Below are 72,089 nucleotides of genomic sequence, written 5' to 3' on the forward strand. Positions count from 1 at the left end.
TAATCAAAGCAAGGTATAGACAAATCTAGAGGCCAAATTAGTCTACATCTGCTAAGGTCAGAACCTAAGTACATGGGATTTTCCCAGCAGAGTCATCACGTAATTGCATCCTATTTTGCACTAGTCAAGATAAGACTCAACTTGTGGTTTCTCCGTTGTTGATGAAAGAGAGTCGCCGCCTAATATTTAAAGGTATACTAGGGTATCTATTTTGTTACTAAGTCATATTCCTTATAGGTCAACAAACCGGTGAGATTATGGGTAAGGGTTATTCTTCTTCTAAGGGGAAGCCGTTAGACATCCCTTAAAATCTACCTGAGGTAGCTCCAAAGGACATAGACTAATTTTTAGGAACTAGTTATTTATACTATGGTTAATTACTAGTAAGGCATGGCTTAATATATATTAAAGGGAGTGTATATGTAAGACTTAAGAGGGATGCGAGTTTATAGAAGAGTTATAGGAGGTTAAAGGATTCTGAAAGTAGTCCATATTTTAAGGCTTGCAATTATTAAGTTATGAAAGTAATTAATTTAAAAAATAAATGTTTGTATAATTCTAAAAGATGTTTGTAAGAAAGTGATTCTAAATGTACCTTGGTTTAAAAATTCTGAAGAAGAGCAATCTTCGAAAACTCATTTAGGTGGCAGTACCTTATTGTTTCACTTACAAAACCCGATTTCATTCCATGTTAGCAAAGACCAGCGATTCTTTTTCTGATTTCCTTTGAAAATGGCTGCTATTTTTTATTAGATTCTGGGCTTCAAAATTTTTTAAGAGAGGTGAGTGTACAAGACGAATAAGTTATGATTAGTGGAGCAAAGATTAACTACTAATTAAATCTCTTTAAGTCCTACATTAGTTAAGGTTTGCCTATGTTTCAGTTGATATTAAACTATGGAGGTAAAACACATAATCTAATATATGAGTGTTAAATACATGACAATGAAATATGATAAAACGACAAAAGCAATAAGCGAAAGTAATGAAGCAGTAAACTAGGCTATGAAAATAATGAATAGTAACGAAAGAAATAAGGGAGAGAAGACTGGCCTCTGATGGTTGGGCCTCAATAAGGTAGGCCCAGCAATTTAAGGGCGCGCCTATAGCTGACTGGATTCTTCAGAAAATGCAACAAAGCTGGTTTGGGCCTGAATTCCTTAGGAACTCAGCAGGCCTAAATGCATACAGGCCCAAAAAAAAGAAGGTTATTAGAAGTATATCCCATGAAATGTGTATATACAAACAATTGGAACAAGAAAATAATTAATAATTTGAATACTGTGGAAAATTATATTAATGTGGTAGTTCTACTCGGCAAATAATTCACATTAAAAACTTTCGTTGTCATTAAACATTAAACCCCCAAAGAACTAAATGTGTCAATGAATTAACGGCTAAGAAGGAAGTTCTACTCAAGGTCGATGCTCCCTTTGAGTCCCCCGACACTTTAAAGTTCCCAAGGGACTCAAGGCTCAGGGCAATGCTGTGCCGGGGAAGGCAACCCAACCTAGAGTTAAGCTCCAATCCAAATACCCTTAAACACTAACAACATATTTTCGCTATGACTTTAAATGCCAGTGAGGCCCTTTCAATATAAACTAAATGCTATAACATTACTTACCATAAAAATATACTTTCCCTCATAACATAAGAACATATCGTCTACATTGGATACCAAAAAAACATATATCGAGTGAATCTAAAGGTCTGACTTAAAAGACACATAGGTGAGGAGCATAAACATCACAAGCATGCTGTAAAGGTCTGAACATTAGAGACGAACACATTCTAAGAGAAGGAAAGCTATACAGCAACAACTCAACTGATAAAGATATTCTTGTTCCTGGCAAACCAAATGTGAACTGGTTGATTTGCTTCTAGCACATGCATAGATTGATAATACTATTTTTTAACACTGTAAAGGTCATCAATGAAGATTTAGACGACACAGTCATGACTAATCATTTACAGAGGTTATCAAAGATATCTAGGACATGATCAAATTATTCAATTGGTCTGCAAGTTTACAGGTTAAATATGGAATCCCTAAAGACTTCAACAGAGTCATATCCTAATAATGTTAGCTTCAAAAAAATTCAGACAGTATCAACAAGGGATATCATAAGGTTCAAGGATCAGATTTGACTTCTAAATTAGGAATCAAACAGGAACATGCAATACCTAGTTAGTTACATGAACACTTCAAGTGGAGTAATGACTTCACGTAGACAGGGAAGCTTTATAGATTTATGGCATCATATTACATATGACATGAGGAGAAAGGTCATAGATAAGGCAGAGCATTGTATCAAAGCATATCTAACCCAGACAGAAGTCTAATTTAACATCTAAGTGGTCATGCTTCTATCTTTTTACAAAATTATCACTTAGTTGTAGCAGAGTAACTAGGTCCTGTTTTTAGGGAAGAAAATCTTGCCACTTAGTTTTAGCAAAATTATCCATGCATGCTCCGATTTGACATAACACAAAGGAAATTCGAAGATTTGATATTGCATCTTTGAGTCTAAGGTTTTAGGATTTATGTGTTTGAATTTTATGATTGAAAAAGGGAATTTGCAGCAAGGTTCACGGATTTCAGAATGCAAAAGGTAATTTCAGGCTCCAATTTAGGCTTATGAGAGCAAATCAGAAGATATCTCCTTTGAGCTCAAGGTTTCAGATTTGGGGGTCTTGGATTTGTGATTGAAAGAGGAAATATTAATCAAGAATCGTGGTGTAGCAAGGACAAGGGAGATGATTTACAGGGAATTTGAGTGACCTTGCACAAATTTGTGCAAGGTCTTTGGAGATTGATGGCTGATGGAGACGAGAGAAAAGAGAAAGGAAAGGGAAAGAGGTTGTCTGGGAGAAATGATTAGGGTTTCTCAGTAGGTTAGGGTTGTCTCGATGTTTAAGTTGGGAGATCGAATGGGAGTCGTTGGATCTGTTGATCAACGACTCCGCTTGTTTTGATATTTTTAGGATTTTAGAAATGTCTTAATAGGAAAAATTAACGGCCATTGGATTACTTTGATCGGATGGTTGCAATTAAATCTCTAGGCACTTAAAATTTAAAGAGGAAATAGGCTTAAAACGTGGGTCGTTGATTTAGGAAATGAATGGACCAGATGATTTTTGTTTGTTTTGTGTGTGGTGGAGACAGGTGACTTGGCACATTATGATTGGTGCAAATGGGATCACCTAGATTGCCTACATGGAAATATATGGGTGCTTGGGTTGGATAATTTTCGGATTGGGCTCGAGTAATTTGGCTAAAGTAATTTAGAAAATGGCCATTTTACATTTGATTCAAGAATTGCAATTGTGGCCTTTTGGTTTTTTAACCCCATTAGAATTTAATTTAAATGAACTTAATAATTTTCAATAAATGTGGTAAAAGTTACAATCACTATATAGTAATAATTATTTTAAATTAATTATTTATAAAAATACTTTATTTTCTACATTGGAACACTAATTTTGAATTTTCACATAATAATCTAATTAACAAGAAATTAAAGAGTAAATTATTAAATTAATTGTAGGATCTATGTAATGTATATATAAGAATTATTTTAATAATATTAAAAATAGTGAATATGCTTGTAATTCTTAATGTTTATACTGTATGATTAATTTTAAAACTAATGCTTGGTTAATTTGTGAAAAATAGATATTCATTACTGGAAAATACTTTAAAAATAATTATTGTAAATTATTAAGTATAAATAAATTAATTTAAAAGGGGAGGGTCAAAATTGGCCGTCAACCCATCGTAGCAGCGTTACACTAGGATATGATCCTTTGTGCTTATTTCTTGTGTTATGTTTCCACTTTTGTGGTGGATTGATAGCATTGCGCTTATGGTGGTATCTATTGAGCCGGCGAGACAATTCCTTCATTTCCATTCTCTTTAGATCATTGGATATATCTGAGGTATCATTCGTTGGTGCACGAATTGCATGGTTTGTGTGAAAGGTCAATCGAGTGGCTTGTACTGGATGAGGTGAGGTTATTGGTCCTGAAACGAGTGCCATCGATTTTTATTGTAACGACCCGACCAGTCGTTTTGAGCTCTAGCGCATCGTTTAGTCTGAGGCCATGAGCAGCTTCATTTCAGGTATTATGACTTGTGCACATCATTGGAATTGAACTTCGGGAGGTTCAGAGTTGATTTGGAAAGAGAATTCTCATTTCGGAAGCTTAAAGTTGAAAGAATTAACTGAGATTGGATTTCAGAGCAAACGACCTCGGAATCAGGATCTGAAGGTTCCAGCAGGTTCGTATGATGATTTCGGACTTGGGAGTATGCCCGGATCGGGTTTTGGATGACCCGGGAGCGTTTTGGCGCCTATTGTGGAAGTTAGCATTTTGGAAGAAATTTCATAAGTTTGGCTTGAAGTGCATTTCAGTGTTATCGATGTTCGTTTGGGATTCCGAGTCTGGGAATAGCTCCGTATGGTGATTCTGGAGTTGGAAGCGCAATCGGAAGTAAATTCGGAGGTCCATGGGTCATTTTGGAATCATTACGCTAAAGATAAAAATTTGAAGGTTTTCAAGGAGTTTGACCGGAAGTGGACTTTTTGATATCGGGGTCCGAATCCAATTCCGAAAGTTGGAGTAGGTCCGTAATGTCGAATGTGACTTGTGTGCAAAATTTGAGATCAATCGGACGTGGTTTGATAGGTTTCAACATCCAATGTAGAAATTTGAAGTTCTAAAGTTCAATAAGCTTGAATTGGGGTGCAATTCATGATTTCGATGTTGTTTGATGTGATTTGAGGCCTCAAGCAGGTCCGTGTTATGTTATGGGACTGGTTTGTGTGATTGGACGGGGCCCCGGGGGCCTCGGGTGTGTTTCGGGGTAGTTTCGGATCATTTCGGGCTGTTTTGAAATAGCTGATGCTGGTATCTGGTATTGTTCTTCGCGTTCGCGAGGATCCCCTCGCGTTCGCGGAGAAGGATTTGGCCTCAGGGACTCTGTTCTTCGCGTTCGCGAAGAGGTTCTCGCGTTCGCGTAGAAGGAAATCTCTGCTACACAGGTCTGACTTCGGAGGCTCATATCTCACAATATATAAGCAATTTCGAGATGATCAAAAAATGAAAGTTGTAGCTCTTTGTGTCTAGTTTTCAAAAATGTAAACCATTTGGAATTTGGATTTGTGTACCAAAGTTATGGCTTGTACATTATAGGCTGTCCGGAAAGATAATGAAGAAATTTGTATTGCACAGGGCTGACTTTGGCAGCTTATATCTCAAAATCTTTAAGGAATTGGGAGATGACCAAAACATGAAAGTTGTAGATCTTGGTTTCTAGTATACAAAACATTAAACCATTTGTAATTTGGAGTTATGTACAAAAAGTTATGGCCATTATACTAGAGGCTGTCTGAGAAGAGTATGAAAAACGATTTTTGGGAATTTTCTTCTTCGCGAACACGATGGGGGTCTCGCAAACGCGAAGAAGACTCGTCTGGGCAGTGTATAAGTGTAAAGAAATGGGTTTGGCTCATTTCATCTCATTTTCTCCATTGGAGCCGACCTAGGAGCGATTTTGGAGCTCCATTTTCATCATCCATGTCAAGGTAAGTGATTCCCACCTATTGCAAGTTAATTACTTGGATTATATCTAGATTTTAATATGGAAAATCATGTAAATTAGTAGAAATTTTGGAATTTTGAAGAAAACCTAGAAAATTAGTATTCTTGGATTTTGACCACGATTTTGGGTATGGAATTAGGAGAAAAACGTATATTTGAGTTCGTGAGTTCATGGGTAAACCTTATCTTCGAGAAATTTCGGAATCCGGACACGTGGGCCCGAGGGCGTTTTTGTCAAATTTTCGATCTGGGTTAGGAATTGCTATAAATTGGATTGTAGTGAGTAATTGAGCATATATTAATGGATTTGTATAATCCTTGGCTAGTTTTGGAGCATTGTGCGTCGATTTAAGTCTTTGGAGGAGCGTGGAATGCCGGTTATGGATCTTAGGAGCGAGGTGAGTCTCCTTTCTAACCTTGTAAGAGGGAATTGTCCCCATAGGTGAGTTAGTTGGTTATGTGCTCCTATTTGTGGGGGCTACGTACGCACGAGGTGATGAGAGTCCGTGAGTAGCTACTATTATGCTATTGTTCGGGTAGTCTAGGACCCAAAAGCATGCTATACTTGGATTAATTGTGAAATTGTTGACAGTTTGAATTGCTTAAGTTACAATGAATTAGTAAATGAATTGCTAAAAGGATTAAACTTCGTTTTCTTAAATTGTTAAAAGAGGATTTGCTTTTATTTGGATAAATGTTCCCCGATAAATTCTTAATTTGCTATTTGAGCATGTATCCCTATGTGTACCTGCGTCGCATGTATGATTCGCGAGCAGGGTATTTGTTTACTTTATGTTGATCGCGTCGCAGGATAGTTCGCGAGCGGGGTAATAGATGCATCTATGGTTCGCGCCGTTCGACCCTCGGCAGTGCACAGTTTATTTTGAGATTACTGTCATTCTTAATAAATCCTTGATTATTCGCCTTAATAATATATCATTATTGGACCACTAGTAAGTGTCGAAGTCGACCATCTCGTCTCTACTTCTTCGAGATTAGACGGGATACTCATTGGGTACACGTTGTTTTCGTACTCATACTACACTTCTGTGCATTTTTTTGTACAAGTTCATATGTGGCTACGGCTTAGTGGCATAGCGACATGGTTAATACGGAGACTTAGGTGAGTTGCATTTATCGAGACGATAGCAGTCAGCAGAGTCTCATTCAGAGTATTGTATGGTATTTCCATTTCTGTCCACTTGTACTCCGGCGCTACCACGACCCTTAGTGGATTTGGGTCGTGACAAAAATGACCGATCGGGTTGTTACAGAGACACTTGTCATTCATTAAGTATCAACGCTTTGGAAGTTCTAGTATTATCCAGTTATTGGATTAGATCGGCAAATGGGTTCTCATCTGAATTAAACGCCCCACACAAGCAGGCCGAGAAGTTCATATTTACATGAGAAAACTATAAAAGGTGACGCAAAGAACCTTTGAAATTTAAAATTTGAATGTATTCCTTTTACTTTAATTTAATTGTTATAACCTTTAAATTTACAAGTTTAAAAATAAAAAAGAACTTGCAAATTATAAGCTAGAATATCTTCATGTTTAAGATATCATTTTAAATGAAATATAAGGCTCTTAAGTCTTTGAAGTTTTTCTCCAAATATTGTTCTTGGTATTAACATTTTACTTTCACTTGATATAAATTAAAAATTTATTTAAGTTCTTAATACATTACTCGTTAAAGTTTGATGTTTAATTTATTTATTTATAATTTAAATTTTTTATAGCATTCAAGTAAAAATTATATTGTATCATTTTTGTTAAATTTAAAAATAGAATATTTGCAGGTAATTTTAAGCCCGCCCCACTCCACATCAGATTTAGGCCCCCAAACCTCAACCCCCTTTAGCTGGAAAAAATCAGCCCGGCATTGGAGCGATACGAAGCCTGATTGGGCTATTTTTCACTGGACCAACCGGGCCCCTTGCCACCTTTGATTAAAAAAATTATCAAAATGATATTGTATAGCTCCATCAAAATAATTGCCTAAAATGTATATACATATATTTTTGTATGTTATATACAAAAAATATATAAAACTTATATACTTTTGCGGCGGCCGAGTATAAATAGCTTATGCCGCGGGCTAAAAGTAATATTTGCCCTTAAAATTCTCCCTTAATCTCATGCTAAAACTACTAATAATGCAATATCTAGTTACGTGTTAATCCTCATAACCCTAAGTTCTCAGCGTTAAAGTTTTCCATTAATCAGTTATGTTTTAGGTACCATAATCCCCACAACCGCTGCACATGATCAAAGAATTTGAGCTAATACATTTTTCCACCCTAAGAATTTGAATTTCAAGAAGGTGGACAGAGGAAAATGTTGAGAAGGTGAGGTATTAGAGGGAGAAAAAGAAAATATTTTGATCCAGTTGAGTTCTGTTAAGAACAAGCTCTAGGTCAGCCATTAATGGAGTAGCGAAATTGAAGAAGAAGAGAGAACAAAGAAGAGAAGAGAGGAAAGTTTTGGAGAGAGAAAGTGGAGCTGAATTTTCTATCTCATTAATCGGAAGTACACTGTACACTATTATATATCTATTACAAGATAATATTTTCACTAACTAATCTTATGACAGCTAAGCAACTATCCTCTAACTATATCCTTCTAGAAGAGTACAATATAAAGAGCTAACTATACAACTATTTATTTCTACACTCCCCTTCCAGTTGAGAATGGAAAATATTTTTCATTCCCAACTTGGAAAGTAATGCTGAATGTTGTTGATGGCCTTAAGCCTTTGTCAAGATGTCTGCAGGCTGCTCTTGACTCGATAAATATGTAGTTCTTATCAAACCTTCTTGTATTTGCTCCCTTATAAAGTGGAAGTCATTCTCTATATATTCTGTTCTCTCATGGTACATATGATTAGTTGCTATTTGTAAGGCTGCCTTATTATCACAATACAACTCCATAGGCATTTTCACATTCACCTGCAACCCCATCAGTAGTCCTTTCAAACATATCAATTCTGCTACTGTACGTGCCATGCTTCTATATTCAGCTTCCGCTGAACTCCTAGATATAGTTCTCTGCTTTGCTTTCCAGGAGATAAGTGATGCTCCTAGCTTGATACAGAAACCAGTAACTGATTTTCTAGACATGGGGCATGAAGCCCAGTCTGAATCACAGTAAGCCACAATTTCTTTTGCACTAGTGCTTGACATTAAGAGTCCAAGTCCAGGTTGATTCTTGACATACTTCACTACATGTAGAGTTGCTTCATAATGTGACCTTTTTGGTGCTTGCAAAAACTGACTCAAACACTGTACTGCATATGCAATTTCCGGTCTGGTTATCGTTAAGTACAACAACTTTCCAACTAGCCTCTAAAAAATGTTCTTATCTACCAAAAGCTCATCAGAACTTTTTGTCTTTATTAGCTCATCAAATTCTGCACTAGTTAGCTTTAGATGTTGTTCCATTGGAGTTTCTTTAGGCTTTGAACCTGGGAGGCTTGCTTCAGAGATCATCTCTAAAGTGTACTTTCTTTGTGACATTATGATGCCCTCACTTGATCTAGCAAACTCAACACCCAGAAAGTATCTTAGTTCTCCAAGATCTTTCAGTTTAAAGTTTTTGTGCAGAGCATCTTTGGCTAATTGTATCTCTGCCAAATCATTACTTGTAACAAGCAAATCATCTACATATACAAGTATGAGCACAAAAGCACCATTAGTAGTTTTAGTGAATAATGAGTAGTCATGTCTGCTCTGTTTGAAGCCAGATGTTAGTAGGGCTTGTGTTAGTTTTAAGATCCATTGCCTAGAGGCCTATTTCAGCCCATATAGGGATTTGAGGAGTCTACAAACTTTGTTCTCCCCCTGGCTACCAAATCCCTAGGGCGGTGTCATATAGACCTCCTCAAAGAGATCACCATTCAGGAAGGCATTGTGTACATCCATCTGGAAAAGAGGCCAATGCTTAAGAGCCGCAATAGCTATGACAGTCCTCACAGTAGTCATCTTAGCTACTGGGGAAAAAGTGCCATGAAAACCAATTCCCTCTTGCTGGGTATATCCTTTTGCTACTAACCTTGCTTTAAACCTCTCAACAGATCCATCAGCATTATATTTGATTTTGTATACCCACCTACATCCAATGGGCACTTTCTCTAGTGACAGGGTAACTACTTCCCAAGTGTTGTTATGTTCTAGTGCTTCTATTTCAAGCTTCATTGATTGAACCCACCTGTCATCTTTGATGGGTTGAGAGTAAGAAGAAGGTTCAGTGTTTGAGGGAAAAAAAAGCAAGGAAGGACTGAAAGTGGGAAGGAAGATGAGAACAAGACACAAATTGTTGAATGGGATAAGGGGAAGAAAAAGTGGAAGGCAAAGGAGGGTGAACATACTCAGTTAGCCAAACGGGAGGCCTAGATGTTCTGGTGGATTTCCTGGGCTGTAAAGATTGTGAGGATGGTTGGTGTGACAAAGAAGGTGAATCAGTAAGGGAGGATGGTGATGTAGGGGCAGCAGGATCAGTTAAAGATGGAGGATGTCAGGAGGCAGGTGTAGCAGGGCTGGAAGAGGAAAAATGAGATGGTGAATCTGGAGGGAAGGAAGAATCAGCTGGTAAACTAGAATGATCAACGCTAGAAGATGGTGGAACAAGTGGTTGCACATCAGAGATAGGAAAAAAATTAGAAGTAGGACATTTAAGAGCAGAATCAGGACAGGCAAGAAACTTGTTTCTGGAATATTTAAAAGGGAAAATTTCTTCTTTGAAGACAATATCCATACTGACTAAAAATGTATTGGCTTTATTGTCATAGAGTTTGTAGCCCTTCTGTGTTGGTGCATATCCCATAAACACAGCAGGAATGGATTTAGAAGTAAACTTGTCATGAAAGTCTGGTTTTGTGGCATAGCAAAGACATCCCAAGTTTTGATATGATCAAAGGTTGGTGGATTTTCATGAAACATCTCATAAGGAGATCTTACATTTAAGATGGGACTAGGTAGTCTGTTGATAATGTATGTTGCTGTAAGAATACAGTCCCCCCAGAATCTCAAGGGAATGTTTGCTTGAAACCTTAAAGCTCTAGATCCATCTAAAAGGTGTCTATGTTTTCTTTCCACAACTCCGTTCTATTGTGGAGTGTGTACATAATTGCTTTGATGAATAATTCCCTTGGTTTTGAAGAGATTAGAACATAAGGTGTTAAAGAATTCAAAACCATTATTTGATCTGAAGGTTTTAATAGTAGTGGAAAATTGATTTTCTACTAGGTGAAGAAAATCAGTCAATACAACATATACATCACTTTTTAATCTCAAAAGAAATGTCCAAGTCATTCTGGTACAATCATCAACCAGAGTTAGAAAGTACCTATATCCATTATGAGTATTTACTCTATATGGACCCCAGACATCCATATGAACAAGCTGAAATGAACTAGCAGATTTTGAATTACTAATAGGAAAAGGCAATCTTGTTTGTTTAGCTAATTGACAAATAGGACAATTACAAGCAGAAGTTGGAATACTAAACAAGTGCTTACTTATTGCAGGATTTTTTTGTAAAATTGGAAAAGGAGCGTGACCCAGTCTTTGGTGCCATAGATCATTTGTGTTTTGCTGAACTGAAGTGGTCGTGCACTTAGAAGAAGAAACAACAACATGTGTTGAAGGACTGAGGATGTAGAGGCCACCCTCAGGCCTACCAATCCCCTTTACCATGCCACTGAAGAGGTCCTGAAAGACATATAAATCAGGATAAAAATGAACTGAACTATTCAGTTCTTTAGTATATCTAGAAATTGACAGAATGTTATATTTGAATTGGGGGAACATAGAGTACATCATGTAGTACATCAGAATTAGGTAAAGTACGAGTTCCTATTTGAGTAATTTTGGTATTGTTCCCATTAGGCAAGTGCACAGATGCAGATTTAAGGTCAGAAATTGGATTAAAAGATGACAGTAGATTCAGGGATGAAACCATATGGTTAGAAGCACCAGAGTCAATAATCCAACTACATTGGTTATCAAGTGAGTTACCTGCCATATTTGCTGCATCTGTTGGCTGAGTCTCCTTGCTTAACATCCTGAGAATTTGTCGGTACTGCTCAGTAGTAAATGGCTGGACAGTTGGTACTACAGCTGGTGTGTTGTTTCCATGTGCAACATTTTGAAGAACCTCTGAAGTATGTGCATTATGTGCCATATTTCCAGGATGCTCATGTGTTCCTCTTCTCCTATTGTTGTTGAACTTGAAACCTGGAGGATATCCCACTAGTTTGTAACATGATTCTCTTGAGTGTCCCTTCATGTGACAATAATCACACACAGTTCAATTGTTTTTCTTGGGTCTCACATTCGAAGCATTTGCAGTAACTAATGCACTATTTTCTACATTCAGAGGCGTACTCCCTAAAATTCCAGCATGTGATGTGCCAACATTCACCCTTTGGCTTTTCTCTTGCACAATCATCGAGTAGGCCTGATCAAGAGTAGCTGTTGGGTGCATCATCAGAATTTGACTGCTTTGTGGTGCATAGGTATCATTTATCCCCATTAGAAACTTCATGAGTTTTTGTTGGTGAAGAAATATCACAAAAAGTCTTGATCTTTCACAGTCACAACTAGGAGATGGAATTATTGACTCAAATTCATCCCATAAGTCACTGAGTCTGGAAAAATACACAGAAACACTCGAAATGCCTTGTGTCAAACAACTAATCTCCCTATTCATATGATAAATTTTGGTGGCATTTACTTTATCAAATCTCTCTTTCATAGCTTTTTATACCTTCTCTGCATTGGTTGAGTATACAATTCCTCTTTTGAGTTCTAGTGCAACTGAACTCATAATCCATGACTGCACAATCGCATTACATCTATTCCACTGCGTAACTTATAGACATCCTTTTCAAAATGATCTCTGGTACATGAACCATCAACAAAACCTAATTTGTTCTTTACAAGCAATGACATTACCATAGATCTACTCCACTCTAAGTAATTTTCACTCCTTATCAACAGTTGAGGGACGAGTGAAATACCCGGTGTATCTATGGCTGTCCAACGGGACGGGACGGGACGGGACGGGACGAAATTAACGGGACGGGACGGGACGGGACGACATTTAAGCGGGACGGTGGCGGGACGGGACGAAACGGGACGGGACAAACGGGACGAAACGGTCGTCCCATCCCGTCCTGCTAACAAACGGGATGGGACGGGATGAGACGGGACGGAATGGGACGGGACGGGACGGGTTCGTGGGCCTTAAGTGTATTTTTTTTTAATAAAAAAACGTCTATTTTTTTGAAAATTACTATGTTTTTAAAGTTTGCAACGGCTAGATTTTTGACTTATTTAATAAACTTAAATGTTACTATGTTAGTATGTTAAAACGAAAATTAGAAAACTAAGTAAAGAATTATAAAATATTAAAACAAAAGACTTGTAATGAAATATTCTAGTAAATATAAATTTATAATAGAGTTATAATTTATTTAATATAATTTTAAAGTATTAGCTATTAAGTAACTAAGACAATTCATAAAAATAATTCATCGCTTAGAGCCTTTTATTTTATTAATAGAACTTTCAAATCTCAAATACAAATATAATTCTTTAATGGCTGGTGCATAAGTTGGATTATTTTTATACTTACCAAATACAACAGAAATTTCACAAATATACCATAATATTTGTGTAATAGTAGGATAATATATACCAGAAAATTATTTTGTAGCATAATAAAATTTTTCTAAAAATTTAGTAAGCTCTCTGATCTCATCCCAATCAGAATCAACAATTTGATCAACAGGGTAAGCATTATGCATATTAAATACCTTTTGGATGGGCACCCGATAGTCATAAGCAACTGTAAGCATTTCATAAGTAGAATTCCACCTAGTACAAACATCTTTTGGAACTTTTCTAAATGGAAGGCCAGCACTAGCACATTGTTGAGCAAATTCACGAATTCTACTTTGTTTATGAGCACGAAAAATATAGCCACAAGCATGTTGTATTCTACAAGCATCAGAAAATAAATTAAGACCATCTTTTACAACCAAGTTAAAAATATGGCATGCACATCTAACATAAAAATTATTGGATTAATTGGACAAAGTCTAGATTTTAAGCTATTTGCCGCGGTTGTGTTAGCAGACGCATTATCTAAGGTGATAGAACTTTATTAACAAGTCCATAAAAATCAAGTATTTGTAGAACAGTAGTTGCAATATATGCTCCAGTGTGTTTTGAATCAACAAATTTATAACCAATAATACGTTTTTGCAAGTTCCAGTGATGATCAACCCAATGACATGTAACAGTTAAATAATCACAACCATTAGGACTACGACCTATATCAGATGTGATAGACACTTTACAATCTAAGTGAAAAAATACACAACGAATATACTGAAGATATTCAGTTTGAAATTTAAAAACATCATTTCTAACCGTGGTCTTAGGAAAACTTTGAAAAGCAGGGTTATAAGTTTCTTGTATATAATGCACAAAAGCAGGGTGAGAAGGAAAAGTAAAAGGTAAGCCACAGACAGCCACCATTTTTGCTAAGTTCTCACGATCTCTATCTTTGTTATATTTGCGTAAAACATGACCAGAAGCAGGGTCAAGTTGTTGTTGAATTTGACTAGAACCAGATCCACTAGGAGTTCCAGAACTGATGGTAGGATCTATAATTTTTCCGGCTTCTATGTTAGCTTGTATCCATAAATCTTTGTGAGCACTTCTTAAGTGTCTAGTTAAACCCCCCGTCCCACCACTTACTGAGTGTGCAAATTGTTGCTTACATTTTTCACAGATAGCACGATGATTGCTTTATCATGTTTAAAAAATTTCCATACAAGTGATGTTTTGGGACGTTCAACCTTAGGCTTACCCCTTACAGGGGTACAGGGGGTAGGGGCTGTTTGGACCGTTGGCAACGGCTATTTTTGCCATTTAAGTCGTTGCCCAACAGCTAGTTTTTTTAAAAAAAAAAAACTGGCGGGACGCGGGACGGGACGAAACGGGACGGGACAAACGGGACGAAATGGCCGTCCCGTCCCATCCCGTGTCCCGTTTAACATTGGCCCATCCCATTTAACTTGAAGCGGGACGGGACGGGACGGGACGGGACGCGGGACGGGACGGGCCGGCCCGTCCCGTTGGACAGCCATAGGTGTATCCGATGGATGAACATATAGTGGATCGTTGCAATCTACTTGCTAAACAGTTGCATGTGAAGATCCAGCTACATTTTCCGGCGTATCGATCGCCATTACGAGAAAAAAATCAGAAATCAAAAGTAGAAAAAAAAAGAATTTAGGTTTTTTTTGATAGAAATAGGAGAAGCTGAAATGAGAAATGGATTCACAGATTCCTAGATCTCTGAATCGTAGTTAACCGTAGCTTTGATACCATATTAAGAACAAGCTCTAGGTCAGCCATTAATGGAGTCACGCAATTGAAGAAGAAGAGAGAACAGAGAAGAGAAGAGAGGAAGGTTCTGGAGAGAAAGTGGAGTTGAATTTTCTATCTCATTAACCGGAAGTACACTGTACACTATTATATATCTATTACAAGATAATATCTCTACTAACTAATCTTATGACAGTTAAGCAACTATCCTCTAACTAATTATCCTTGTAGAAGAGTACAATATAAATAGCTAACTATACAATTATTTATTTCTACAAGTTCTACTTTTAGGATTTTGGTTGATTTTATGTAAATTGTATACATCATTTAGTTGTTAGAAAAAATTTATCTCCTATCACCCAAGACTGTATAGAGATGGATGAAATCCCTCGACCTTTGGTTAGGAGTCTTAGATTTGAACCTTGTGAATGGAGAGAATTCTGGTAAGAAGTGTTTTCGCCTTCAATGGGCTTTACTTACGCTACATAAGTCTAAATTAGACGAGTCAGTAAGTTCTTGACACCAGATGATTATAAATAAAAAAAATCGAACTTGTAAACTTGAGCTTTCAAATGGAATTAATTAAGATGTATAATCTTCATTCTGAAACCTTTAGTAAGCGCACAACCTATTGAATGCGATATCAAATTCAAAAGTTTTGGTGGAAGCAGTTTGCCAAATGCACATTGCTGCTTTAAAATGCAAAAAGTTAGGTCTGCTAATGAAGTCTATATGTCTTTTAAATACTGTTGTTCCTGTTTATCATCCAAGAGTGTGGTGATCCAGTCGAAATTTCTCTGAGAAGTCTCATTTCGAACTATGAAATAAAAAATCTCTTGATAAGTAGCGCTTTGTCCTTTACTGAAGCTTTATCCGAGACAAATTTAAATTAATCGGATCAGTATTCCAGATACCGAAAGTATAAAGGTCAAAAAAAAAAAGAAGAAGAAAAACGAACATATATCACCACGAGCTTAGAGAGGGAGCACAACTTGTTGAAGCATTGAAGGACAACTTTAAAATGTGATAAAGCCGTGGAGTACGTATTTGCTTATTGATTATAGAGTAGTTTTGTATGGTGTATGTATTTAATGCTGCAACTAAAAGTTTAGGCTGAGTACATGCTGCCACTAAATTGGCCAGGTTTCGTAATATGAGATATATAGTTTGTAAAGATAATGTCAGATTCTATTTTCATATAGGTAGCATGTATTAATATCCTGGATAAGGAAAAGGAATCTGTCCATTTAAATGCAGTATCAAGCTAATGAAAGCATTATGTCACTTTTCCTAATTACTATATAGTAAGTACTTATTTGATGACTTACCTCGTGATTTAACCTTTTCATTTATAAAGCCACTGACTTGAGATGTCTTCTGGCTTCTTGAACTATTGCTAATGTTAGTGAAACAATAAGCAATTTGAAGTCCAATGTCATAAATTCGATAGAAAAGTCTATAGGGGTATTATCACTTTTAGTCCGCGCCAGAAATTATTTACATTCGATAATCGAAAAAGCATATAAATTTTTTATATTTTTTGTATATAACACAAAGAATGTATATGTATACAAAAAATATACACTTTTTCCGCTATTATTTTGAGAGCGAATATACAATGTTATTTTCCGGAAGTCGTCGGTCTTACGTATTTGGGAGGTAAGGTTAGATCTATGGAAGAAGATTGCAAACCTCCGTTTCATGAAGTGCCATGGAATCATGCAGTCTTTTCGAATTACGCTATCACATGTCTGAGATTTAATTAGATCTACAAGTGAAAGCGTAGTTCGAAAAGACTTGAATAATTACGTCCTCTGAATAATGCCGAGATAACACAATTTAACAATGAATAATTACATCCTTTGAACTATATATGACATTAGATCTTTGACTAAGAATACAACCATAATTAAAGACTTGAAGGAGTTAGCTAGCTTAGTTTGACATTTGGAAATGTTATTCGAATACAATCATGATTAGAGGACCTAGCTTAGTAGAAATGATGACATGGCAACTATATATAAAAAAAAATGGGGACAAGCAATTTGAGACAATGCCAGCTGCACTTTGTAGCACTAATGGAGAAGACAATGAATTATAACCAGCTGAGCTTTGTTTGCTTACATAATTGGTCAATTACTTGTATAATTTAGTGACCCTAGTCTCTCTTTATTTGTTCTGGATATTACCAAACTTTACCTAATCATAGTACATTACACTAAAATAGGAGCTGTGGCAGATTAAAGAAAACATTTAAAGATCTAGTATTGGTTTTTAATTCCTGTCCATAAAGATGAACGAGTTTGAAGTAAAATTTATTCGCGTTCACTATCAATCAATGACTACAAAATAAATAATAATTACTTTAGTCATAAGTAAGATATATAGAGATAAAATTTTATTTTGAACAACTGACATTAGATTATTTAGTTAGATATATCATATATGGAGCACATGTAAATATACCGGAAGACATTGCCTTCTTGTGTCATGAGTCAACTTCGACTAACACCTTAAAAAAACAAAAATTTAAGTAACTGGATAATAAAATGAAAAAGAGAAACAGTGGAAAATGGGGTCCAATCATCATGATTATTATCCCCTGTTATTTGTTAAACCTAAATTTAAGTAAATGCCATAGATTTCCATAAACTAAACTCTTCTCTCTCTCTCTCTCACACACACACACTAAAAGACAAGTCATCATACACATTCTCTCTATCATCATCACTCTTGTCTCTTTCTCTCTCTCACACACACATACTCTCTCTCTCTCTCTCTGCTTCTTTTCCTTTTGAAACTTTTTAACCTTATGTTTAGCACCTTTTTCACAAGGATTCCCTGAAAAAGCCTAGGGTTTCTTCACCCAAAATAAGAAAATCACACTCAAAGAGAAAAGGTGAAGAAGAATCAAGATTCGTTTTTTGACAATACATTCAACACACACTCACTTGTAACCAAGTTAAAGATGGAAACTTTGTGATTGTTCAAGTCAAAAAAGTACCAAGTCTTGTGCTTATATTTATTGGGGGTTGCTTTTTTGGAAACGTACATGTGAAGCAAATTACTGTTTTTTTTTGTCTTTTTGGTTCTTATCTCATGTATCAACTGCCACTCTCCATCTAATACTACTTTTTGCTGCGTGAAGATGGAATCTTGTGGATCTTGTCTTTACTTGTTTCTGCTACTTGGGTGCTTATGATCTGGGTTTTGTTCTATATGCCTCAATTAGAGAGCTGATCTTTTGTTTAGCAGATATGTCTGTTATTAATGCTATGATTTCACAGGTTTGGTCATATGAGTTGTTCTCATATCAAAATGATGGTTACCAATAGCTGGTGTTTGGAACATTTTAGAAATTTGGGGGTTTTGGGCATTGTAGTTTTTCAGTTAGCTGTGTGTATATTAGTTTAGTAATGGAGGACATTGGGTTATTTAAACAAGCTTGGATGTGGTTGCAATCAAAAAAGGATTGTTACTCTGTTGTGAGGACAGCTGCTGGCTGTTTTAGGGATAAAATTGCAATTTTTATTGAGCGGCATTGGCCAATTGTTTGTTGTGGATGTGCAAAACTAGGAAAAGGGCTCTTTATCTTGTTCAGATACTGGAAAGATTGTTTAGTACGGGGATGTCGATCGTTTGTTGGGCTTGGATCCGCCGCATTGCTGGTTATTATGTGGAGCTGTTTTCTAAGTTTAACATCGATGTCATGTCTGGTCTACGTGCTCCTTAGTATGGTATGCTTCTACTCCATTTCTGTTTGTGATTTTGCTAGATGCTTTCTTTATCTGTAGCTTTCTACTTTTTTTGTCTGATTTGTGAGAATTGGTAGGATCTGCTTCCTCTTCATTAATTGGTCGATCAATCAGTTTGATTCTGGTTTTATTGCATATGCATTGTACTTGTTAAGGCATTTAATGACATACTACATAAGATTTGAACATATCGACTGGTTGTTGTTTAAATTAATGCTGCAGTAGTGTCCAAAAGTGCTTGTGTAGGGACTTTGCTCACAAGTATCTTTCGCAGGGGATTCTATGAGCAAGTACTACAGTTTTTGGTTCTTGTGATGATTTTTTCATAGATGTCATGCTTATTAAGTTCACTTTTTCTTATTCACATGAGAAATTATATATTTCTTGGCGATGTTCAAGATTATTATATTGTAGTATTACTTAAAAATCCAATTCCTTGAAGGTTGTATTAGACATAAAGCAAGTACCACTCTTTTCCCTGTGTTTAGGGCCATACAGATGTCCATGCTAATTGAATGGAGTATATTTTAAAATTCAAAATTTTCCGTATTTATAATTTATAGTTCAATTAGAGTGCTTGAACTTCAATTTCATCTCTAATTCTTCAATGAGAAAGGAAAGATATAGATGGTTACTGAAAAAAGTCTCTTCTAGCTTCTTTTTTAGTCTTGTGCCACTACTACTCATTGGCCTTTCCTTTTAGCGAAAAAATACAGTATGCTATTCCACTTGTTTCCTTTTCCTTTTCAATAATGAGGTGCTGATGATATCTTATACTGATTTGCTTTTCAGGGTGCTGCAGGTGCTGCTGTTCAGTATTTGGGTTGCACTCCTGGGCTTTTCATTGTGGGGCTCTTTGCTATTCTAGTTTTGTGGATGTATGCCAACTTTTGGATTACTGGTGTATTGTTCATAGTTGGAGGTTAGTTTGTTCCATCTAATGCAACTAGTTTGACCAAATTGCTCAACTTCATGTGCATGTATTCTTTTCATTCATGGGTGAAACCATTCTTATTCAGTAAAAAGTGAGACCTAATAAATGGACATGTGACTAGATAGTGTGATATCACTTGAAGGGTGACATTATTGCTTGCTTGAATCTCTTCATTACTTGAGATTTTATTAAATCTTATATGCAACCCAAAGTAAATATAGCTTTATTTTATTTGCTCTACAACATTCCCCATGAAGACGAAAACTTGGCAAGACATTTGTCTATTATTATCATTGGGGTTAGGCGAGCAATAAAATTTAGATGGATTACATTGCATGAAAACTAGCGCTTAATTCAATTGTATATCCCTGCTCAGCCAGCTGGATTCGGCTGCAGATATAGGATCTGGACTATTCGATGTGTGGACTGGATGGATGTTGTTTGTTTGGACTTCAGAATTTTCCTGTCCTGGGAGCACATGTAACTTAAAAAATTTAAATTAAGACAGAAAAGAGATACTATGGAGTAATCCTACTCTTTGAACTTCTTTTCATGTTCCTTATGGTATTGCTTCGATATGCTAAATTTCGAAAGTTAATTTACTTTTCCATGGGAAAATTTATATGTATGATATACCATATTTTCAGATGTTGTGCAACCTTTGATCCTTATTTTTGTGGCTTTGTAGGTTATCTATTTTCATTAAACCATGCAAGACTTGTGGTACTTATGGCTACCATATATGCTATGTATTGTGTAAAAGTTCGAGTTGGATATCTTGGAGTTGGTCTCTCAATAAACCTTGCGTTCCTCTCCAATGACTTAATGAACTACTTACTCCAGTGGTGTGACAATTTGAGTGAACGCACACACGTTGAAGATTATAAAGAGTCTGAATCGTTTACTGAGGATGACTTCTCCACAGATTATGAATCATCTGTTCCTGTGGATGAACCTGAAAAGGTTCACGCTTGCAAAAGCAAAACATTCAGCGATGCTGCTTCTACTTCATCAGTTGTTACCAAACAGAAAGAACCCCCTGTTAAGCAAGTAATTAGAGAAGATGGAAATTCGCTTATTGAGATGAAGCGGATATTAGATAGTGCAGATCATTATGAAGCACTAGGGGTTTCTCGGCAAAAGAAAATTGATGCTGTGCTGTTGAAAAAAGAATATCGGAAAAAGGTGTGTTATTTTTTTCACACACTATGTATTATCTTTCTGTTCATTCCTTCACTTAGAAATCTTAGTTGCCTCTCCATTAGAGTGACTGGTACTTGGTTGCTAAATGTAGTTGATTCGGCCTTGATGCCTACAGAAGAGGTCAATGCTGTTCAATGACAGCTATTATTAATTGGGAAAACTTCCAGTGGGATCTAAAACTGCTAGAGCAGACTCCTCTTCTTTCCTTTAGTGTTATTCCCTCGAATTTAAGAACTATAACACTTTTTTAGCAAAATCTTCAACTATTATCTCTTTAAATTACTGATAATAATAAAATTGCCATCTGCCTTGTATTGTTGCGAGCTGTTTTATGCAAATAGACATGAGCAACTGAAATCAGGCAAATAAGGACCTGGTCATGACTTTTTTTTTTGTGGACAATAAATTAGTTTTGGTTTAATATACATTTATGACTAGTAACTTAGTGGAGGAAGGCAAATGAGGATGCATGTGTGCAAATGTATTCTCTCACATATATACTGGCGTAACTAATCTATACATTATTAACTTATTGTCCGCGGGAAGTCACGTCTAATCATAATTTTTTTGTCCTTGTTTCCTTCAGTTTGTCTTGCAAAGGTACAATTTCTCGGTTAGAAAGTTATCAAGATTAATCTACCTTCTAACAAGTCAAATGTTGCCAGATAGACTTGAGCTTTGCCAGACATCCAGGCAAAAGTTTAATATTATCTTCTTTGAGTGAGAGGTATTTAAAGCCAAGTGATGAGTGCGAATTACCTCCCCTGTGGGATTTTACTGGGTTGTTGTTGTTGTTGATGAGTGTGAGAGACATCTACAGGAGTTCCTTATCCAAATGACCTTATAACGAATTACAATGTATCATATTGATGTTGGTTGCTCATCCGTCTTTTCTGATCTCGTTACATGTCAGATTGATACTAACTTGGGGTTCTGGAAACAGTGTATACAATGATATGAACAGAGAGATTTTAAACCCTCTAATTAGTTTGATGGATTTGAATTAGGCATCTAAATGTCTATGACATTCTTTGACGCAAAATATTAAAATCTTATGTTTGATCCGATGATGTCATTTACCTTCAGTTTGATGTTATTTTTATATACATGTAATGCTTCAGGCAATGCTTGTGCACCCGGACAAAAACATGGGAAGTTCACTTGCCAGTGAATCATTTAAGAAACTTCAATGTGCATATGAGGTGATTACTATCTTAAAATTTGATTTATCTGGTAATTGTTATTATCAAAGTATTATTGCTTCGTATTTGTTTGAGATGCAAACTGACCATTATGGTTTTCTGATACTTCCATTTGTTTTCAGGTTCTTTCTGATGCTGTCAAGAAGCGAGACTATGATGAGCAACTCAGAAAGGAAGAGTCTAAGAGTGTAATGCAAAGATCAGCTAGCACTTCTAACCAGGTACAACTATCTGACTGAACTAGTAGTTGTACCTGGTGACTCAGACACTAGCAGGCCGCTTAACAATTTTACTAATGCTTGAACATAATTCAACATCTTATCCTGCAAATAAAATTATTAACGCGGGAAAGGTTTCAATGAACTAGTGTTATCAGTTTAACTGGTAAAGAGTAGATTCAATGTCTGCACCGTCCTTCGTTGAACCATCGTATTCTTGCTATGATGACACCAAATTATATCATGCGATACTTGTTGCCCAACCAAAAAGATCCACGTTAAAGCTTTTAAGATGAAATGACAATTTCTGGGAGTATGCAGAAATTGTAAGATACCCTGGAATTATCGGAAGAAAGAATTTTACTGGAATAAGAAATTTTATGGTACGAGTAAGGCTGTATGTGGTCCCGGGCCCGGGCCTAAATGGGCTAAACGGGCCGGGCTAAACGGGCCTGGGCTTAGCGGTCCCGGGCTTCGTGGGCTCAACGGGTAGGACCAGCCCGTGACGGGCCTAAGCCCATATGGTCCTGGGCTAAATGGGCCGGGCTCGTGGGCTTAGCGGGCCTAACGGGCTTTTTTTATTTCTGGGCTTTTTTTTTTTTTAATTTTTTTTATTTAGGGCAATTTCTTGTAAACCATATGTGTATGTATATATATAAATTGCTCTTATGCATGGCTATATAAATATATGTGGTATATATAATATAGAAATCTAATTATTAAAGTGTTTGACGAAAATGTAAAATAACAAATCAATAGTAAAACTAAATTGGCATGCATAATAAATTAATAACAAAGTACAACATGAAGCATAAATACGTCTAATAATTTTAAAATAACACAAATTGTTGAAAAATCTTAAAGACGAATTTGCGGATAAATACCCTCAACACAGTACTTTATATGCCTCCTTAAAATGCCTGTGGTACACCCTGAACGAAAATTTAAGACTCTTCCACAGTTCTTGCACTTTAATATTTGGCCTTCTTCATTTTCTTCAAGCACTTCATAGTATTGCGACACAAATAAGCGCACTCTTTCCGAACGAGGCATGATTTAACTTGAAAATTGAGATTGAGACTTGAAGTCTTGAAAATTGGAGATTGAGAGATTGAGAGAAATTTAGATTGAGAAATGAGTATTGAGTATTGAAATGAAGAAGAGGGAGGGGGGTACTTATAGTGTTAGAGAAAGGTTAGTTTTGTAAATTTAAAAAAAAAACGGCTATTTGTGCAATTAATATGACCGTTGGTGGTCATTGGGGGTGGGGCCCTCATTTTGAAAAATCTTGTTTTGTAGTATATATAGTACTACTTCTTCATGTAAATATAATATATATAGTATACTAGTATAGTATACTAGTATAGTGTACTATATATTGTATGTTATGTATATATATTCCCTTATGTATTTTCTTGTAGTATATATTGTATGTTATGTATATATATTCCATTATATAATTTGGTGTAGTATATATTGTATGTTATGTATATATATTCCCTTATATATTTTCTTGTAGTATATATTGTATGTTATGTATATATATTCCCTTATAGGAGCAGCAGGACGGGTAATAGGTCTGGGTCGGGGAGCCGGGGGAAGGGTAGTAGGTTGGAGACTACTTTCACCAATTTTAGCTTTTCCCTTACCACCAAATATTTTTTTCAAAGAAAATGCCATATTAATTACAATTATGCAAACTAAACACACAAAAATATATTCTTAAAAGTTAAGAGTTGGAACGAGTTTACCGAATTGCCGAACAACTTCTTGAAAATTGAAAATCGTTGAAGACTTGAAGACTTGAATACTTCAATTCACCAACTTCACAATTTTTCACGAAATTGCAATAATAAAATAAGCAATTATAGAAGAGAAATTAGATATAGATTGAGAGAGATTGAGATAGATTGATGAATTGGTGAGTAAAAATGAAAGAATGAGGGGTATTTATAGTTGAGAATTGGGGAAAAGTGTAATTATATAAAGTTTGGGGGCCAAATGGCTATTTTTTAAAGTTCCAAACGGTTGAAAATTAAAGGCCAACGGCTAGATTTTAAAATCTGACCGTTGGCTATTTTTTTAAAAAAAAAAATTTTTTTTTTTAAAAAATAGCCGTTGGAGCCCGTTAGGACCGCTAGGCCCGGTTGAACCGGCCCAGGACCGCCTGCCGGTCCCGGGCTTAGCGGTCCCGGTCTCGTGGGCCTCGTGTACAAGACCGGCCCATCACGGGCTTCCTACCCATTAAGGGACCGGCCCACCAGGACCGGCCCGCCGTGACCGTTTAGCCCGTTAGGACCGCGGGCCCGGTCCGGTCCCGGTCCCAGACCGGCCCACATACAGCCTTAGGTACGAGTCTAAGACTGATATATGAAACTTGGATTTTAATTAAGAGCCTGTTCAGCTTTGTAATGTTTACCAAGGGAACTTGATGCAATTAGTTACGGATCGATCTTTAAAAAACAAAGAATGTCTTTCATGCAAGCCACCAGTTCTATGTCGATTTCTTTCATGTCATAAATAAGCTGCCAAAGTTTATCTTCAGATCCTTTAACAGGGAGAATATATTTCAAAATGACTTATTTGGTATGGTGCAGGAGTCCTCTAACTACTGCGCCGAAGAGTCGAGGCGTATCCATTGCACAAAATGTGGCAACTCGCACATTTGGATCTGCACCAATAGGACAAAGGCCAAGGCAAGATGGTGCCAGGTTGGTCATCCTCGGAATTGTCTGTTATGATTGCTGTTGCTCTCTTTCACTTGTTCAAATATTAAAGAAAGCTATTGGTGTTCAGGATTGTTGTCAATATCATCAAGCCAAAGATGGAGATGGATGGGTAGAATACAAAGGATCGTTGGTTTTTAATCGACCACAAAAGGTATTAATTTTCAGAGTAATTTCTTTGTGCTGAAGGATTGATGCAAATTAGTGTTCCATTTAGTTCTTTTACTAGTTCAGTTGATACTATCATTTCCTGAATATCTTGGAAGTATATTTTTAATTATGGGTTCTCAAAGCAAGGTGAAAATCTTTATGGCATCTTATACTTGATCATTATATGTCTAGTTAGATTTTCAATAGATAATATAGGAATCAAATTATCAATAAAATACTTAAACCATTCAAATTCCTTGGGTACTCATGTACTTAATTTTCACCTCACATTTATTACAAAGCTGTGAATTCTTAATGTTGCAAATAAGTAAATCCATCATCTCTGTCTGAAATTTTCTTCTGGTTTGGTCATTCTTAATCTTTGTCTGCAACATTCCTCTGGTTTGTTCTTATCTTAACATGTTTTTTGTGATCAAGCTATGATATACAGGGGTGTTTGGTGTTTTTAACTGTTTATGAGTTGTGTTTTCATATGCCTAGAGGATTTCAATCAAACTGTTAAAACTCTGGCCAATTAGTATGCCAGAACTAGACAAAGGTCAAATCCAAAGATTTGAAGTCAGCATTTAGCGGCACGTTTATAGTGGTTTCTCTTCCTTTAGTATGTAATTTTTCTTATGATAACCACATTTTCAGCTCATGCTTTTTATATCTTTTCACATTTTTCTGTTCTCTGTGTACCAATAAAATGTTCATTCTTCATATGTTCCGTATTTACTTGTCATTCAGGCGGAGATACCTCGTGCATTCGTCTGTGCCGAGGGCAAGATATTCGATGTGTCAGAATGGGCCATATGTCAGGTCAGTGTTCTCTGTTATTACTCGTTACAAAGTCAGATATAGGTTTAAACTTATCTGGAGGATGCTTCAGTTGGCTCTTTTTGTCTGTTTTGCATCATTGCTTTCATGACACATTCATTGAGTAAATTCCTTGGATGGTCACCCAACTTATGGAGATATCTCAGCATAGTCATTTTTGTTCCTCTCAGGACAACAAAGTTCCCAACTATTGCCAATTGACTCAAAAAATAAATACCACAAATTTACACACTATGTTATATTAAAACTTAATTTTTTAATAATAAAACTCATTTAATTCATGATCTTTAAATCCATGGTTCACTAAATTGGTAACTGAGAGTACTTTTATGAAGTAAACTATTCCTACTTTATTCATTTAGACCACTAAATTATAAGAAAAATGATTTAGGATTCTAGAATTTGCACAACTGATAAGTTAGCTCGGATCATTATGCTTTAGCTCGGATCATTATGCCTTAAAATGTTGCATATAAACTGTCAATCAAGTATTGTTGCTGTTATATGCCAAAAGTTGATCCAATGAATTGAACCTCCAGTATTTTTGAAACTCTCACGATATATGCTAATTTAAATAAAACGTGTCACAAATGCAAACGTAAGATGGAGATGTTTAATACCAACTCTGGTAACAACCTTTTTATTGCTTACGAAGGTCAACCACTCCTTCCACGTCAAAAGACACATTCACAAAACCATGGCTTTCCACTATGCAGCTCATGTTTGTTTCTCATTGTGGAATTTGTAATACTTGTGAAAAGAAAGTATGAGGCAGGACCAATATTTGCTAATTTAAACTCTCATATATATAAGGATCATGGATTAAGTGAGTTTTATTATTAAAAAATAGAATTTTAATATGATATGGCATGTCAAACGTGTGATTTATTTTCTAAGTCAAATAGCAATAGATGGGTGACTTTTGTTGTCTTAAAAGAAACAAAAGTGACTGGTGGGATATCTCCATAAGTTGGGTGACCATCCAGGGAATTTACTCCATCTTCTAAACATCATTGTCATCGTTTTCTATGTATGTTGATAATTTTTTTTTTTGGAGGGGGGGGGGGGGGGGGGATAAATCAACCTATTGTGTACATGTGATGACCGAGTGACATGAAGCTGGTGGATAAGAAATTGATTTCAACCTGTTGGAAAAAATAAAATATCAAATATGTTTGGCTTCCGTGTTGTCGTCTCTGTGCAACTTATTTTGCCAGAACTGGTAGTCATTGCTCCTGTGTAAGTAATAGAATAATCCTGGCATCAAAACTATTGTTATGAAAAAAGAAAAGCTATTATTGTGAAAAAAGATTAGGAAAATGACCTTTTCTGCTAGTACTTGTGTTGACCAATCTCCTCTGTGCAGGGTATGGCCTGTAGACCGAATACCCATAGGCCGAGTTTCCATGTAAACATGGTTGGATTAGAGAAATCAACCCAGAGATCCAATTCAAGCAGGTATCCCTGGGATTTGGATGCTGAGATGACAGACGAAGATGAAGAATTCGAGCTGTGGCTCCAGCAAGCTCTAGCTTCTGGACTTTTTTGCGAGACTCCAAAGCGCAGAAAGACTTGGAGTCCTTTCAAGTTGAATCAGATGAAAGGAAAGAAGCAATGGAGAAGGTCTTCATAAGTACATGCATCAAAATTTGCTATGAATTTGTGCATGCCACTCTTTTGATGGTTCAACATCCACTGCCCCTAAAATCAGGACAAAACAAAAAATGAGGATAATAACACACGAAGCGATATCTTTAAGGTTTCCTTATGCATCACGCGAAGATGACCGAGCTTCTCATCAAGGGAGAAGCCATACGTTGGCTTGGCTAAGGAAGTAAAAATGTGCTGATTTAGCTGATCCATTTGTAAATAGCATCCTAATTATGTGGCAGCATTTATCTACTGCGATGCTCGGTTTTTTATCAAAGATCCTTTTGGATTGAGTAGGAGGTACAAAACTGAGTAAATCTTTGTACATCTGATGATCCTGCCTGGACTTGTATTATTTGAGGTGCAATAAATTTCAGAGAAGATATTGTACTTTTGTGCAATTGTAGAACAATTCATATTGTTGATTCCACTGCATTATCCACATATTTATTCCCGCCACTGCGCATAGTTAGATCATGTTAAATCTCATCCTCGTTTCATTAGATGCAAGCAGAAAGCAGTGTATTTTGTTACATTGTTCAAACTATATTCTAGTATTGAAGAGTGATATGCTATTTGGTAACTACGAGTGTCTTTTTCTTGGGGATGAAATTCAAAAATAGCCAGATTTACATTGTTCAAAATTCGGAAAATATTCCAGCATAATATACACAAGTGCACCAATCTCCGGTATATTATGCTGGAACTTTCCGTATTGCAGCAAAATAGTGGCTAGTTTACAATGACTTTGCGAACGTTGGCTATTTTTCAATTACCAGTCCGAAAACTGGCTAGCCCATGCTATTCACTTTTCTTAGTGTGTACTTGAGAGGTTAAAAATTCTTTGCACAAGATCAAAGATAATCAAAAAATTAATATCATTCAGCAAAGTCCAAGTATCGTAGTTGACATTTTCAGACCCAAGAGAACAGTATTGGTCCACATCTTTCCTCTTTAATTTCTTTGGCTCTCTCTGTTACAGATCATCTTCCTCTAAATCCAGTTATAAATCTACGGATGCCGGCAAAATCTGATATCATCTTTACTTTAGAAAAGCTGTCTTGCTTCTTAGTCTCAATATAGTGGACTAAGAATTTGGTCTGTTCTTCACCATTTGTCTGCAGCACCATGATGAAGAGCATTAATAAGCAAATAAAAAGAGAGATTTTTGCAATGGAAGTATCTAAGAAGATATGCTCAAAATCATGATTACTCATCTCAATATGAGTGGTTACCTCAAATGCAAAGAAACCACCAGGTTTCAACATTGAAACAGCCCCATCACAAAGATGGATAAGGTCATTCATACCACTTACTCCGCCATCCAACGCTAGTCTAGGTTCATGTCTAGCTACTTCAGCTTGTAGCCCACCAATATCTTTGCTTGGAATATATGGTGGATTACTAACCAGTCCCACAAGTTCTCCTTCATCATCTCTCAATGGTTCATACCAGGATCCTTGCTTTACCAACACTTTTTCCTGCCATACACAATTCACTAATTCTATAAGTAGGTAGAAAAATCTGATTTTTTTATCAAGAGAACCCAAATTCTCATTCATCTTCTTCAGCCACAGATTTTAAGAATCACCACTTTTGCTAGACTAACCACAACAACGACTAGTCCTTAGTTCCAAACAAGTTGGGGTCGGCTATATGAATTCCCGCTAACCATGTTTGTTAATTCATTTGAGGCCAACATCATACATTTTCAAGACTAATTACAGCTTGTTTCAATGGTTGTTATGTATCGTTGCATAATGTATCGTATCGTATTGTATTGTATTGTACTATATCGTTTTGATGTATACAATGTTTGGTTAGATTGTATTGTTTGTCGTCGTTTCATGATGTCATGCACAAACAATACGAAGAATAAACTTGAAATATTATAAAGAAAAAGTAAGGGACGAGGTAATATTATTATATAAAAAGGTTGGGGTAACGGATAAATAAGATTATTTAATAATAAAAAAGAGCTAGATGAGAGAAAAACTAATGAAACGACGCGACCACACCAAATCGGTCGTTCCATAAAGTGGCACTTTTCATTGTTATGTAACAACGGGTTTAAACGATACGATACAATAAAATTTAAGTAACAATCAAAACAAAATATTAAATTTAATGTAACAATACAATACGATACAACAGGTAAACAACCATCCAAACAAGCTATAACTAATACTGCAAACTTTTTAAAGTCGAAATTGATTCAATTAGCTTTAAAGATCAAACAAGAAGCATATTAAGAGCCAGTATGAAGAAAGCACTAACCTCCAAACCGTACCTCTGCACATTATAAGATGCAACAGCAGCAGCAAGAGGGCTTAAGTCAGTAGCAACAAGTCTACCAGAATTACCCAAAATCCTTGCAATCCCAATAGCAAGTGCACCACTTCCAGTCCCTAAATCAGCCCATAGGCCTTCCCTTAACTCCTCATTCTCCTTAATAGAATCTTCTACAAGGTCCACAATCAGCTCGGTCTCAGGCCTTGGTATTAAAACCCCTTCTTCTACACTCAAAACCAAATCCCTCCAATGCTCACAACCCACCACATACTGAAACGGCCTTCTTTCTTCTACCCTTTGTTTCCACAACATATATAGTTCTTCTAAAGATGTCCTGATTGAAACTGGGGTGGCATTATCGTTATAATTGTTGTGGGTTTGGAGTGAGAGTGATTTGGGTTGTTCGAGTGCATCTTCTACGAGCCAATTTAGCTCTCGGAGCAACAGGTCGGAGTCTGGACCATTGTCTAGGTCCAAGAAAGTGGAACCCACAGAAGAAGCTAGGGATTTAGCCCAAAGGTGCCATTTCTTGAGGTCTGATAAGGTTGTTTTGAAGATGGGTTGCCTTAGAAATAGCGGCGTTTGAGGTTTGACTGAGGTTGCTGGACATGAAGAAGAAACAGCGCAACATGAGATGGGTCGAATGAAGCTCAACCTCATCTCTCCCAACTCTCTCGGTACCTTGTTGCGGATATTTTAACACCAATTAAAAATGAGTTTTAAAGAATCTGCAATATTAAATAATCTATTACCATTATATAAAGGGAAAATAATCAAATTTGCCTCTATTGTTCGATTTTAGATTAAATATAGCTCCGTTATCTATGGGCTTATAGATGTCACTTTGTTAATTATCAGTTTCCTTCATGGGAATTTTTAGACCGTAGATCACTTTTTTTTTAAGATTATTTATCTAAAGAAAAGCATTCTTTATTTATTCCAAATATAGCAGATTTATACACAAATAGAACAGATATTCAAAAATTAAACACTAATGACTTGCCCACGAATCAACGGATCAGTTTTGATCTATTAATCTTCTATCTCACCATTATACTAAAACTATAGTTTTTCACTCCTAATTTCTGCCATATTTTTAACCCTCCAAATATTCTCTCACATTGTCTCCAAATCTAAAAAATCTAACTGGATTTGCTTTGTGGAATCAACAGAAATGGAATCATTTTCTTTTTCTTTCTACTGATTTGTCTCTAATGTAAAAATACATTGGAGTTTCAATAACTTCACGAAAACACTACAAATTCTCCGATTTCCATTATTTATTTACATCCGTAACTCTTTTTTGATTGAGGTTATTTTATACCAATGATTTTATAATTTATGATAATTTTCTTCCTTCATTAATTAGTATATCTGTTTCACTCTTCAATTTTAATTTTATCCTTTTTATATTAGGAATTAATTTATATATATCAATAACACAAGGAATTTATTTTATAATGTTCGCTGAAACTGCATGAACACAAAAAAATTCATGTACCGATTTTCTTTTGGTGTAAATCGACATATTATATTAGGTTATTTATAATTTATTTTAGATATTCGCCAATAAGTGCTACTTAATAGAATGAAATACAATTATCGTTTAAATTGATCAGAAGGAGTAAATATTTTTGACACCGTCAATGCTCAATACTTAAGCTATTATGTTATGTGCGTTTATTTCTTTTTCTTGTTTGTGATGATAGCCAATTAAAAAATTTCACTTTGAGTTCTGGACCTCAACATCGGGTAGTCCACCATTTTATTTTTTGTGCTCTTCTTCCTAATTTTTTTATTTTTTTAAATTCGCTTTTTTGTCTTAAATGATTAATTTGTTATTTAAAAAGGTGGGCGAATCATCAACGTATACCAGCTGATTAGGTGGTGGTGCGTATATAACGCTGTAACCTTTTTTCATATCCCATATACATATATACATACATATATACACATATATAACGCCATTTGGTCATAAGTCAATGTAAATGAATGCAATGAATGAGAAGCACGTCAATAAAATCTTTCAGAGTGTCATAACACCATTATGCCTTTGATTAATATCATGAAATCAACTTATGTATTTTCTGAGACCCATGAACAGACGATAGAATAATAAGACATATGGGAATTCAGGAACATAGGCACTTTTGATACTTCTATGAATAGAGTCATTTATGGAAGTTGTGCATTTGCTCGTTTCATTTGTATCGTATGGATCATGCCAAAAGGAAAGAAGGGATAGCCTTAACATACCTGAGTCGATTCTCTTGACAATACCTCTAACACATGTTGATTACGACAACATGTAACGGCGAATCGAAGTAGGGAAAAATCCGTTTGATATTCTTGAGAAAGATTATATCAGGCTCGCTTAGAATTGCAAATGTCGTTGTTATTACGTTATGTAATCTTGAGAAAGAGAATTCCATCCGTTATGTAATCTTGTTCTTACGTTATGTAATTAATCATATTGAGAAAGAGAATTCCATCCATTAGCTATGTATTTCTTCTTAATGAATTAGGCGAGGTGATTTCTTTTATTAAAGAGAGCGGGCCCCACTTTTCAAGCTTGGTGTCACCTATCCTTTTCAAGTGTGCCACCTTTAATTCTCTTTCAAGAGTCATAACATGGGAAAGTGGGGGTGCTGCCACGTTGGGGAGGGGTTCGGTATTATCCCAAGGTTATTAATTAATTACCGGCTAATTTTAGTTAATTTATTAATTCCCCTATTACCAATATTTCACATAATCAAGAATTATCTCAAATTACTTAAAATACTACTCACTTTCAACACACTTTATACATCTTACTATCATGGTCATGTGGTACCTTATATGACACTAGTCCGTAAATCGGGGTATTATAGCTCGGACCGTATTTTATCCCAAAACGTCAAACTTCGACGAAACTTATTTTCTTCGATTCGCTTACCCTTTCACCTTCACGAATTTACTTACCACTTGTTTGAAATAGCATAATGCTTATAACCTCAAAATAATCTCATTCCCAAGCTTTCATCAATTTACTTATGGCGCACTTTCACGTACGAAGATATGGGGTGTAACATCATTCCCCCCTTTGGAACATTCATCCTCGAATGTTGGTTGATGCACTTATCGGTCTCATAAACGGATAGCTCTTACGAATGGTTTTAATACTGTCCTTGCCATCATGTTCTGTGAATAAATCCAAATGCCAGGGCACTCGCCCCTTTAGACCTCTTTCTCACACCATGACTTGTGGTCGGAATCCTTCCAATCTCGTAACTGTTGCTACCTTCTGTCATGCAGCCTGTACGACTTTTTCCTTGTATGTGCGTCTACGCGACTCTTTTCCCCTTCTTCCTCCAACTTTTAGCCAATCTCTAGGCCTCACTTTGTAAACATATACAGAGCTTGACAAGATGTCCCTCATGGCATCTATAGGTATACTGATGTTCTTCGCTCGGTATTTTGTGGAACTTACGAATATTGGTATACCTTATTTCATAGACCCGGTTATCTACCCGTATGACTTTAATGCATCATGATAGGTCATACTATACCATAACTCTTACTTCATTTTATCGCTACTGAGGTCTGTTACCAAGCTCCAGGTTACTCTTCCGCTGCTTATCATATATGTATAAATCCAAGTCCTTCAATGCTTCCTTATTACTGTTCATCTAAAGGATGGAATCCTTATCTCCTCTCATACGTTGGAACTTTATCCGTCTATTGTCGATTCACCTTAACGTTGATCCATAATCTACCACTGATAACTTGGAACCTCTTACGTAATGCATTATCACTAGGGCTTACGTCACATCGAGAATTATCTGAAGTGACTTTCCTAATCCTCCCGGGGCGATAATATACTTCCATAATCGTATTTTTTAGCATACTAATGTGATTCACCTTACGTGGGTATTTTAATCCTATATAATTCATGAAATCCCCCTTTTTCTTCAAATCATTACTTAATCAAAGGTCCAAACATCATCCTTTATTTACATAGTTACACCCTCATTCTACTACCAGGGCAACATTCCATTCTTCTAAATGCTACTAGTCTTAGACTCCTTTGAGTTCATTCGGGCTATAGTGAGCTATTTATAACTTAGAGAAACTATCAGCTCTCTTGTTCTTACGGCTTAATCCCGAGGACTCGTCCATTTTCGTCACCTTCTCACTTGCCTCTTCTTATCCTTACTCGTGTCTTCCTAAAATCTTGTCGCTTTACCATATTTTAGCTTGCGACCTACACATATCCATTTATACTACTCGCAACCTTCCTTCAACTTGCTTGCGCAATAGATTTCCTCGTGTTATTCTGGAACATCAAGCGGGACATCACTTCGTCTCAAACTCTTCTTTACTCTCTTAACTAGACCTCTCGATTCCTAGAAACCATAGGCTGGAAGGTATGCCATTGACGACTCTGTTATCATTCTTGGATACTGCATCCCGCGCTTCTAGCCTTTTAATCGAAGTATGGACTATTCACAACCTTCTGCATTTGAGTATCTCGTACATTGTTCACCTTTGCCTTACTTACCTTAAAATCTTGCATAGTATCTTCTAGCTCTTTCATGACCTCCCTTCCACATAGGTATAATTCACATCCACAACTTGAAGCTTTATTATAACACGCAATCTGGTGGGATCCTCATACTGACTTCTTAAGAGGCCGGTACTTTACTAACTGGCTCTAACGTAGGGCCGTTATAGAATATGATTGTTGTACTATCTCTCTTGTACCTCTGATATTAAGATTGATTTTGCAATGTTCTCAATCATGATGTCTATAATTTTCAGGGTCAAATAATCAGACTCCTGATTTACTTCGTTGATGTAACTCTTTAGTTTCCTCTTCCTTCTGATCAACCTTTATGTAAGCTTAAGCTATCTTCGGATCTGCGGCTCATGGTACTAGTTATTACTTTAGCCTTTCATAGACGCTATGGAATATCCGTGATACCATCATCTAACAATTCTATCCCTTGTCTACGACCTGGACTCAATTCTTTCTTTTAACTTATACCAGAGTCTTCTATGGTTGTATGATTGTCACATATATGATGCATGGATAATACTCCGAAACCTTAAGTGCTTTCATAACGTAACTAACTCTGGATCATTGATCAAATAATTCCTTGCGTTCCTTCTCAACTTTCTTTAAATGTAGGCAATTACTTTCCCTAGTCTTTCTGCCCCCTTGTTGCGTGCATACTTATCTAATCTTAGTTCCCACGCATGTCAGAATTGTTGTGCAACTCATATGGTCTCGAATACTACTTTTGATTTTACTCCCCGTTCATTAGCCACGGTAGGTGCCACTTTCTTTTGGAGTGCATACAATGTTGTTGTGAGACTGTTGTTACAAGACCATTTCCTCTTTATGTCACTGTGCTTCGGTTCAAGCCTTCTTCCTTATTTCCTTAGCTATTCTTTCATTGTAGTACTTAGGGAGGACCCTCGGACTTTTGTAAAGTTGTGAGCTCATTACATTGTATACTCGACGGACCTTTTTGATGTCCTTCCTTGCCTATAATAATCCGTAGTTACTTACCTCCACGCCCTTGTGCTTGTAGGGTTGCTTCTGAACTGATATTTTGACTGTCTTCCCAGTGGCATTCTCTTTTATTTCCCTAACACTCATATGGTAGCTTTAACTACCCCAACTCCTATCTGAATATTTCTCAAGGATTACAATGTCATAACAGTGAGGCTGAATTTATTATGTTGGGGTTCACTATGTTTATCTTGCACGATCTGCTGATTTGTCTGTATCCTCTTGTCTAGCCATAACTAGGATCTTCCTGAACCAACTACTAACAACTTGCTGACCCATTCTCATATCAATATTCCACGTGATCTTTCTTTGGTTATTTCCTTTGTCTTAACTTACGTCTCGCACTGGGTCCTAATTTATCAATAACATCTCGGGCAGGAACCCTTACTTCATCTCCCTGACGTCGTGCTTGCACAATATTCTGGAATCATAGCATATATGTAATATTTGAATAAGTGCAATCTCATCCCTTTCTCATTTTTATCGCATTCTTCCTTTACCATTCCATAGTTACTAGAACCACTTAATTCTGTCTTAATTCCACATCGCTCATATTCCCCCTTTAGGGGAGTACTAAGATTTAGTGCTACATCTTTGGCGTCTTTTCACATCATCGATGACCCTTACTCGCCTTGCGGTAATCCTTCTGTACCAAGGATAACAAATTTCCTTACTCACGAGGGTGACACCTAGTATAACTGGCACACATAGTACCTTAAGCCTAACTTTGCTCACATCATCGTCCTGAATGACCTTTAAAGGTTATTCTTCCGCCGTCCATTCTATTATCGCTAGAATGCAATGTGAAATTCTCATGATGCCGACTATTGTCAAATCACTCAGTCCCAAATTCATGTTTAGTTTATCTTGTTCACCAACATCATCAAAAATCGAGTTCCTCTGACTCAACTCTTCCACAACTATATCTCTTACCCACCGTCTTTCTAGATATAGGCATCGTCGTATTATGAATAAGATAGAGTTTAGGAAATTGAGTTCTTACAACCGAGCTCTACCATACGATATAGAGTAAGAAGAAAGAGTGACGGTCCTAAATGCCCTGTAGCCTCCTACTTATAACTGTGGTGTACGACACACCCATAAACAAGACTCTACTAGACACGACTTGTAGACTCCCTAGGATAGAATTGCTCTTATACCACTTTTGTCACGACCCAAACTGATGGGCCGCGATGGGCACTCGGTGACTTTACTCAACCAAGTACCAACGTAACGTATCTTTATCATTACATTAACATAGGTAAATGGGCCATAAGGGTCGTATGAGGTAACAAGAATAAAACATGAGAGGACACTTGACATAAAACAACCCAACCTGATATACTGACTTATACATATGACATACGGGCCTATAAGGCCTAAATAATCACTCATACACTGAACATAGGCCGACAAGGCCATACAATCTTTCATATTCATGACATATGTCTACAAGCCTCTAAGAGTACATAAACGTCATAAGGCCGCGACAGGGTCCCGACAGACCAATCAATACATGTCTAAATCATACTATCCAAATAAGCAACTCCGGAGCAAATGGAGCGCACCAACACCTTCCGTTGAGCATATAGCCTACTTGGAGGACTCTCAACCTGTCTATCAAGACCTGTGGGCATGAAACGCAGCATCCCCAGGCAAAAGGGACATCTGTACAAATGATGTACCGAGTATGTAAGGAATAAAAATCCATAATCAATAGACATGAGAGAAACATGGAGTAAAAGACTCAACATGTATATCTGAATAGCTCTGTGCATCATTTAATATTATAATGTCATGCATATGCGTATAAATGTCATACCATGCATGGGTATATGCATTCATAACATCATCAAGCCTCTAAGGGCATCCCATCATATCATCTCGGCCACTGTGGGCAAATCATCCACGTATACCAGCTGATCAGGTGGTGGTGCGTATATAATATCACAACCTTTTCCCATATCCCATATACATATATACATACATATATACGCATATATAACACCATCTGGTCATGGTCAATGTAAATGAATGCAATGCATGAGAAGTACGTCAATAAAATTGTAACGACCCAACTAGTCGTTTTGAGCTTTTGCACTTTGATCGCCAGTTCTCGGGCATGACTTGCTCCGTACGATATTTTATGACTGATGCATCTTGTTGGTTTTGGTTTTCACGGGAATCGGTATGAATTTGGAAGAACAGTCTCAGTTGAAAGCTTTGAATTTGGAAGGTTTGACCAAGAGTTGACTTATTTGTATATGAGCTTGGATCAGAATTTTTATGATTTGGTTAGCTTCGTTGGGTGATTTATGACTTAGGAGCGTGATCGAAATTGGTTTTGGAGGTCCGGTGTAGAATTACGCTTGAATTGGCAAAGTTAGTATTTTGGCAATTTCCGGTTTATAGGTGAGATTTTGATCCGAGGGTCGGAATGGAATTCCGAGAGTTGCTGTAGCTTCGTTATGTGATTTGGGATGTGCGCGTAAAGTTTCAGGTCATTCAGACGTCGTTTGGTTGGGTTTTTGATCAAATGCATGTTTCGGAAGTTTTTGGGAAACTTAGGCTTGAATCCGATGTAATTTGAGGGTTTTGGTGTTATTTGTGGTGTTTTGATGATTGGATCAAGTTTGAATGATGTTTTAAGATGGATTGGCACTTTTGGTTGAGATCCCGGGGCTCCGGTTTTGCAAATTTCGTGATTTTCGATGTTTTTCGATTCTTTTCGATTGGGTTATGTCCCCTTAGCCTATTGTGATGTATTCGCTCTGATTTTGGATAGATTCGACGCGCGTGGAGGCCGATTTGAGGGGCAAAGGCGTTGCGAGCTAGAGATTTTATCGGTTCGAGGTGAGTAATGATTATAAATGATATCCTGAGGGTTTGAAACCCCGGATTTGCACATCATAGTGCTATATTGAGGTGACTTGCACGCCGGATAGCGAGCGTGGGGTAGAGCACCGTTGGGGATTGTGACTTGGTCCGTCCCGATTGATGATTTTACCACGTATTTGACTGAACCTTATTTGTTAATATCATGATTTGGGCTGATTGCCATATTTGGGCTTCGCGCCAATTATCTGAACCCTTCGGGGATTTTTATCACTGTTTCCTCACTATTTTGATATACTACTTGAACTCAGTCCTGTTGATTATACTGTTTTTACAAAGTCAGCCGCTTTAATTGAACTTTGAGACTTAAATGATATTTCCACTGTTGTTTGGGCTACGCACTACTATTTTATTGATGCCCGAGGGGCTTATGATGTTTTCTGGACTGAGTGAGGCCGAGGGCCATATGTGAGGATATATGTGAGTGAGGTGAGGAGGCTTTCAGGCCTCGAGTGTTATGTGAGGAGGCTTTCAGGCCTCGAGTGTTGTGTGAGGAGGCTTTCAGGACTTGAGTGTGATGTGAGAAGGCTTTCAGGCCTTAAGTTATATGCCACGAGGTGGCTTGATATTGCGCTTGGGCCGTAAGGGGCCCCTTCGGAGTTTGCACCCCCACAGTGAGCGCGGGTACCCATGTGGATCGGGCTGCACGCCGCAGCGAGATATGGATCGGGCTCCACGCCGCAGCGATATGTGGATCGGGCTGCACGCCGCAACGGTTACTATATGATACTGTTCTGAGAGTGGTCTTAGAGAGAGAGCCCGAGGGGCTGAGAGTGTTTCTGAGAGTGAGCCCGAGGGGCTGGTACTGTTTTGAGATGTTGTTCGAGGGGGGAACTTTTATGTGCGCATCTTGCATATTTACTTGCCTTTTTACCTGTTATACGGTGGTATTGGTGCCCGAGGGGTGGATTTTTCTGTGCTTATCAGCACTAACTATTTTGAAATCGTTTTCGTAACTGTTGAAAGGATCATTTTCAAAAGAGCTTTAAACTGAGCCAAGATATTTTCCAAAGATTTCACAGCCTTACTGTTTTCTCAAAGGATTGTACCCTGCTTCTATATAACATGATGGTTTGCTTTACGTGATTTCTTACCGCTCAGTTATTATTTATTTTTCTTACTCACTGAGTTGGAGTACTCACTTTACTCCCTGCACCTCGTGTGCAGATGCAGGTATTTGTTCACCCGGTAGCGGGTTTTGAGATGATCAGAGGCTAAGTTAATGGAGATTACCAAGGTGACTGCCAGCGTTCGCAGCACCGCATGTTCTTCCTTTGTTTTATCAGTCCTATTTGTACAATTCAGACTTGTAGTGGTAGTTATATTCTAATAGTTGCTCGTGACTTGTGACACCCCGATTAGGGTTGTGTTGGGTTGTAATTTCGTTAATTAGTATTAAAGTCATATTTTTGCTGTTCATTTATGCTTAACTATTTTTGAAAGAGTCGAGTTGGGTTAGTTGGCTGCCCTTGTCTTCACGAGAGGCGCCATCACGACCAGTGCGGGGTTTGGGTCGTGACAAAAATATTTCGGAGTGTCATAAGACCATTATGCCTTTGATTAATATAATGAAATCAACTTACGTATTTTCTGAGACCCATGAACAGACGTTAGAATAATAAGACATATGGGAATTCAAGAACATAGGCACCTCTAATACTTCTATGAATAGAGTCATTTATGGAAGTTGTGCATTTGCTCGTTTCATTTGTATGGTATGGATCATGCCAAAAGGAAAGAAGGGATAGCCTTAACATACCTGAGTCGATTCTCTTGACAATCCCTCTAACACACGTTGATTGCAGCAACACGTAATGGCAGATAGAAGTATAGGGAAGAATCCGTATGATATTCTTGAGAAAGATTATATCGGGTTCCCTTAGAATTGCAAATTTCGTTGCTATTACGTTATGTAATCTTGAGAAAGAGAATTCCATCCGTTATGTAATCTTGATGTTACGTTATGTAATTAAGCATATTGAGAAAGAGAATTCTATCCATTAGCTATGGATTTCCTCTAATGAATTAGGGGAGGTGATTTTTTTTATTAAAGAAAGTGGGCCCCACTTTCAAGCTTGGTGTCACCTACCCTTTTCAAGTGAGCCACCTTTAATTCTCTTTCAAGAGTCATAACATGGGAAAGGGATGGTGCTGGCACGTTCGGAATGGGTTAGGTCTCATCCCAAGGTTATTAATTAATTGCCCACTAATCTTAATTAACTTGTTAATTCCTCCATTAACCAATAATCCACATAATCAAGAATTATCTCAAATTTCTTAAAATATTACTCACTTTTAACACATTTTATACATCTTATTATCATGGTCATATGGTACCTTGTATGACACTAGTCCATAAATATGGGGTATTATAGCTTGGACCGTATTTTATCCCAAAACGTCAAACCTCGACGAAACTTATTTTCTTCGATTCGCTTACCCTTTCACCTTCACGAATTTACTTACCACTTGTTTGAAATAGCATAATACTTATAACCTCAAAATAATCTCATTCCCAAGCTTTCATCAATTTACTTATGGCGCACTTTGAAAAGTTTGCCGGGGAGTGGAATTTCTTATATCAGGGCCGGATTGCAATTCCGGAAGCTGGATTAGATGTGTAATATCATTTACGTTTTGTTTGCAAAATTTGGTGTCAATCGGAGTTATTTTGGTGTGAATCTATATTTGTTTCAGAATTCGGAACTTCATAAGTTCTTTGGCTTGAATAGATATGCGATTTGTGATTCTAGTGTTTTTATGTGATTTGACGCTTCGAGCGTGTTCGTATGATATTTTAGGACTTGTTGGTATATTTGGTTGAGGTCTCGGGGACCTCCGGTGTGATTCGGACCTTGTTCGGCGCATTTCGGATCATTTAGGAATGGCTGGAGTTATGGTGCCTGCCAGTTCTGGTTTCCTCTTACGCAATCGTGGAAGAGGGGCCGCGATCGCGCAACTCTAAAATTTGGTAGGTGTGGATTGGTGCTGTGCAATCCCGAGATTGCTTATGCGATCACGAAGCTTGGTAGGTCAGTGCATCGCGAACGCGTGGGTGGTGCCACGTTCGCGATGAAGGAATGGGAGGTTTGGGAGGCAAGGGCACGACTCTATGCGGTCGCAATTTGGCTTACGCGATCGTGTAACCTTGGAAAGGTTTCTCTTGCGTTCGCAAGTAGTCTTCCCCGTTCGCGTATAAGGTTTTTGGGCTGATGGAAATTTTGTTCTTCGCGATCGTGTGGGAATTTCCGCGATCGCGGTGTGTAAATAACTGGGCAGCAGAACTTAAGTTTGGAATCGAGGGTTTATTTCATATTTTCACAATTTGGACTTAGAGAGCTTGATTTGAGGTGAAATTTCGAGGGATTTTGATAGGTATTGTTGGGGTAAGAGTTCTTAACTCGATTTTGATTAAATTTCATTAATCTATCATTGATTTTATCATGTAATTAGGGATTTGGGTTGGAAAAATTGGGGAAAGTGATAAACTTCTTAGGCTAAATTTTTGTGTTTTGAAAGGCAAAATGAGATCGGATTTGAATAATTCTTGTTTGGTTGGACTCGATATCGAATGAGTGTTCAATTTTTTGTAATTTTGGTCGGGTTCCGAGACGCGGGCCCGAGTCGAATTTTTGGGGCGATTTTTCAATTCTTTGCTAAGATCATACTTCATTATTTAAATTAGTTTCCTATAGTTATATTTATAGTATGAAATTATTTTGGCTAGATTGGAGTCGTTCGAAGTTGGAAAATCGAGGGAAAGGCCTCCTAGTTGATTGATTTTGCGTGGTTTTAGGTACGTGACTTGTCTAACCTTGTTTGGGGGAAATTACCCTTAGGATTTGGTATTGTTGTGATAATTGTGATATGTGGAGGCCGTGTACGCAAGGTGACGAGTGCGTACATGGGCTAAATATTGAGATTTCGGTGTTAGCTACGTAGTCTCCTTTACATGCTTTAATTGAGTTACTTTAGCATGTTATAGTCACCATGTTTACTCTAATTTCATATGTCTACTTGTCTTATCTCTTATTTGCAACTTGTACTACATGTTTAGTTGAATTACTTGCTTTTCTTAATTCCGTATTCATTATTTAGCTGTGGGTTTCTTTACTTGAAATTTGCTATCCTTGAAATATCTTGCTGTTGAGTTTTATGTTGAGATGCAAAGGTTGTGGTTTCTATTGAGGCAAAGTGTAAGTTGTGAAATATTATTTTATTCTATTATTATGTTTTGGCATTTGTGTTATTGTTGAGAGGATTGTTTGGTTGGTTGCACGAGGTTTCTATCGTGCCTAAAACGCGGGGTGCTATTTCGGGAAAGTAATTTTTAAAACTAAATGTAAAGGCTCCCGCGGTAATACAAGGAAAGACTATGAGTTACTTTTATGATTTAGGACTACGAGGCAGTACCTCGATAGGGCCCTATGTTGATCTTTCTCTATTTGCTGTATTTGTTTTGGTTGTTGTTTCCTTAACATGTAATATCCTCGTTTTCCTCTCATGTTGTGTTAACTGCCTTGAATCCATGTTGTTAATTTTCCGTAGATTCTTTATTGTTTCACTTCCTTTGTCATTATCATTATATTGTTATGTCTTTTGTCTTGTTTCTTATTATCTCCAGTAGGGCCTTGACCTGACCTCATCACTACTCTACCGAGGTTAGGCTTGGCACTTACTGGGTACTGTTGTGGTGTACATACGCTTTTGCACATGTTTTGTGCAGATCCAGGTACATCTTGTTAGTCCTGGTACTAGCACTGAGCTTGATTTTGGAGACTTCAAGGTACATCTGCCCGCGTCCGCAGGCCTTGGAGTCCCCTTCTATCCTGTTCTTCTTTATTTCTTTTCACTTTTATAAACAGTGATGTATTGGATTGTTCAGCACTGTATCTAGAGCTTGTAACTTATATTTCACCAGGTTTTGGGGAGTTGTGCGCATTGTGTTTATAGATTTTATTTATGAAATTGTTGGAGTTTTGAAATTCTAAGATTTTATTTAATGTTTCCCCATGTTGTTAGGTTTACGTAGTCGTAGAGAGTAGGTGCTGTCACGACATCCTATGGAGGAAAATTGGGGTCGTGACAGGACTTTACCCGTTGAGCTCGTCACTGCTTTCAGCCCAAGGTTAGTCTTGTTACTTATTGAGTACATTAGATCGGTTGTACTCATACTACACTCTGCACTTCGTGTGCAGATCCAGGTACTTTCGGGTATAGCGACTGCTAGCTTTTGGAGCTTTATCTGTTGGAGATTATCAAGGTAGATGTCTTGGCGTCCGCATACCTTGACTCTCCTTCTTTTCAGTTATTTGTACTGTTCTATCTTTCTAGACAGTGTTTTTAGCAGTCCGACTATGTTGTCATTTAGATGCTCATGTATTCAGTGACACCCGGATTTTGAGAAACTCTGTATTGAGCCGCGGTAATTTTTCTTATTAGTTATTTATGAGATTTTACTCTTAATTCTTTTTCCATGTTTTCAAACTTAAAGATGCGTGGTTTATTGCGATTGTCGGCTTGCCTAATTTTGCGATAGGCCCCCATCACGACATGTGAGATTTGGGTTGTCACAATAACATGCCATGGCGAATAAATTTATCATATATATATTCCACTCAGAATGCTAAGATATATACCGCTTTGATAGTGATGAAGAATTTCCCAATACTTTTTCTATGCATTAGAATTACATAACCAATGAGAATGGAGACATTTAGTTGATTAGCAAGGTTAGTATCAAGAAATTAAGAAATAAAAATAATATATTTCACTAATACATATTACATCAAGATGAACATGTAAATAGAATTCATAAGCTTATATGTTTATTCACAAGAGATGTAACATTTCGGCACGGGGTTCATATTTTACTAATACCTATTACATCAAGACAAACATATTAATATAATTCATAAGCTTATATGTTTATTCACAAAAGCCAGAGGCGGATATAGTGTTTCGGTTCGAAGCATAATCTTATGTGTAAGAATATGCTAAAATAGCAACAAATAATAGGTCTGGACCTAAAATCTTAAAATAAATGAGTTCAATGCTAAGAACCTTAAAAGGATAAACCAGTCTCGATTGACGAGGGTAGACTATTTGTAAGCCAAGACTGCTTTAAGGGTAGATTTCAATAAGAGACCTTGAGCCGAGAGAGGGAGTTATTTTATATTGAGTGAAACCAGATTCAGTGAAGAGCTTCTCCCATTCCTTCTTAGTTCTCTCTTTGGCAGCACACAAAAGCATCATTAGCAAGTCCATATTATGTTGTGCTCGAACAAATTCCTTGTCGCTAATTAGCTTTAGATCCTCCATCACCATGTCTATGATTATTACTTTCCCTCCTTTCTCCATACATGGAATTGCCTCTTTGCATTTCTTCAGTGTCTTCATACAATCTTCGTCACTCCAGCCATGCAGAATAAACTATTTAACCAAGAAATCGAGGAGATAGGACTTTAGGGAAAATATTTAAAAGTCAGAAATTACTAAGATATTAGTATTATTATGGGGATGATGTCATATTGTATATACTACGAATAACGACGAGGAAAATCAACGAAGAGCTCCGTCCAAGTACTTTGGAAGTGAGTTTCTCATATAAACTGAAGATGAAATTTAAAATAGTGATGCGAAAATGCGAGAAACGTTCAATAAAAAACATATTTGGAAAAAAAACTTCTGAGGAGCTTCGGTCCAATTTAGACAACTTGGCCAAAGAGCTCGAGGTGGCCAAATCCGAGGCGGCTGTGGCCAACATTAAGGCCCAAGCTAATGCGACCCAATACAAGGTCGATGTCGAAGCTACCTAGGCACAGGCCAGGAGCATGGTGGATCATGCAAAGCGGCAAGCTCGAAGGGAGGCCCTCGAGGGAACCCGTGCTCAGGGTTTCAATATATACGCTAAAATCGAGATTGCCAGAGCAGAAGAAACAAGGGCTCGAAAACTAGCTTTTCCTAAGAAAGACTCCGAGAGTTTGAGCAAATCTGGCGGAGAAGACTCCAAGGACGAAGTTTCTTCCTCCGATCAAGACCATGCTGCTTAGGCTTTGTAATTTTGCTTTTATGTTGAGGTCGATCGGCCTTTGTAAAGAATTCTTCATCGGGCCACATGGGCCTTGTAAAAAGGCTTTTGTATAATTTTTTCCCTTCCATGGACTCCGAATCTATTGCCTTTCATTAATTTATACAAAGGTCAAAGTGCCTTAGCGTGAAATAATGGGGTTGTATTCGAAGCTTTGAGATGGTAAGGACTGATGGTAAGTACTCTCCTCGACCATTTTTAATCGGTAGTCCTCGATCGAACGTTCGAATTCGAGCCGAGGCGATTTTTAGGCTCGATAAATGGATGCCAAGTGAGATCATTTATTTGAACTTGAATCAAGGTAACCCTTAAGCTTGATAGCTGAGTGAGATTGGTTTCTTGAACTCGAAAATAAAAGTAGCCCTTAGGCTTTAATAGTCGAGTGAGGTTTTAGTTGAACTCGAAGTAAGGTAGCCCTTAGGCTTTCTAGTCAAGTGAGAATGATCTCTCGAACTCGAAGTAAATAGCCCTTAGGCCTTTGTATTTTGCTTTCTTTTGTGTCTTGTTTTAGGCCATTTTGGCCGTTATAAATTTTGTTTTTGGCTGATATGACCTTTGTAAAAAGATCATTTATATATATAAGGCTTTCTACCCTTTTTGGATCTAAAATTTTTCCTTTGTTTTATTGCTTGTATTCACAAAGGTTGGAATGCCTTAGCATGAAATAATAAGGTTGTGTTCGAGGGTTCGAACAAACCTTGCCTTTATTGTCCTTCTGGGTTAAGGCATTATTGGGGTTCGGTGTTACCGAAGTTTTTTCCCGAAAATATCTTAAGTTTAAGATTATGTAGAGGGTAGCCTTCAGAACCAGTTGTGAAAGAATTTTTTCTTTTGTCGAAGGCCTATTTTTGTTACGAATTTCGGACATCTCCGAACCGTGTTAAATTGGTCATAGCCTTTTAGTTCGGGTGTAGCCTAGTGAGCTCGCTTTCCCGAGTTATCTAGGATTGCCTAAGATAACAGTCCCCGAGTGGGTATGGCCATGGCCTTTAAAATTCGAGGGTTGCCTAAGAGGTCATATACCCTCGATGTTGAATAGTTCGATCTGTTCGAGTGTATTTTTTGGACGGTAGTCCCCGAGTGTGGGAGTGATTATCCGAACTCTGGTTACAATCGGCCCTTGGGCTCATTTCCATAATAGATCAAAAGTACGGAATTTTAAAGTAGAAAAACTTTTTCTAAGACATGAGGTAATTTCAAGGAAAAATACTTCTCTTTATTCTTGTGAAAAATGATTACACATGCGTACATGTTTTGTGCCAGGGCTCGAGCAACGTATGTGGGCACGGTTCGTTCGACCGTTTGGCCCTTACAAATCTCACCTATCAAAACCCTATTATTATGAAGTAATTTCCTCACAACAAAGTTGACATCCAAGGGTAATGCCCCCCCAGTATTCGAGGTCGTTTGTAGAGGAACCTCGGGTACTATTAATGCTGTCTTTAACACCGATTTGTGATCAGCCTTCGATCCTAAGTTACCATGATCCACTGTTGCCTCGTTAAAAACCTTGCGAAAAACCCAATTGGGACGAAAACGGTTCAAGGAAAAAAGAGGGCAATGCATGCTTTCAAACCTAAAGGCTTCATGCCGCTCCTTGTCGATAACCTTCAAGTGTTAGTCAAAAAATAGAAGAATTAAAATGGGGTTGTACCTCAGCAGTTGTTGGCCCAAGTTCAAGTGAAGTTTTGAAGAATGACAAATGAACTCAGTCATGGACCAGGTCCATCATGTGAGGCACAATATTTATCAACCTATACATGTGAGATGCACGTGAAGGAGATAAGTCTCAGTGATCAAGCAGCAATACTCCTGAACTGATCGAAAAGGTTGCATATTGGATAAGGAGTGAAAGCCTCCTTATGAGAAGAGAACATAATCCGGATAAAGGATAGGGTGGAGTTTGTGTTGTTCAAGGACTCAACTTCGATGGAAGATCAGCAATTGAGTCTTAATCAAACTCTAATTACTAACTCATTAAATAACAGTGATTGTTCTCTTTTACAGGTATTGCACAAACGCAGAAGTTAAACTAAATTGAGAGCAAAAGAGCGAGGCAATTTTGCAAGCAATTTATGTGAGATTCAAGTGTGCATTCCTGAAGCTACTTGGACAAGATAGAAGAACCAATTCCATTGTGTCTTTCTTTTATTCTAGTTCAATTGTAGTAGGTGATTTAAACTTGTACCTTTCAGCTTTCATAGAAGCATTTGTATTAGGTACTTTAAGTATTCAAGTTAGAGTTAACTTGAAGTTGTCGCAACAGCTGAGGCTATGTGCCACAACGGGATTAGGGTTTAATCCTTAGGTTTACAAGAGTTTTGTAAATGCTGTTTTGGCTGAGTGATTTTAGTGGAAGTTTGGGAAAATCCTACTGAGTAGTAGGTCGTGGTTTTTTCACCTTTTGAGCCAGGTGTTTTTCACGTAAAAATCTCTATGTTCTTTATTTTATCTATTTTTAATTCCGCAAACAGTAGTAATAAGTACACCTAGAAGAACCAGGTTCTTCTAGATCGAAAATTGGGTACCACACAAATCACCCCCCTCTTGTATGGTATTAATGTTTAGAACATCAATTGGTATTAGAGCAGGTTATCCTTGAAGAGGCTAACACCTTAGGAGAAGATCAACATGAGTGCACCACCTGGGAACTGGGAAGGGCAATCCACTACTAGGCCTCCACTTTTTAATGGTCAGTACTATTTTTGGTGGAAGAACAGGATGAGAGATCACATCATAGGGGAAGACTATGAACTCTGGGACATAGTCACTGATGGTCCCCTAGCAACCACAAAGAAGAATGCTGAAGGAGTTGATGCGCCAAAGACAAGGGCTGACTGCACTGCTGAAGACCTGAGGAAGTGGGAGAAAAATGCTAAAGCCAAGAAATGGCTTGTGTGTGGACTAGGTCCTGATGAGTATAGCATAATCCAAAGCTGTACCACTGCTAAGGAAATCTGGGACACCTTGCAAGTGGCTCATGAAGGAACATCTCAAGTGAAGAGGTCCAGAGGAACACTGCTGTATGCTCAATATGAGAATTTTACTATGAAGGAAGGAGAAACAATACAAGAGATGTATACTAGGTTCATTACACTGACAAATGAACTTAAATCTCTTGGAAGGATTATTCTTGAAGAAGACAAGGTTGAGAAAATCTTAACCAGGGTTCTGCCAGTCTCATGGGAAAGCAAAATCACTGCTATTCAGGAATCAAAGAATATTGCTACTCTCAGGCTGGATGAACTAATTGGTAACCTCACTGCATATTAATTGAGAAGGCAAACCATGAAGATGGATACACCCAAGAAGGAAAGAAGTTTGGCTCTCAGAATTGCTGAAGGTTCAGAGCTAGAGGATGATGAAATGGCTATGATAACAAGAGATTTCAAAAAGTACCTTATGAGAGGAAAGGGTTCTTCAAGAGGTACAACCTTCAACAAACCAAGAGCTCCTGAGAAACAGACCAATGAGGGTTGCTACAAGTGTGGTAAGACTGACCACATGATAAAGAACTGCCCTCAATGGGAAATTGAGTGGAAGAAAGAAAGGGCTGAACGAAGGAACAGGAAGAAGGAACAGGTTCAACCAAAAAGGAACAAAGGCTCAACAAAGGCTATGGTTGCTGCCTGGGGAGAAACATCAGATGAAGACTCAGAAGATGAAGCTGAAGAAGAACAGGCTCTTATGGCCATCGGAGACTCAGATGATGAACAAGAGGTAAGTATTCTTCATCTCAAAGACAAAATTAAATTTCTGTCTAAAGAAAAGCTGGCTGAGCTATTACTAGATTTCATTGATGAGTCTGCGACAATTAACAATGAGAAGGAAGAACTGTCTAAGGAATGTGTGATCTTAAAAGAAAAATGCAAAAGCTTAGAGTCTAGGGCTAATGAGTGTGATAGCAAAAATGCTGAGTTGAAGAACCAGGTTCTTGAACTTGACACAAGTGTGCTAGAACTTAGGTCTGAAAACTTAAAATTGAAACTAGGAACTGGAAAGAAGAAAGCTGATCACACATATCTCACTCTAGAGGAAAACTTAGGAAAAGTGAAGGATGAATTGTATAAAAAGGATGAACTAATTAAAGTCCTAAAAGAAGATCTAGGAAAAGTGAAACATGAACTAGATAGAACCTGCAAATGGAACAAGGCCTCTGATGCACTCTCTTGGTTACAAGAGCATCACAGTAGCAACAAAAGAGGACTGGGCTATGGGACTCAAGCACCAAAATGGGACCCTAAAAGCAAGTACCTCACACTTCCTGAGAATAAAATATGCACACACTGTGGCAAGACTGGACATTACAAAAATGAATGTAATGCAAAAGTAAAGGCCAGTCAAAAGAACAAAGCCTTTGTTCAAGAGAAAAGTAAGCTGCCTGGGTGGGCAAGAAGGAATTTAATTCATCCTTTTGCCTATAGAAAGGGACCCAAACTAGTTTGGGTTCCTAAAACTAACCCCTGATTTCTTTTGTAGGTCCAAGTGAAAGGAAGCAGCCAAATATGGTATATGGATAGTGGTTGCTCAAAACATATGACTGGGAGCAAGGACCAGTTCCTTTCACTTGAGAACTTAAAAGGCGGTAATGTCTCCTTTGGTAATGGAAAGAAAGGTGAGATCATTGGGGTTGGAAAGGTAGGTAAGACAGATTCTCATTCCATAGAGAATGTCTACTTGATAGATGGCTTGAAATATAGCCTAATAAGTGTGTCACAACTGTGTGACAGAGGTAATCTTGTAGCTTTCACCTCTACCAAGTGCTTTGTGATTAACCTTACCACTGACAAGATTGTTTTGCAGGGAAAAAGAGTTTAACAATATTTACATTGTAGATTTGTCCACTCTATCAGAAAATGAACTCACTTGCCTAAGTGTGTTGGTTAATGATCCCCTCCTACGGCACAAAAGACTTGGTCATGCAAGTCTGAATCAGCTAAACAAATTAGTCTCCAAGGACTTGGTGATATGGTTACCTAACATCAAGTTCAAGGAAGACAAAGTTTGTGAGACATGTGCAAGGGGGAAGCAGGTAAGATCATCCTTCAAAACCAAGAAAATGGTAAGCACGTCCAAGTCGTTGAAACTGGTTCATATGGATCTTTGTGGTCCAATGAGAACAATGAGCAGAGGTGGAAAGAAATATGTAATGGTACTTATTGATGATTATTTCTAGATTTACCTGGGTACTATTTCTAACATCTAAAGATGAAGCATTTGATACGTTTACTACCTTTGTTAGAAAAACTCAGAAACATTTAGGAAATCAACTTGCATCCATTAGGTCTGATCATGGAACTGAATTTAAAAATGCAAAGTTTGCTGAATACTATGACGAAAATGGTATAGATCATAACTTCTCTGCCCCTAGGACTCCTCAGCAAAATGGAGTAGTTGAAAGAAAGAACAGGACCCTTGAGGACATGGCTAGGACCATGCTACTTTCTAGTAAACTGCCTCACAGCTTCTGGGCAGAGGCTGTAAACACTGCATGTTACATAATCAATAGATTCATGACTAGACCTCTTGTAGAGAAGACTCCCTATGAGTTACTTAAAGGGAGAAAACCAAATATATCCCATCTTAGGGCATTTGGTTGTAAGTTCTATGTGCACAACAATGGAAAAGACTCCCTAGGTAAGTTTGATCCCAGAAGTGATGAGGGAGTAGTCTTGGGATATTCTTCACATAGCAAAGCATATAAAGTGTTTAACAAAAGAACTTTGTGTGTAGAAAAAAGTGTGCATGTAGTATTTGATGAAACTAACATTCTTTCTGAGAGACAGGAACATGAAGATGAAGCCATTGGATTGGTAAAGGACTTGACTGAAGCATCAACTCAGGTCAAAGTGGCACCAACAGAAGGAACAGGTGATGGAACAGGTTCTTCCATACAGGGCAACCTGACAGGGGGAACTAATCAAAGAGGAACTGAAATAAATCCCTTAAAGGAACCTGTTCATAACCCTGTTCCTCAACAACAGAACATGGGAGAAACATCTAGCAGGAACCAGTTGGTTGTGAAACCTCACAAGTATCAAAGTTCTTATCCCATTGAGAACATTATCACTGATCCAACATCTGGAGTTAAAACTAGATCACAATTAAAGAATCTGTGTGATTTTGATGCTTTTCTATCTATTATTAAACCTAAAAATATTGTTGAAGCTTTGCAGGATGCAGATTAGGTAAATGCAATGCAGGATGAACTCAACCAGTTTGAAAGAAGTCAAGTTTGGCATCTAGTTCCAAGACCCAAGGACAGATCGGTCATTGGTACAAAATGGGTCTTCAGAAACAAACTTGATGAAGATGAAATAGTTACAAGAAACAAGGAAAGATTGGTGGTCCAAGGTTACAGCCAAGAGGAGGGCATATACTATGATGAGACTTTTGCTCCAGTTGCAAGACTAGAGGCAATCAGACTTCTCATAGCCTTTGCAGCACACTTGGAATTCACCCTTCATCAAATGGATGTTAAAAGTGCCTTCCTGAATGGTTACCTGAATGAAGAAGTGTTTGTAAAACAACCTCCAGGGTTTGAAAGCAAGGAATGTCCTGAGTATATGGACTCAAGCAGGCCCCAAGAGCATGGTATGAAAGATTGTCCAAATTCCTGCTGGAGCATGGGTACAAAAGAGGTAAAATTGATAGTACCTTATTCTTAAGGGAAAAAGGTAAGGATCTCCTTGTTGTACAAATATATGTTGATGACATAATCTTTGGGGCCACCACTGATAAGCTAAGTAAGGACTTTGCAAAATTAATGGGAAATGAGTTTGAAATGAGCATGATGGGTGAGCTTAACATCTTTTTAGGCTTGCAAATCAAACAAAGTCCAAATGGAACCATGATCCATCAGCAGAAGTATACAAAAGAGCTAATCAAAAAGTTTAAAATGGAGGAATCTAAAGAAATAGACACACCCATTGCAACTGCCACTAAATTAGATGTTGATGAACCCGGTTCATCAGTTGATCAAAAGTTGTATAGGGGTATGATTGGTTCACTCCTTTATCTTACTGCCAGCAGGCCTGACATTGTGTTCACCGTAGGGCTTTGTGCTCGTTTTCAGGCAAATCCAAAAGAGTCTCACTTGACTGCTGTCAAGAGGATACTAAGATAACTGAAAGGCACCACTGATCTATGTCTTTGGTATCCCAAAGGTAGCAATTTCAATTTAGTTGGATATGCTGATGCTGATTATGCAGGTTTTCTAGTGGATAGGAAGAGCACCTCAGGTATGGCACACTTCCTTGGTTCATGTCTTGTGTCATGGGCTACCAAAAAACAAAATTCAGTGGCCCTATCTACTGCTGAAGCTGAGTATGTTACTGTTGCTTCTTGTTGTGCTCAATTACTATGGATCAAACAACAGTTGGTAGATTTTGGAATTGAAGTGGGATGCATTCCAATATTATGTGATAACACTAGTGCTATAAGTATGACAAAGAACCCTGTTCATCATAAGAGGACTAAGCACATAGATGTTAGACACCACTCCTTAAGAGATAACTATGAGAAAGGATTAATTTCAATAGAATTCTGTGCTACGGATAAACAAATAGCTGACATCTTCACTAAAGCACTGAGTAGAGAAAACTTTGAGAGGAACAAGATGGAATTAGGGATGATTAAGATCACCTAATAGGTCCAGTTCAGAATGCACAATGAAAAAAAATATATGAAAAAAATTGTATTTTGGTTAGGAGTTCTAACTTTGTGTAAATATCTAGATCAATTCTTACTCAGTTTCATATTTTAATTAGTATATTCCTGTGACATGTGTATATATGACTCACTGATCTCTTACAAAATTTTACTATTATGGCATTTGAGGCATGTTCAAGAGAATTCTATATGAAGAACCTGGTTCATCAGTATGTGTTCATATGAAAGCTCAAGTATGTTTTCTATACTCTGCACAATTAGAAAGATTAATTATCCAATCATGAGAAGAAGTTCTACATTTTTCAAATTCCCAGAAATTCTATCCGTTGAGCATTGAACCAGTTTTGTTCTCCTAGAACTCTAAAAACCGGGATTTTTGCCTAAAATCTAGCGATGCCTAATAATTACTAAGAGACTGGAATTACACTTTGATTAGACCTCTATTTGACCTCTGAAAAGGCTGCCGTTGCTGCACCTATGACTAATTGCCTTTAAATACACACCACACCTCTACTTCATAATCCCATAACCGTCAAAAATTAAATCTCCAGTTCTAATTGATTTTCTTCCCCAGAAATCCCAAATTGCCTTTCTTCTCAGAAATTTCCAAAACCCTTCCATAAACGAAGAACCATGTCTAACCCCCAAGACAATCCTGGCACTCCTCCACCAGCATCCCCCTCTAACACATCCTCATCTACTCCTCCTAGTGAATCCCCAAAACCTAGGTTGCGTAGACAGAAAATGTTGGCTAGAAAAACTGTAGCATCTGGATCCCTAAGGAAAGTTCTAAATGAGAGATTGAAGGCTAGCCAAAAGAAAGAAAGCCCTGTTCACGAATTTGACTCCAGCTCTAAGTCTGAAGTTTTTATTTCTGCCAGTGAAGGTGAAGAACATGAGTCTTCTAACACTGAGAAAATTCAAGAAACCCCTGGTGAGGTAAGTTCTTGTGTGGTATCTTCTACTGTAGTTGAAAGCACTGAAAATAGGTTTGTTTTAGTTGGTCCTATTAAAGATGTAAAGGTGGCTGAATCAAGTAGGAGTGGAGGTAAAAAGAAAGGAAAAGAGAGAGAGGGAGCAAGTGGTGATGAGATAGGTAATGGGAAAGAAAAAGTTCTTGCTATCTGTGGGAGTATTGAAGTAAGTGGCATCAAGTCAGGAGGAAGTGGTTCTGGGGAGGGAGCTGAAGGGCTTGTTCATCTAAGCAAGCAACAAGAAGAACCTGTTTCATCAGCTGAGGAAACCCTGGCTGATCTTCTGAAGAGGGTTGGGGCTAGTTATGATCCAAAGAAGCGAAAAGCTTCTTCACAAAAGGCTCCAACTGCTTCCAAGCCAACCAAGAAAAGCAAAACTTCATCCCCAAAACCTACTATCCCTTTAGTGCCTAAGGGAAGAGCTACTAGAAGCAGGGTCAAGCAAATTGAAGCAGAGTTACAGAAAACTCTGGAAGAAAGCAGGAAGAAAAAGAGGGAGAAGGGAAAAGCAAAGGTTTTAGAAAGCTCTGAAGTAGTAGAAGAAGAAGAGGAGATGGAACTGGTCCATTAAGAAAGAGGAACAATTGAGGAGGTTCCAACACCCAAATCAAAAAGAACCAAGACTTCTTCAAAGAAATCTTCCTCTGTATCTGTACCTGCTGAACCCTCTTTGGCCAAGAGAACAAGATCTGCAGTGAAAGGCAAGCAGGTGAAAATTACTGAGGAAGATGAAGAATGGAGTGGTGAAGAAGAAGAGGAAGAATCTGAGAAAGAACAAGACAGGTTTGCCATCTTTGGCAAAAGAAATTATTTGAAAGGAAGACTGCTGAAAGACCTAAATGAACCAGGAATGAGGAGGTTGGTGGATGCGCTTACTGCACAAGGGTGGAAGGACATGGTCCTGGAAATGGATGGAAGGCTGGCCAGGAAAGAACTGATTGAGTTTATGGCAAATGCAACTGTGAAGAATGGGGTAGTCACCAACCTGGTGAAAGGAGTAAAAGTGGAGTTTGATGCACTCAAACTTGGTGAGATTCTGGACATACCTAATGAAGGGTATGATGATTATACAAGGCAAAGGTGGCCATGTCTGGATTCTCTCCCTACTGCTCTTCGAATCACTAGGAATTTCTGTGATTCTAAAGCTGCTGAAGATGTGCCTGAAGCCAGGTTTGTGCAGAAAAGTGAGATGAGGTCTGAGCACAAGGTCCTGTTTGAGTTTGTCAACAAGTGTCTACTGCCCAGATAGGAGAGAAGGCACACTGCCAACTACATGGACCTGGTTCTTATGGAGTGCCTTGTGAGAGGAATGCAGATCAATTGGCCTGCTTTTATTGTCAAATTACTAGATAGGGTCATCAATGGCTCCAAGGCTCATGCCACTCCATATGGGTTCATATTGACTATTGTTCTGGACAGGCTGAATGTGCCCTTGAAGAAATGGGAGATGGCATCAAGCAAGGAACGTTTTGGCGTCAAGACTCTTCTAGCTTGTGACTATCCAGTCAATGCCACCCCAGTTGAACCTGGTTCATCTCTAAAGACACCTATCAACAGCAAGGTTAGGGCCTTGGTTCAGGAGTGTGGAACTAAGGATGATGAAATTGCTAGGCTCAAGGCACGTGTGGCTGAATTGGAGATAGAGAGAGACGGCCTTAGAACTGAGCTAGCAAAAGAAAAGGAGAAGAGTGATGGAATGCTTCAGAATATGCTAAACCTTCTCCAATCTCAACCATCTAGTTCTTCCAAGCCCTAGGCCTTCCAGCACTTGTCTTTAGATCAAGTCTAGTAACCCCCAGTGACCCGATTTACGGATGTTTCAGTTCTTTTTGCTCATGTTTTGGAAGTTTTTTCTTTCTTTTTGTGGTGTGTTTGTGGAAGCATATCCTTATCAATGACTACTGCTGTTTCTCTTGTTCTATGCAGCTTTTGATCTTAATAGTTCAAATATGTCTGTTGATTATTGATAATTTAATTCATGTTTTCACTTGCAGTTGCCTTAGTGGCCATGAGTAATTATTAAAATATGGTTTCACATTGGGTATGCAACTTTTCAATGATGCCAAAAGGGGGAAGAGATATTGTGCTTTACTCTTTAGTCTGAATAATGGTCTTTAGTCTGAATAATGTGATATTTATAACCTAATTAAATCTGGTCCTTGATGATAAGTTAAAATTCTAAGTTAAGTGTTGATGGTTAAGCTGAGTTCTTACAGATTTTTTTGATCAGTAAAAGCACAGAGTTTGTCATCATCAAAAAGGGAGAATTTATTGGCCCAAGTTCAGGTGAAGTTTTGAAGAATGACAAATGAACTCAGTCATGGACCAGGTCCATCATGTGAGGCACAGTATTTATCTACCTATACATGTGAGATGCACGTGAAGGAGATAAGTCTCAGTGATCAAGCAGCAATATCTCCTGAACTAATCGAAAAGGTTGCATATTGGATAAGGAGTGAAAGTCTCCTTATGAGAAGAGAACACAATCCGGATAAAGGATAGGGTTGGAGTTTGTGTTGTTCAAGGACTCAACTTCGATGGAAGATCAACAATTGAGTCTTAATCAAACTCTAGTTACTAACTCATTAAATAACAGTGATTGTTCTCTTTTACAGGTATTGCACAAACGCAGAAGTTAAACTAAATTGAGAGCAAAAGAGCGAGGCAATTTTGCAAGCAATTTATTTGAGATTCAAGTGTGCATTCCTGAAGCTACTTGGACAAGATAGAAGAACCAATTCCATTGTGTCTTTCTTTTATTCTAGTTCAATTGTAGTAGGCGATTTAAACTTGTACCTTTCAGCTTTCATAGAAGCATTTGTATTAGGTACTTTGAGTATTCAAGTTAGAGTTAACTTGAAGTTGTCACAACAGCTGAGGCTGTGTGCCACAACGGGATTAGAGTTTAATCCTTAGGTTTACAAGAGTTTTATAAATGCTGTTTTAGCTCAGTGATTTTAGTGGAAGTTTGGGAAAATCCAACTGAGTAGTAAGTCGTGGTTTTTTCACCTTTTGAGCCAGGTGTTTTCCACGTAAAAATCTCTGTGTTCTTTATTTTATGTACTTTTAATTCCGCAAACAGTAGTAATAAGTACACCTAGAAGAACCAGGTTCTTCTAGATCGAAAATTGGGTACCACACGAATCACCCCCCCTCTTGTGTGGTATTAACGTTTAGAACATCAGCAGTAATATTGTTTGAGATGAGTTACGTTTCAACGGTTCGGTAGTTGTTCTCCGTCCATCGTTCCGAGCTTATAGGACTCTTTCCCATTGACCTCGAGAATCTGGTACGGCCCCTCCCAATTCTGACCCAATTTTCCTTCGTTTGGATTTCGGGTGTTTAGTGTGACCTTCCTCAGCACTAAGTCCCCGATATTGAAATATTGAAGGCTGGCCCTTCGGTTGTAATACCTCTCGATCCGTTGCTTTTGTGCGGCCAATTGAACGAAGGCAGCTTCCCGCCGTTCGTCCAATAGTTCTAAGCTCGTATTCACGGCTTCATCACTTATTTCTTTCATTGCATATCGGAACCTGATACTTGGCTCCTCGACTTCGACTGGTATTAAAGCCTCGGCGCCATAAACCAAAGAGAACGGGGTGGCCCTGGTACTGGACTTTGAAGTTGTGCGATATGCCCAAAGGACTTCGGGCAAGATCTCTTTCCACTTTCCCTCGGCGTCGGTTAACCTTTTCTTGAGGTTTAGGATTATGGTTATTGGTCGATTCGGCTTGCTCATTCCCACTAGGGTGATAAGGCATTGATAAGATCCTTTTGATCTTATGGTCTTCAAGAAATTTCATCACCTTGCTGCCGATAAGCTGTTTTCCGTTGTCACATGTAATTTTGGATGGTATTGCGAATCGACATATGATGTGGTCCTAAATGAAGTTGATGACTTCATTCTCCTTGATCTTCTGGTAGGCCTGTGCTTCAACCCACTTAGAGAAATAGTCAGTCATAAATAAAACAAATTGAGCCTTACCTGGTGCCGATGGAAGAGGGCCGACGATGTCCATCCCCCAGTTCATGAACGGCCATGGGGACAAGACTGAATGGAGTAGCTCCCCGGGTTGATGAATCATTGGTGCATGTCTTTGGCACTTGTCGCATTTTTGAACAAACGCTTTTGCATCTTTCTCCACGCCAATCCAGTAATATCCGGTTCTGATTACCTTTCGAACCAATAATTCGGCACCTGAGTGGTTCCCGCATGTGCTTTTATGGACTTCCCTCAAAACATATTCGGTATCTCCCGGTCCCAAATATATTTCTAGCGGATCGTCGAATGCTCTCCTGAGTAAGGTTGCATCTTTGGACAAACTAAATCGGGCTGCTTTTGTGTGAAGGGCCCTCGATTCCTTTGGATCTAAGGGGAGTTTCCCGTTCTTCAAATACTCTATGTATTTGTTTCTCCAATCCTAAGTCAAGCTTGTGGATTTTATCTCGGCGTAGCCTTCTTCGACCACCGACCTCATGAGTTGTACGACAATCCCCGAATTGAGTTTGTTGTCTTCGACCGATGACCCTAATTTGCGAGGGCATCGGCTTCGCTATTTTGATCTAGAGGCACATGTTGCGAAGTTCGTTCCTTGAATCGGTGTAGAGTTACTTGTATATTATCCAAGTATCTTTGCATTCGTTCCTCTCGAACTTCAAAGGTCCTGTTAACTTCATTTAGAACAAGGAGGGAGTCGCATTTGGCTTTGATAACCTCCGCTCCCAAGCCTTTGGCTAGTTCGAGACCTACAATCATGGCCTCATATTCGGCTCCATTGTTAGTCAATTTTACTATTCTAATTGATTGTCTAACTATATTGCCCGTGGGCGGCTTCAACACAATGCCAAGTCCAGACCCTTTTACGTTCGAGGCACCGTCCGTAAAGAGGGTGCATATTCCCGAAGATGTTCCCGAGTTTACCAACAACTCCCTTTTGACTTCGGGTACTAGGGCAAGTGTAAAATCGGCCAAAACATCTGCCAAAATTTGAGATTTGATGGTTGTTCGGGGTTGATATTCGATATCGTGCCCATTGGTTTCTACGGCCCATTTAGCCAATCGTGTCGAGAGTTCGGGTTTACGCATTATATTTCGTAAAGGGTAAGTTGTTACAACACATATAGGATGGCACTGAAAATGTGGCTTCAGTTTCCTAGAGGCACTTAGCAAAGCGCGTGCCAATTTTTCTAGGTGAAGGTATCTAGTTTCGGCCTCACCTAAGGTTCTACTGACATCATAAATTAGAAACTGCGTACCTTGTTCTTCTCGAACTAGGACACCACTTACTGCTATTTCTTATACCTCTAAGTACAAGTACAGTTTTTCATCCTCCCGTGGTGTATGAAGCAACGGTGGGCTCGACAAGTACCGCTTAAGTTCCTCTAAAGCTCGTTGACATTCTGGGGTCCATGTGAAGTTGTTCTTCTTTTACAGCAACGAGAAAAATCGATGACTTTTATCAGACGACCTCGAGATGAATCGCCCCAGGGCTGCAATGCAACTGGTCAGCCTTTGTACAACCTTCACATTATCCACTACCGTGATATCCTCGATAACTTTGATCTTATCGGGGTTGATCTCGATCCCCCGATTGGTTACCATGAATCCGAGAAACTTGCCGGACCCGACCACGAATGCACATTTTTCTGGATTCAGTTTCATGTTCTACTTCTTCAATATACCGAAGATTTCCTGCAAATGCTTTAAATGGTCCTCTGCTCGCAAGGACTTAACTAGCATATCGCCAATATAAACTTTCATTATTTTTCCTATTTGTTCTTTGAACATTTGGTTTACTAGTCGTTGGTACATTGCACCAGCATTTTTTAATTCGAATGACATTACATTATAGCAGTAGGTACCATATTTAGTGATGAACGAGGTTTTTTCCTGGTCTTCCAGGTTCATCCGTATTTGGTTGTACCCGGAATAGGCGTCGAGAAAACTGAGGATCTTGTGGCCGGCCGTGGCATCGATCATGCGATCGATATTAGGCAAAGGAAAAGATCCTTGGGGCATGCTTTATTTAGGTCTTTGTAATCTACACACATTCTAAGTTTGTTTCTCTTCTTCGGGACTACTACTACATTCTCTAACCATTCGGGATATTTTACTTCCCGGATGGACCCTATTTTGAGAAGTTTGGTTACCTCGTCTTTGATGAAAGCGTGTTTGGCCTCGGACTGGGGCCTTCTTTTTTGCTTCACCGGACGGAATTTCAGGTCCAGGCTCAGTTTATGGGTAGTAATTTCCGGTGGGATCCCTGTCATATCGATATGGGACCAAGCAAAACAATCCATATTAGCTATAAGAAATTGAATAAGTTTTTCCCTAAGCTTGGGGGTTAACCCTGTGCCCAGGTATACTTTCCGATCGGGCAGATGTTCGATCGGCACGACCTGATCCAGTTCTTCGACCGTTGACTTGGTAGCGTCGGACTCATCGGGGGAGATAAAAGATCGAGGAACCCTAAATTCATCATCTTCGTCAAATCCTTCTTTGTCCGATTGGGTCGAAGCTGGCACCGATAATTGCTATTTGGCCCCTTGTTTCACTTTCGATCTTGAGTCCTTTGTCGATGAAAGTGCTGATATCGGAATTACTTCATCGACTGCAAACATCTCCTTGGCGGCGGGTTGCTCCATTAGACTGCTTTGATTCCCTCTGGTGTCGGGAACTTTAGAACCTGGTGAAGGGTCGAGGGTACTATCCTCATGTTGTGGATCCACGACCTTCCGAATAGGGCATTATACCTCATATCGCCCTCGATCACATGGAACTTCGTTTCTTGGACGGTCCCAGCCACGTTTACTGGCAAAATTATTTCGCCTTTGGTGGTTTCACATGCCATGTTGAAATCGTTTAGCACTCGGGCCATGGGCACAACCTGATCCTGTAGGCTGAGCTGTTCTACGACCCTCGATTGAATGATGTTGGTCGAGCTACCTGGATCAATTAAAACACGTTTAACTTGAGTCTTATTCATAAGTACAGATATTACTATTGCACTGTTATGGGGTTGTATGATTCCTTCTGCATCATCGTCATTGAAAGACAATGTTCCTTCTGGATTGTAATCCCGAGTTCGTTTTTACCTTCTGATCGACACCTTGGTACACTTAAATACTGGTCCTTAAGGAGTATCGACCCCTCCAACTATCATGTGAATCACGTGTTGTGGCTCTTCTTGCTCGTTTTTTCTGTTTGAATCTTTGTGTTTGAAGTGATTCTTGGCCCGATCACTTATGAATTTCTGAAGGTGCCCCTCGTTGAACAATTGGGCTACTTCCCCCCTTAGCTATCTGCAATCTTACGTTTTATGGCCATGGGTACCATGATACTTGCACACTTGGTTGGGATTTCTCTGGGCTGGATCAATCTGCAAAAGTCGAGGCCATCTTGTATCTTTGATACGTCCAATGGTGTCACGCCCCCTTTTTCTTGCGAAATCGAGTTTATGACATTTGGTTGGGACAACTCTTTCCTTTTGGGAAAAGGGTTTTGCAATTTTGAAGAGTCGCCACCTAACGATTTTAAGGTGCGTTAGGGCACCTATGGGGTTCAACTACAACTATGTTTGGTAACCAGAGATAGGGTAAGAGCTTGAAATTATACTAAGGGGAAGGTGTTAGGCACCCCTCAGGATCCACTAGTGTGGTTCCCGGCCAGATAGTTTTTTATGAATTTGTGCAATTAGCAAGTAAACAAATAAGGCTCAAGTAATAGGGGATTTTGAATTTAAATACACAAGTGTTTGAAAAACAATAAAAGCAAGGTTTTGAAAAGAGTTATAATCTAAACATGCTTGTGAATGTAAAAGGAGTCCTAGGTTTGTTTGTAATATGGATCACATCAATGCAATACCCGGTATGGAACTCCTCAGAAGAGGGGATACATGTGGTATTAGCGCACCGGTCATCATATCCATATCTACCCTTCCCACCCCGTGAAGGTATTAAAGCGATGATTGGTCTCGACCTCTATTGCATGTTGTTATCTGTCCCATTCCTATCAATCCCGGAGGGATTTAGGACTACTATTCCTATAAGAGGGAGGTTTTAGGCTGACTCTTAGGTTTAAAGGTAAAAAGGCTAAGGCGACATACAAAAAAACACATAGGACTGCATTTAAAGGGGAGACATGTAAACAATTAGAAGGCTCATGTATACCTCCGCAAATAATGCATATAAACAACACGACTTAAACACAGTTAAGGTCTGAATTTTAAAATCCTAAAGCAGGGTGTTTGAGTCAGAACCAGAATTCATTATATAACTCAGAAAAGAAGTCCGAATCAGGCCTGTCTGCTGGTTGTAGCAATTGATAATTAACCAAGGTAGTCCCTGTTTTATTTAAGTAATTACCTAGGCTTGCCTAGGCGTGAGCAGGATTCAGTAGTTATTCAAGATTATTAAGACAGTTGGAGATTATTATTATTACCTAAACATGCTGTTCTAGGTGTTCAGCACATAGAATTGTTGCTAGTTAATTGCAAAGACTAAGTAAAATTGTTGTATTCCTTTTATGCGTTCATAATTAGCCTAAGTGTGCTTAAGCAAATATAAATGAAATCCTAAAGACATGATATCTAACGTGCAGAGATGCAGAAGAATGTATATGCAGAACCCTAAACAGGATTTCTATATGCACGAATACTACAGCGTTTAGAACATGATTACTAGAATATGCAGAGATGGCATGCTTGTTAGTGCTGTTTTAGCCTAAAACAGGATCTCTAAGTGTGCACGGCAGTAGGAACATGATTGCAGAAACACTGGTTATTAACACATTTAATGCAGGATTTGCTAACTGGTATGATAGTGAAATGGACATGCTGAAAACAGTAAGTGTAAATCCTAAGGAACATGATCTCTAATGCATGAAATGAATCTTAAGCATGGATTCTATTACGCAATTAGGATGTAAACCTAATAACATGCTTTCTACCCCTTTTGATAGCATGCATATTTCCTATCCCTTTTCACTAGCCAACCCCATAATGTTTACAAGAATATTACAAACCGTGTGATTGAATTACATAAGCAGAAATGAAAGAAAAACAAGAAGCTACAACCATAGCAAGCATGATCTTGACTTCCTGTCTGAGTTATGTAATTAATCACTTCAATGCCAATATTATTCCAAAGCCTTTCTCATATCTGGTTGTGTCAGAGTTCCCTAAGGACCTCAAATGATCCCGGGCAGTGCTCACACCCAGATTTGCATAACCAAATAGAATGAGTGCAGTGTGGAAGGGCCAGCTCTTATGTATCCAAGTTCAGAGGGAGCTCAAGGGTCCCAAGGCAAGGCTCACACAAAAGGGACAGAACCTAGATTCTAAGAGTAGGTGAGAGTGCTGGACATAGTTTGAAAAGAGTTTGTTTAAAAACTGGGTTGAAAGTAATTAGTAACAGAGGTAATTGAAAGCAGTTGTGGTAGTAAACTGTCACGACCCCAACCATCCCGGTCGTGATGGCGCCTCTCGTGAAGACAAGCCAGCCGACACAACACTCACATTAGCCCCTTAAGCAGTAAGAATCATTTTTAAGCCTTTAATTAAACAATCTTTCATAATAACTTCTGAAATAACAGTGCGGAATAAAAATACAAGCCCGACCTCGGGGTGTCACTAGTCATGAGCATCTATCAAGGTCTGCATATAACAAGAAACCTAAAATAATGTACTAAATACAGTAATAACAATGTGAGGAAGGGAGCGGTGCTGCGAACGTCATGCAGCCACCTGCTAACTCTGATGACTCCGCGCCTGAGCAAATCAACACCCGCTAGCGGGTTCTGGTATACCTGAATCTACACACAAGGTGCAGGGAGTAATGTGAGTACTCCAACCCAGTAAGTAATAAGAGTAAATAAAGACTGAGCAGTAGGAAATAATGAATCCACATTCACGTTAGGCTCAATAAACAAAACAGGCTTTCAAATCATAATACGAGTCAACCTTCCCTTTTAAAACCCAGCTTTTAGTAAAAATCATTTTTGAAATACTTTCAAGCAGTTTCAGTAGGGGTTTAATACCATTTAAAGTAATAATAGAGATTAAAGTCATAATCGGCCCCTCGGCAAAGCATAGTTCGTAAAATAGCCCCTCGGACAAAACAGTAACCATAAACACTTCATAACTTGAAAACCTCGGTGGAAATAACCAAATGCCAAATTAGTGATTAATTTCTGAACATCTCATAAACCCCAGTTTAAATAAAAGTTGTTTTAAAACATTTGTTCAACTTTACGACAAAGGCTCAATATAAAGATGAGTGAAAACAGTCAATAAATCAACATATTCGATAGAAACTCGCTTTAAAGAGGAGTGAAATCAATAAGTTCATAAACAGGCCTCTCAGGCAAACATCACTCATATGCATGTATATATCTATCGCCCCTCGGGCTAGCCTCTCTGTCACTCGTGACTCAACTCTTACCAATCAACATTCACGCTCAATAGGTACCATATAGTTACCGCTGCGGCGTGCAGCCCGATCCATATACCTATATAGTAACCGCTGCGGCGTGCAACCCGATCCATATGTCGCTGCGGCGTGCAGCCCGATCCATATACTTAGTCGACGGCGCTCACTGGGGGTGTGCAGACTCCGGGAGGGGACCCTTACGGCCCAAGCGCAATATTGTTGCGGCATGCAGCCCGACCCATATAAGTATTGCTATGGCGTGCAGCCCGATTCGTATCTATATATGTATATATATATATTGCTGCGGCGTGCAGCCCGATCCATAGATATATAATCCTCACAACTAGGCCCTCGGCCTCTCTCAGTCATTAACCTCAGCATCAGACTCTCAGTATATCTCAGTCATCAATCTCACAATCAGACCCTCGGTCTATCTCAATAAAACAGGGAACTAAGCCCAAAACAGTTTCCACATTTTAAGAATATAGTGATAAAGCCAGATTTGAGTAATAAACAAGTAACACATGACTGAGGACATGCTTTCAAACAATTAGAGTGAGGATAGATAGTAAAACTGCCCCTAAAGGTCTCAACAAGTCGGCACAAGGCCCCAAACATGGCATACAACCCAAAATATAATAACATCAAACAATTAACTATCAAATACGCATTAAAGTACTCGTTCGGGAAGGACTAGGTCACAATCACAATCCCCAGCGGTGCTCTACCCCGCGCTCGTCATCTAGCGTGTAAGACACCTCAAAGTAACACAACGATGTGTAATCCGGGGTTTCAAACCCTCAGGACAGTATTTACAATCATTACTTACCTCGAACCGGCAAAATCTCTAGCTCGCGACGCCTTTGCCCCTCAAATCGGCCTCCATGCGCGTCGAATCTATCCAAAATCAGAACGAATACGTCACAATATGCTAAGGGAACAAGGCCCAAGCGAAAGCAATTGAAAAATATCAAAAATCTCGAAATTAGCAAAACCCGAGCCCCGGGCCCACTTCTCAAAACTCAGAAACTTTCACATCAACGGGTTCCTTATCTTCCCACGAGTTCATACATATCAAAAGTTCTCAAATCCGACCCCAAATGGCCTTTCAAATCCCAAATTAAAAGTCCAATTTCTCAAGCCCTAGTTCTTCAATTTTTGGCTTAATTTCCATGAATTTCTAGGTGGATTTCACAATATAATCGAGTTTTAAGACCAAGATTCTTACCTCAAGTCGATTCCTCTTGAATCCCTCTTCAATTCCCCTCAAAGAGCTCTCAAAATATTCAACAATGGTGGAAAAATGACTTAAGCTCGCGGAGGAAATGTTTATAACCTTCTGCCCAGTTTCTGAACTTTCTTCTATGCGATCGCGGCCCAAGGCTCGCGATCGCTAAGGACAATTTTTCCAAGACCTCAAAATAGTCTATGCGAATGCGACTTAAGCCCTCCGAACGCGATGCTGCCTTTCACCAAACTACGCGAACGCAAACCTCCAACCGCGAACGCGGAGGGCAATGGCCCCTGACCCTCCAATCCTTCTATGCAAACGCGGAGGGTCTTATGCGAACGCGAAGCATCACCATCTAATCCTCTGCGATCGCGATCAAACAAACGCGAACGCGATGAAAAAATTTCAGACCAACCCAATTCCTTCATTGCGATCGCGAGGGACCTCCTGCGATCGCGAAGCATTGAAGACCTGCAACATCAGAAGTGCAAAATCTGCAACTCTCCAACTCCAAAACTAGCCCGTTAGACCATCCGAAACTCACCCGAGGCCCCCGAGACCTCAACCAAAAGCATCAACGCATCCTAAAACATCATTCAAACTTGTTCCAATCATTAAAACACCTCAAACAACACCAAAACCATCAATTCACATCGAATTCAAGCCTAAGTTTCCCAAAAACTTCCGAAACACGCATTTGATCAAAAACCCATCCAAACCACGTCGGAATGACCTCGAATTTTGCACACACATCCCAAATCACATAATGAAGCTACATCAACTCTCGGAATTCCATTCCGACCCTCGGATCAAAATCTCACCCATCAACCGGAATTCGCCAAAATACTAACTTGGCCAATTCAAGCCTAATTCTGCACCGGACCTCCAAAACCACTTCCGATCACACTCCTAAGTTATAAATCACCCAACGAAGCTAACCAAATCATAAAAATTCCGATCCGAACTCATATACAAATAAGTCAACTCTTGGTCAAACCTTTCAAATTCAAAGCTTTTAACTGAGACTGTTCTTTCAAATTCATTCCAAATTTTCCTGAAAACCAAAACCAACGATCTACATCAGCCATAATACATTACACGGGGCAAGTCATGCCCGAGAACTGGCGATCGAAGTGGAAAAGCTCAAAACGACCGGTCGGGTCGTTACATAAACAAAACTCAAACTCCCAAGATGGGATCACACACAGAATCAGTAGTCATACAAAGGGGTCAAGGGGTTTGGGACACACATACATTTGACTGTAAACACATAACCCCATTAAGGGTCTTAGGACTACTTGGACATGCACAACAATGGCTGATACTGGCATGATCACAGGCTAGTCAGAAAGAACATAAGCACATTGAGGGGATAGGGACTTGGGATGGCAAGTGCACAATAAGTGACTGACAGAGCATGCCTTGAAACACACATAGGGGAGTGCATTAATCTAAAGGGTAAGGGGAGACATTATAGCATGCTAGTAATGCACCTTAACAGAACCCCAAGCGGGAGTAGACCAAAATGAAAGAAGCTGAAAGAAATAAGGCAGCATGTTGTTGTTGGAGCTTTAAAATTAAACTAGGACATACCAGTCAAAGAAGCAAAGTGCAGAAAGGAAAAGTAAGCAGGATTCCACAGTCTAGCCTTGGCTTTCAGCAGGCTAGACAAAGCGGTAGCACAAGTAGTAATAGAGAAAGAAAGAGTTTTGAGTGTGTAAGTGTGTGTTCTGAACTCAATTGTTCGTCCTTTTCTAATGAAAACATTGGGGTATTTATAGCTTTAAAAACAAGTAGAGAATAAGGTAACAAGTAAGGTTTTATCACAGACATGGAAATAATCACAATCGGAATCAATCAACACAAGTACTTCCCTTTAATCAAGGGATTACTGCTCAAACGGATACTAACAAGGTTAATTAAGGAAAGAAATCAGTTTGAGACAGATTGATTCTTTCCTATAAGGGGGTAGTAAAAGTATAACGTAGATAATTGAGTCTAAGTACAAAATATACTTAATTTTGGGAAAGGATTCAAGGTAAAACATCACAGTAATTAAAGGAAGGGAATCAATCAATTTAAATAAATGAGTAAAATTTAGGGTTTATAAGAAAACCTTGCAATTAAACCGTCACTTAAGGAAAGAAAGATCAATCAAGAAGTGGTCACGATTCTGCACTTCAACATATAAATAGCAAGGAATGAACATGCGTATTAGACATGCAGGGTCAAACATATTGACAAAAGAAGCAACAAAAAACATATAGTAGTAGCAGGAGTAGGGTATGATTCAGTAGTAAAAGAAACCTACTCGGAGCACAGTAGTCAACAAAGTCAAGTGGTCACATAGAATCAGAAGTGAAGAAACCATAGTAACAGGTAAAGGAGATCAACACACAGAAACAAGAAAAGTCTTTAAACTCATATCAATAAGTGAAGAAAACATTTATAAGGAATTAGGGTTTTGACAGAGCTGAGTTGAAAAGGTAAGAACTCAAAATCAGATAAGTCAAACAAGAAAGAAAAAAAAAGATTCAAACACAAAGAACTTAATCGAACCAAACATGCGTATAAAATAAACAAAGAGAGAGTTTCAGAAACCCAGATTGAATCAAAACACTTAGGGTTTTTAACACGATGAACCAGGTAGCAGTAAACATGGACAAACTGTTTAAACATAGTAAAATCATAAAACACACTAAAAATCGAAGAAAAGTTTAGGGAACCCTAATTTAAAAATGAAGAGTTATTTTGAAAGAAAATTGAAGAACCTTTGAGAAAACACTAAAAAGTTCATAACATGCATAGATCTAAGACAGATCTGAAAGAAAAACCGGAAAGCTCTTAAAGCTAGGATTTCAGAGAACCCAAAAAAGTGAGAAAGACTTCGAAAGGTTACCGATCTAGCTGGAAAAGCCATGGATCCGACTTGAACGGTCATGGGTGTCCGGAAAAAGACCAGAGATAGAGGTTGAGCATGGACTGGACCAGATCTCTTCGAGATCTATCCATGGAATCACGAAAATAGGTAAGCAGTAGACATAAGAGACGAGCACACGCCTCAAACCGCCATGGGAGTCCATGGATTAGGTAGGGATTGAAGGGAATTAGGGTAGAATTGGGTGGCGGCAGCTAGGGTTTAGGTGATGTTGCAGAGAGAGTTTGAGAGGAAGGGATTCAAGGGCGGCGGGTGGTGAGAAATGATTTAGGGTAAGGGGTCGTTTAAGGGTTAAAAATGGTAAGGGGCAATGGTGGCCATTGATCTGAATGATCAACGGCCTAGATTAAAAGGGGTAGGTGGGGATCCGGGTTTGGTAGGATTTAACTAGGTGAGGGTCGGGTTTATATTAAAATTGGGCTGGGGAATTGGGGTTCAATTTAGGCTAAAATAAAAATACAAATGGGTTGTTATTTAAATAGCCAATTTTCCCCTTTTTAAATTATAAGAAATAGTAAATGGCTTCTGAAGATTATTTAAAAAAGCTAAAATGATATAATATATAATTAATAATTTAAAAATACAGGACCCCATTTTATAAATATAAAACCTAATTAAACCTTGAAAGGGCTAATATTGTAATTATATGCAATTTAGCTTTAAAAATACTAAATAAAATTGTTAAAATTACCTCAGCCATATTTTGGCATAAATATGAGAATCCAATAGATGAATTACCAAAATAATAATTTTAGAAATAATTATTGGGGATTTTATGGATGAAAAAGGGGAAAAAATCAATTTAAAAACCCTTAAAAATTATGGAAAAAATAATAAAAATGCTTGGACATGCTTATATATGNAGAAATGATGGCCAATTTTGACCGAGCAAAACGGTTTGAAGAGGTTTAGGCCGCACCCTGGCTTCTGAGCTACCTACATATCCCTGGTTTTACAGGAATCAGGCCGTATATAGTTCAGGACTCATCGGCGGAGTATATCGATGAAACGATTTCAAGAACGGACGCAGCATCTAGGGCTGGGTGAGCGGACGGTTTACGGGAATGGTTAGGTTTGATATGGCTGCGGGCACTGGAGCGGAACTGCTCCCGCCGGGATGACTGTTGCTCGCCGGTTTACCTGCAAATAAACAACACAAGCATATATTGTGCGCAAATTTAAACATGATGCAGATTCCCGTTGGACCATGAATGCTGTCTTTGGACGGTTAAGAATGGCGTCCTTAGACCATGATGTCCTGGGCCATGAAGCGTATAATAAAGGATTCGCAGGCCATGAAATGATGTTCTCGGACTATGAGGATGGTGCCTCCGAATCATGATACCTTTGAATAATGATATGCAAAAGTTTGAAAGAAATCCTCGGGCCATGACATGGTGTTCTCAGGCTATGAAGATGGTGCCTCCGAACGATGACGCCTTTGGATGAGTTGGCGATATTTCAGCCCATGAAGGATGCAGTAGTATGTGGCAATCTTTCAGCCATGCAATGTGGCGATCTTTCAGCCATGTAATGCAGTATGAGGCGATCTTTCAGCCGTGCAATGCAGTATGAGGCGATCTTTCAGCCGTGCAGATGCAGTATGAGGCGATCTTTCAACCGTGCAAATGTAGTATGTGGCGATCTTTCAGCCATGCAAATGTAGTATGTGGCGATCTTTCAGCCGTGCAAATGTAGTAGGTGGCGATCTTTCAGCCATGCAGATGTAATATGTGGCGATCTTTCAGCCATGCAGATGTAATATGTGGCTATCTTTCAGCCATGCAGATGCAGAAGGAGACATTGTTTAGTCTCGGAAGGCTGAATAGTAGCCTTATGCAAGTTGGAATTCTGGTAGCCTTATGCAATGCAGATGCAGATGGAGGTAGAGCTTAACCTCGGAAGGCAGAATAGTAGCCTTATGCAAGTTGGAAGGTAGAAAGGTAGCCTTATGCAATGCAGATGCAATATAGGTAGAGCTTAACCTCGGAAGGCAGAATAGTAGCCTTATGCAAGAAATAAAATAGCAAATGACGGTAGATTTTTCTTAGCCGATAGCAGATTGCAGCGTTGTGATTACTGGGAGCATTGTGACATACGGGACATCACTGGTGTGCGAATAGCAAATGTTGGCAAGTGTAACGGTTAAGAGAGTCGTATTCTTAAACAATGTTTGTTCCATGAGCGTGCAGTATGTTTTAATGATTTTGTGCCTGCATCCAAAGAAAAATCGTGAGTTTTGTAAAAGGGGAACGGTTAGTTCGTATCCCTGCTGGCTTTGCTCGACTCATTCTGCTTTGATCTGGTGATACCATTTGTACCATTCGGGTAGCATTGCTAAACGAAGCAGTTTCAATAATAAACATGCATGATTTTGTAAAAGTATGACATAAATGTATAATTAAAATAGCTTTTAGATGAACCGACGACTGTGATGTGGTTCGAGACATTGCAACCTCTCTTGCTAACGGAATTTTGAGGGCCCTCCTCAAAATTCTGCCCCAGTTTGGTGGGTTGACGTTTCTGACTGTTGCTCGTGCGGCGATCGGCTGAAATTACTTCGGAATTTTGAGGGTCCTCCTTAAAATTCTGCCCCAGTTTCCAATTTCGGGGGAAAATGAAATTTTTATTGAATTGTGACCGAACCCATACGGTTGCCTACGTATCCCCTCTTAAACGGGAATCAGGTCAGGCGTAGTTAAATTTACATCATATGAGGAAAGCATAAAGATTACACATAGTAACGCTTAACTGCGTCTGAATTAATCGGCTTTGGCCAAACTTCTCCGTCCATTTCTGCAAGTATGAGGGCTCCCCCTGTCGAAACTCGGTGAACCATGTACGGACCCTGCCAGTTGGGAGAGAACTTCCCTTTGGATTCATCTTGATGCGGAAAAACTTTCTTTAACACCAGCTATCCCGGTGTGAACCGTCTTGGCTTGACTCTTTTGTTGAAGGCTCTGGACATTTTGTTCTGATAGAGTTGACCATGGAAAACTGCGTTCATTCTCTTTCCGTCTATAAGAGCTAGTTGCTCATAACGACTCTTCACCCACTCTGCGTCGTCGAGCTCAGCTTCCTGCATGATCCTTAGGGAAGGAATTTATACTTCAGCTGGAATGACCGCCTCTGTACCATAAACCAGCATATAGGGGGTTGCCCCGGTTGATGTGCGGACTGTGGTGCGATATCCTAATAGAGCAAATGATAACTTCTCGTGCCACTGTTTATGCTTCTCTATCATTTTCCTCAATATCTTCTTGATATTCTTGTTGGCGGCTTCTACAGCTCCATTCATTTGAGGCCTGTAGGCTGTGAAATTCTTGTGT

The 72,089-nt window shown here is 38.5% G+C and overlaps 2 protein-coding genes across 2 annotated transcripts; one reads left to right on the plus strand and one right to left on the minus strand.

Moving 5' to 3' along the window:
• Nucleotides 1–17,660: 17,660 nt before the first annotated feature.
• LOC109216339 lies at nt 17,661–28,128 on the plus strand. Its single transcript, XM_019380481.1, has 9 exons — nt 17,661–18,743; nt 19,554–19,683; nt 20,384–20,880; nt 22,020–22,100; nt 22,223–22,321; nt 24,916–25,029; nt 25,115–25,198; nt 25,945–26,016; nt 27,401–28,128. The coding sequence occupies exons 1-9, from the start codon at nt 18,423–18,425 to the stop codon at nt 27,665–27,667; spliced, it is 1,665 nt and encodes a 554-aa protein (XP_019236026.1). The 5' UTR covers nt 17,661–18,422; the 3' UTR covers nt 27,668–28,128.
• Nucleotides 28,129–28,538: 410 nt separating this feature from the next.
• Nucleotides 28,539–30,696, minus strand: LOC109216340 (release factor glutamine methyltransferase). Its single transcript, XM_019380482.1, has 3 exons — nt 29,962–30,696; nt 28,920–29,165; nt 28,539–28,802 (listed from the first exon to the last, which is right to left on the minus strand). The coding sequence occupies exons 1-3, from the start codon at nt 30,634–30,636 to the stop codon at nt 28,668–28,670; spliced, it is 1,056 nt and encodes a 351-aa protein (XP_019236027.1). The 5' UTR covers nt 30,637–30,696; the 3' UTR covers nt 28,539–28,667.
• Between the last annotated feature and the right edge of the window lie 41,393 nt (nt 30,697–72,089).

This window comes from Nicotiana attenuata, unplaced genomic scaffold, assembly GCF_001879085.1.
Source record: "Nicotiana attenuata strain UT unplaced genomic scaffold, NIATTr2, whole genome shotgun sequence".
Classification (NCBI taxonomy): domain Eukaryota; kingdom Viridiplantae; phylum Streptophyta; class Magnoliopsida; order Solanales; family Solanaceae; genus Nicotiana; species Nicotiana attenuata.

What these genes read in the sequence shown, in the direction of transcription:
- LOC109216340 (XM_019380482.1), bottom strand. Translation starts at nt 30,636, where the DNA reads ATGAGGTTGAGCTTCATTCGACCCATCTCATGTTGCGCTGTTTCTTCT. An exon ending in TGCAGAGGTACGGTTTGGAG is followed by an intron (nt 29,166 to 29,961) that starts GTTAGTGCTTTC and finishes TGTGTATGGCAG; the next exon opens with GAAAAAGTGTTGGTAAAGCA. An exon ending in GTGGTTTCTTTGCATTTGAG is followed by an intron (nt 28,803 to 28,919) that starts GTAACCACTCAT and finishes ATGGTGCTGCAG; the next exon opens with ACAAATGGTGAAGAACAGAC.
- LOC109216339 (XM_019380481.1), top strand. Translation starts at nt 18,423, where the DNA reads ATGGAGGACATTGGGTTATTTAAACAAGCTTGGATGTGGTTGCAATCA. An exon ending in TCTACGTGCTCCTTAGTATG is followed by an intron (nt 18,744 to 19,553) that starts GTATGCTTCTAC and finishes TTTGCTTTTCAG; the next exon opens with GGTGCTGCAGGTGCTGCTGT. An exon ending in TGTATTGTTCATAGTTGGAG is followed by an intron (nt 19,684 to 20,383) that starts GTTAGTTTGTTC and finishes GTGGCTTTGTAG; the next exon opens with GTTATCTATTTTCATTAAAC.